The sequence below is a fragment of the Macadamia integrifolia genome, unplaced genomic scaffold (assembly GCF_013358625.1).
Source record: "Macadamia integrifolia cultivar HAES 741 unplaced genomic scaffold, SCU_Mint_v3 scaffold402, whole genome shotgun sequence".
Taxonomy (NCBI): Eukaryota; Viridiplantae; Streptophyta; class Magnoliopsida; order Proteales; family Proteaceae; genus Macadamia; species Macadamia integrifolia.
The window spans coordinates 321,332-393,420 of record NW_024870054.1 but is presented as its reverse complement, the minus strand read 5'-3'; the positions used below and the strand labels follow the sequence as shown (position 1 = coordinate 393,420).

The window sequence follows — 72,089 nt, the reverse complement described above, 5'->3', positions numbered from 1 at the left end:
CTTCCTTTAAGATTCCATGAGTCATAGGCCTCCTTGCGAATATCATCCATAGAGATATATCTGAAGTTCATCCTTCCTATCAATACAAATGTGAACCTCAACAGCCTTTCCTCATAGGCCTCTTAGGGGATGATTATCTTAGTGCATGAGCTTGCATGAATCGGTTCCGGGAGCTGCCCCACATCCGGTAGCACCCTGCCACCATCAAAGAGTAGGAGCTCTTCACAGCAGGTGCCTGATTATTCAAGCCCTCTTCAATCCTCTCCTAACCACCATCACACTCCACCACATGGTGCCCTTCATCCCTACCAACCCCATCATTGTTCAACTCTGGAGCAGATCTGCCCTCCTCCACACTAGTCTACACCGGCCTCAAGAAATCAGTGTTCAGCGGTTACCTACCCCGATCTGGTGGCCAACCACCCTCTGGAACTTGTCCCTCATCCCCATGCATGGTCACCCTCCTCTCTCCCATCTCTCTCTCTCAGAAGGACACTTTTGGAGTGATAAAATATGGTTATTCTTTTTTTTGTCCTTCACCTGTTGCATTGGCTCAGCAAAGAAGGGCATTCTGAAGACACCTAATTTTATCCCACCTCTAACAATGCTGATTTACGGACAAATATAAGGCCAATATGCTCTCTTCTGCAGAGGAATCAAAATTTTAGTATAAACCCAACCAATCCTAGCTACCTCAGCTTAACCCACTTTGTGTGAAAACATAGAACATGGTCTAGCGTAAAGGAAGTTGAGTATCCAACCCAATACTATTTAATAATATAGAGAAGGTGACAACAAGAGGTCGTTCTTATCCTTCGCCATAATATGACAGTCGACCCTAGCATGTGCCCAATTCCTATTATCATTGAATAGTGTATGAAATTACAAATCCGTCGATATCTCGCACGTAAAAATCAGATGACCGGATATGTGATCTTCTTGAAGTTTGAACCAAATCAAATCCAATAATTGAACCAAGTCAGACCAAACAAACAAGGTCAAACCCACCAGAACCAAATCAAACCAACCCAAGGGGGTTCACTCTATCGTCATCAATGGGCCATACCAAATCAATTTAAGCATCCACGTATTTGAGGGGCTTCTAAAATCCGTGAAGGAAAAATATCTCTCAAATCTGTATAAGCCCTCTCACTTTATAAAACTGAGTTTATTCAGTTTGCATAAACAAAAATACAATTCCAAAGTCATAATGGAACAAAGATAGAACACTACTTGAACTGTTCTGAAATAAAAAATTAGGTTTCAAAACAGTTTTGAATAAACTTTGATTCTGTTCCCATTTTTCTTGCATTAAAAGCCATACAAAACATTGAATTTCATCCTCCTATTGGTTCGACCAATTAAATAGGCCTTGTCAAATTAGGTCAAACCAAGGTTGAATCAGGTCCAACATGATTAACAAAAGTCAATTCGGATCAAGGTCTTTCAATAAGTTGGTGCAATCCAATAGCATCAAACTTATAGATGGAATGAAACTGTTTCATTAAGACCCATAAAGCTATTACAATACATGAGCTACAACCTAATAAACTAGGTTGGCCAGGCTTGTAAGTTTAATAAAGCCGACCCGATGGGCCAAAATTCAGGTTGACTAGTCAACCTAGTAACCCAATTCAAGTTGGTCCAATTTTGTCCTATTTAACCGATCTTATTTGTTTTGGTTCACCTTGGTCGAATCACTTTGGTTCAATTTCCTCACTTATATAGTTGATCTGAAATTGGGCCTTAAGACCCTCTAATTGAAACACTAGTAAAACAGTATTGGACCTAAGCCCACAACCCCGATAGTAACTGAAACTTTCTAAACCTTCAGGTTCATCCATAGCCTGAGTAATTTTAACACTTATCTTTCGTTCACTGAAAATGGTGGCAATAGGAAGTGAGAGCTTCCTTTGGTAACATCCCCTGCACTTTAAAGTATCTACTCTACTATCCACAGGCTCCCTATTGCGTCTGGTGTGCAGAAGGATAGAAGGATTTGGTCTCTCACGCAATCTAGGTGTTTTTGTCTTTTTGACATGGGACGAAATTCGGTCTAAATCCCCAAAGGCTCCCTAGCATAAATTTGGGTGGATTTTATTGCTCCTCGAGCATCCACTTTTGGGTGGCGTCTGATTCATGGTAGGGTCCCTACGGATGATAATGTTCAAAAGTGTGTTGGTGTCCAGATGCTCTCTTTGTCATGCAGTGATAGAGTCCATTGATCATATGTTCTTGAATTGCAGATTCTTAGTGATGGTCTGGTCTAGGTTGCTAAATTTTTTTAAGCTACAGTGGATGGGTTTCCCGTCTATTCAGGAACTGTTCTCTCGGTGGAAGGCTAGGGTGGTTTAGCTAAAGCAAATCTTGGGTGCGTCTTTGATATATGGCTTGAACCAGATTTGGTTGGAAAGAAATCGCAGAAGGTCTGAGAATAGTAGTAGATCGCCAAACTTGGTAGTGAGAGCTATTTTTCTGGATTTGTAGGGAGTATCTAGCATCGCTCCTGTGGTTTGTGTGACAATGAAGGATCTGATGACTTCAGCCTCCCTGAACCTGCTTCGAGCTCTTCCTAGATCAAAAGGAATTACTGAAATTCGGTGGGAAAGACCTCCTATTGGTTGCAGTGAGATAAATGTCGATAGGTGTTCTTTGGGGTCGCAGTGAGGTGTTTCGCTTCTTTTGTTGGTATTGGCACCAATTTTGATGCAGAGTTTGTGGCAGTCTTCGAAGCACTTCATCTCGCCAGGTTATTGCGCATAAATTTGTTTATCATTGAATGTGATTCCAAGGCAGTTGTTTGGTGCACAATGAAGCGAGTGATTCCACGGTTCATGCAGTTATGACTAAGTTTTCAAGGGTATTTGGAATCGACTCGATGGAGTATTCAACACTGCTTTCACTACAAAAAAAGTGGGCAAAAACCGCACTTGGGCGGGGGCCTATGGCCGCGGTTGCCGAGGACCACGGCTAAATAGGCTCTATTGCCGCAGATTTTAGAGAGTGTGACCATTTGTATATCATTAACCACGGTTTAACAAAACTGTGGCTATAGAGAAATCAATTTGTTATAAACCGCGGCCATATGTAGAACACTTACCACGGTTCTTTAGAACCGTGGCAATTGATATGGTCTATAGCCACGGTTATACAAAATGTGGCCATACATACCTACCAATTGCCGCGGTTATAAATAACCGTGGCCATATATATATATCTATTGCCGTAGCTATAAATACATATATGGCCACAGTTATTTATAACCGCGGCTAAAGACATGTTTATTATTTTATATTTATTTTACAGTTATCCAACATGCTATTATATCTCTTAATGTAATAATAATAATAATAATAATAATAATTAATTAATTATTGGATTTTTCAAGGTTCTGCTCACAATTTCATGATCGACCAACGATAACCCTTGAAATAGAATCTTTTCACCTGAAACTCCAATTGACATGATATCAGTGTTATTTGATCCCCCTTTTAGATTAAGTGGTTTTGACCTAATGTTTTTAAATGTTCGTTGTCCCCTTACAATTATATGGTCCTATCATTGTCAGCCAATGAGGACCCTCGTATAAGTTGTAAGGTATAAGTTTAAAATGGTCCAAAAAATTATTTTCTTAAAAATAAGGGTAAATCAGTCCTATCCAGTTAGTTCTAAGGTATAAGTTTAAAACGGTCCAATCCTTGATATTGATCCAATCCTTACCAATCCATACCGATCCACTAGTAAGTTGTAAGGTATAAGTTTAAAATGGTCCAAAAATTTGTTTTCTTAAAAAATAAAGGTAAATCGGTCCTATCTAAATTGAGACCGACCAGTATGTATTAATATTGGTTGAGACCAATCCCCAAGTTTTAAAACATTGTATTAGATCAAGATTGACCAATTAAGAACTGAAGTTCCTTAACTATTAAACTCATTCATTCCCATACTAAAATTGATTCAACCCGACATAAATCAAACTGAACTAAGTTTTTGACACTAGAGTTTCTAAAATTGGGCAAGCCGATTCATGAATCAGTCGATTCAGATCAAAATCGATAGACAACGATCCCAATTTCCACCATATCTAACCATACTACTTGAATTGGAATCAGATCCGAATCAATTCCTTGAATTTGACAGTTTCATGAGCCGATCGCCAATTCCTGAACCAATAATCTAGTTGTCACCACAAAATACCCCAGATCCAGTTGGATCAGACTGATTCAAGTTGAAGTCCAAATCAACTCTAAATGATTCAATCCTAGATAAGACAGGTAAAAATTAGGGTAATATATGGTAACCAAAATAAGATAGGTAAAAATTATCAAAGTATCAGGTTAACCAATTATGTCTGCTAAAAAATTTATGTAATATTTGGTTACCAATTACAACGGCTAAAAATTTTCCATAATATTAATTTGGTTACCATATATGACGTCTAAAAAGTTACCATAGTATATAGTCAACCACATACTTTTTTTTTTTCGATGCATTCCTAAATATTGGTGAACCAAATATATCGCAGATGGTTAATCAAATAACCTCAAAAAAAATATATATATATATATTCTAATAGTGCAATGGGAATCAAATGACCTGGAATATATATCAATGGCCGTCCAAGGAGGAATCTTCAGAAAAAGTGTAATCTACGCTAAGAGAGACCGGCTATGATAAAGTGGAACAAGTGAGGCTCTAAGCAATGCTGATTGCGGATAATATAACAAGAAAGATCCAATAAGAACCAGTTTCCTTTCACCTACAGAAGATAGAGAGGACATACGATTCGTCATTTACCACGATATATAACTTTTGGATTGGAATGGTAAAAAATGTTTTCAATTTTTTACAATAAGAAAGAAGTGAAAGTTTATAATGAAAGCACATCATTTATTTAAAATATTGTATGTACATGATATCGATACTATCCGAATCAAGTTTACATATGAGAACAATCTCATACATCCTTGATTTGTGGATTTGGAATCTATTAAATAAAAGAGAGAGAAAATGGATTCAAATCCACGAATCAAGGACATACGAGATTGTTCTCGTACGAGAACCTGATCCACTCTCGATATCGTAACAATTGCCATCAATAGAAGGATACGTTAGATTGATCCATATCAATATCGGGATGACAAAGATCGATACTTAATACCAATACGAATACTACTACCGATACCTAACTTAGGTGTGAATATAATAAATGAAAANATTAGTTTGTGGCAGTCTTCGAAGCACTTCATCTCGCCAGGTTATTGCGCATAAATTTGTTTATCATTGAATGTGATTCCAAGGCAGTTGTTTGGTGCACAATGAAGCGAGTGATTCCACGGTTCATGCAGTTATGACTAAGTTTTCAAGGGTATTTGGAATCGACTCGATGGAGTATTCAACACTGTTTTAGAGAAATCAATTCAATAGCTGATGGGTTGGCCAAGCATGCTGCATCGACCTCACTCTCAAACCAATGGGAGACTCCTCCTAGATTTTCTGTCTATAATATTGAATGGGATGCCATGGGTAAACCTTGGTTCAGGTTTTCCTGATTTTGGTCTTGTTTATTGTTAGGATCTCGGTTTCCTCTTTGCTGATGGAAATGCAGAAGGTGAAGGTGGAAATTGAGTTAGTGTGTGTAGGCCCTATTGGGTAATTTGTACTATTTCATGATTATAGTTATTAATACATTCTTTTGCTGACCTTAAGCAAAAAAAAAAATAACAATGGTGGCAAATAAACCATTCTTAAGTTTTTGCACCTGAGGCCTTTGGATTTGTAAAAGTCACCGTTGAAGTGTAGATAAAAGAAGATAACCATTACATATATTGAAAGAGTTGATCGGAACCATTACGTTTAGAAGACATATACTCATCAAATGAAAAAAATGCACACACCGGAATGACCTTATGTCACTTAATTAGGAAGTGGGAGGATAAGAAGCAAAATGACCTTATGTCACTTAATTAGGAAGTGGGAGAATAAGAAGCAACAGTTCTAAACCAGTTCGCTTTCAAGGCAACCCATTGTACTCTGGTGTGTACATTTTTTTCATTTGATGAGTATATGTCTTCTAAACGTAATGGCTCCAATAAACTCTTTCAATATATGTAATGTTTATCTTCTCTTATCTGCACTTCAACGGTGACTTTTACAAATTCAAAGGCCTCAGGCGCAAAAACTTAAGAGCCTCTATTCTCAATATATGGAAGATGAATCAAAAAAATTACCCGAGAATACCATAAACCGTTTGTTTGTTTTGAAGGTCAACTTGAATTCTGACACTTGAGGTAGATAAAAAAGGTGAAATCTATCTTGCACCAGTTTATTGAATAATTGTATACCATCAGCCGAAAGATAGTCCAAGGTACAACCAAGTGAACAATTGTACCCCATTTGTATATTTAGGGTTTCCCATTGAACCCTAGTCGGTTCGCACTCAAAAAATAAGAACACGATTAGATGTGTACCTTACACCTGAGTGTGTTGATGACGAACAATTTTGGGATGATGAATGATGTCCCTGCAACAAGTTCACCCTTTGGCCTTCTGTAGCCTCCCACTATGATTTAAGGGTGTCTATCAATTTGGCTCCAAATGATGATTAGGTGGACCATAACTGAACCGAGAACTGACTCTGTTCCATATTTAGATACTCAAACCGATTTAATTCGGCTCGGTTCAATTTCGGTTCCAATTCGGTTATGATATGCAGTTTTAATTCGGTTTTATACCTCAGTTTTAATTCGGTTATGAAAACGGAAAAAAAAAAAGAGCTTGCAAGAAACACTCTTGAATGATAAGAGCAATTCGGTTCGGTTTTCGGTTTGAACCGGCGGTTCTGACACCATAGACCAAAATCGAGCCGAACCGAATAGCATACTCACATATTCAAACCGAATTTGAACCGAATAAATTTGGTTCGGTTTCGGTCCAATTAATTGGGCTCGGTTTTGGTTTCAGTATTCAATTTCAATTTGAAATTGACACCCTTACTATGATTCTCTCACATAATTTTGTGAGTGAAATTATGATCTTACATAGTCGTGACTATAGGGACCATAGAGAATATATATAATAGATCCCCAACTCTAATCTATTCCTACAATAGATTGGACTAGGCTTATCCCACTTGAGTGGGCCCAATAGCTATGAGCCCAATGGCTCACTTGGATTAGTGAAGCCCAACAAACCAACAATCCTCCCTGTCAACATTCTCCTTTCCCCTCCTATATGTGACTCCCCATCACCAGTCTACCTCTGACCCTGCTCCCTCCCTTGACCTCTTCCACACCAACCCATGCAACTCCCCACCCCCAGTCATATTAGAACTGGTAATGTAGTACTTGGAATACACGGGGGACTCAGGGCAAGCCAAGTGATAGATCTAATCGACCTCTAAGAGTAGTGGTTCTACCAAACCTGTTCAAAGACATTGTCTTGTTGTGAAGAAAACCATGAGATCCTTGGCAAGCGTTTGTGGTGAAGACGACATTTACAGTGTCCTATATTGATCCAAGTCCGACTGCTTTGCCAAATCGCCGACTACCATACCTTCCTGTGTCGTTTGGTACCAGCGGCAGGGAAGGCAGATTAGAGTAAGGCGGGCTGTGTAGAGAATGTGTGGGATCTTACGGCTACCATTAAAACTGAGTTTTTACCATTTTGAGGATGGAAAACTGGCTTTTATGAATTTACATATTTAGGTCTTCTAAATACTAACTCTTCAATTTACAAGGGTAAAAAAAGGAGATTGTTTTATTTTGGTTTGTATTCCATATGTTTCTCCACCTTCTTCTATATGGTATTCACCTTACTTTTTTATGCCGATTTTGTGCTCTCTACCCATCACAAGCCATGGACTACCACAAGGATGAGAAATTAATCAACTAATTGGACGGGTTAAAAATCAAAGCACAATTTTTTTCATTGTATCTTTATTCTCTCCATATCAGACGATAGATTATTGATGCCACTCAAAGTGAAAATGCAAAATAAGGTAGAAAATGGAATGTATTCTATTGCAAAATGAAAAAACAAGTACAAAATAATAGGGGTTAAAAAGCACAACTACTTTCTGGGGTCAAAGAGGGCCACCTGATTCTAAGTCTAACTCTCGTCTAGTGTAGAACTATTACACCACTAGAGAGGACCTCAAACTTTCAATGGGATGTAGAAAGCAGACCAAAGGTAAAGGGTACAAAGGTATTAAATAGTCTCCTTCAAAACAAATTACAAATATATAATAGGGAAGGAGGGAAAGAGAAGAGAGATGTTGGGAGATTTAGAAGGAAGATGTTAAGACATTGTTAAAAAAAATAAATAAACAAATAAAATAAAATAATATATATATATACCTTGAGAAGGAGGGACATTGAGGGTTTATTTAGCAACTTTCTTTTTAAGTATTCATGTTTATTTTATATTCATTTGGAAAAAAAAAAAAAGCAAGAGCTAGGAAGGAATTTTCTTTTTCTTAGGCATTACACTGTCACTAGGTTATGTTAGCCGGGGCTTTGCACCCCTATTAGATTAGAGCTTTCATGTCGGTCGCTAATGCAATAGGCTGCCATTAAGGTCCAGAATCTATATGCTTAAAACTTTGCTAACACAAAGTTGATCTCGCATTTTGGCTCCTTAAATCGCCTTGAAACATGTGTTAATTTTGATGCATGATCTATAAAGCAACAAGCTCATCCCCTATGAATGACTAAGAAAAGGAAAATAGGAAATGAAGCTAGAACGTGTGCCCTAGGGTCCCACTTCCCTATGGACGACTAAAGAGTGGAACCAAGGAGTGACGGGATAACGCAGCACAAGGTCATCGATTGTCCATTGACACTTGAGATTCAATGTTACACCCGTGCCCTAATCCGGTATAATTTAAAACTGTTGTGACAGACCTCGGATCGGAGATCAGAAGTACGATCGGGTTTTGGCTTGTCGCTGCGCATTTCTGAAGGGGTAGGGATGACCCCACATGTTCACGCATTGCATGCTGTCTAACTGGAGGGGGTTCATACCTTCTAATCCCATACGGTAAGTGACCTGACTCCCCACACTTGATTTTTGGCATGCTTCATAATTGTCGAAAGGCCTTGAGTATATCCGAGGGCAGCCACCCATGCGAGGCCAACCATAGGACAGCAAGCTGTCAAGATAGCAATCTGTCTTGACCACTGGAAGCAAGCCACAAGAAGCAGCCTGGGCATGAATCCGGTGCCTGTTTCCGGTGGGTACATTGGTTGCTATCGAGATTCCGATGCCCGAGGGTCCCACCACTCGCATCGTAAATGATTCTGGATGATCCCAAATCATCCTCCACACATTCCTCTTGATGTGAACACCTTATGGACCTAAATGTGTGGGTCCTCGTATCCTGAAACTCATTTTAACCCGATTGGTTCAAAAGAGGCTCAAACCAAACAGACCCTTAGGCCCAATTTAAGTTATAAATTGGGAAATGAGGATTCATTTCCTTATTTCCCTTGTGCCCAAAGTAGGAGAGGAGAGAAAGAGGAGAGGAAGAAGAGGAAGAGGAAGGAGAAGGGGATTGAAGGCCTACCTTGGTGCCGCTACTGCCTTGTTGCCGGAATCACTGCCGGAGGTAAGTGCAACCTCCCATGCCACTCTCTCTCTCTTCATTTTGACATAGACAAAGCTAGGAATGGATTGAATCTTAGTGTACACACCATGTTAGGGTTGTAGGATGGGTGATCTACCCTCTCGGTGTTGTTGTTGAGCTCGAACCAAGCCTGGTGAGCTCCGACAACATGTAATGCCAAAGGACCAACTAGGGTTTCGATCATTCGATTAACATATCTCCCAAATGGCTCAGTGGAAATAGAATTTTCTTGGCTTAGAATGATGCAAGAAACATCCCCTACAAACTCCATAGAACAAATCCTATCGATCGGGCCCGAGCCAGATTGCCCCAATTCGAGTTGGACCTTTCTGTGTCCACCGGAAATATGACACAGGAAGCACTGTAGCTGTTTTCGGTGGGTTGTTTCCAGTGGACAAATGAACCTAATGTGCTCTTTGTCACCTCCACCAGAAACAAGATTGATATTTCCGGTGGAAATGTCCTGTTTCCGGTGGGTGTTTCTGATGACAGTACTGTCACCTAAGAACTGTGTCTATACCCTTTGGGGGTGACATATGTGGGTCCCCCCCAATGTTTTTGACGTGTACTAATGTATGATTCCCTTGTGTCTAGGATATTGACGTGCACGTGCCCCAAAGTCAGGATTGAATTGATGGATCAATGGCCGTACTTGAACCCAAACATAACCGATCGTAAAACATGTGAGGGATGGACTGTGTTTATTTTTGAAATGTTTATTATTTATTAAATTACACATTCTTAAAATTATATGTTTAATTGAAATTGTCATTTCACGATGATGATATGAATTGTATGGAATGTATGACGGGATCCAATGTGGTCGAGGTGGTACTAGTACCGTGATCGTCGTATGTATGTTGGATGTGTGTGTGTGTGTGTGAGATGGAATCCGAAGTGGCCGAGGTGGTACCGGTTCCGTGATTGCCTTATGTATGTTCCGTGAATGCCTTATATAATTCATGCATTGATTATATGCATTAGAGTTAGTTGTAGTCACGGGTTACACTTTGTGGCCAAGGTCTCACTGGTATCGTGTACCCCGGGATTACATTTGAAAATGGATACGCTTCGTGGCCGAGGTATTGCCGGTGTTGCATAGTCCATACTCAACTATGATATGTATGCTAGATTAGGTAAACGGTCTTGGGTTTTACTTTGTGGCCATGGTCTCTCTGGTATCGTTACCGGGCACTGTATTTGGAGATGGATTACATTTTGTGGTCGAGGTCTCTCTGGTATCGTGTAATCCATACTAACTGTATCATTATGAAGGCATATATTATATATGTGGTTAAGTATCACTCCCTATGCTATGCACCCTTGCCAATAAGGGTTGAGGTGTTGAATAACCTATTGTGATATGTTTGATGTGTCTTTTCGGAGTGCCACTCCCACGGTACAATGTGATTGTTGCCAGAGGAGGAAACCTGTCCAGTGTGGCCAATGTGTTACCAGTGCCATGACTACTAGGTGAGGGTTATCAGGGGTTTGCTGGGTGACCTATGGACGCATACGAGGACCGACAGGCTTCTAATCACAGCTAGGGTTTGTATCACTATGTAGTCAATATCGTTTCCGAGACAAGGGATACAACCTAATGCACTGTAGTAGCATTCACCAGACTTAGTTTGTATTGTTAGGTGGATAATAAATAAATGAATTGCATCACGAACATCAAGGATTATGTGTTTAATTTCTGCAATCATGCATCATAAATTACTATTGCTATTGACTTACTTGGATGTGCTTGACCCCACCCCTCACTGAGCGAGTTAAAAAGCTCACCTCACGTATACACCCCTTTTTAGATGATGATACATGTATCATGGTGCCAATGGCGGGTGATCCAATATCTTCTGGGTTAGAGTATGGTGTGAGCGACTAGTGGATGCCAGAAGCAGAGGAGCACGACCAGGTTTGTGCTTGAGACCACTGTGCTTATGCCGCACTGTGAGATTGCATATCATATTTTGATATTTTTGGATATAACTGTGGATTGTATATATTCTTGAGGTTATAAGTATATGTCATGGATGGATGTAACAGAATAACTTGGATATTACTATTATATTACCACTAGATGTTTCCCCATTTTACTTATAATTCTGCTACTATACTCTGATTCCGCTGCTTATACTGGTTTGTGTTGTGAGATTGTCAAAATGTTAAGGTAATGCTATCAGAGATCCTGGTAGGTTGTAAGATAAAAACGTGTCTTACTCACACCGCTGATATTCCTAATGGTAAGTTGAGTCTGCTGGGAGTCGGGTGTGACATTCAAGGTGAAGGAATTTTGTGTGACTTTTATGAAATGTTTAAGTCATGATGCATATGTGGATGAACATGACATTTGCATATTATAAATTTTTTCTTTTAGTGAATGCGTATGTTGCATAATGATATGAGTTATGAATGTGCGTATTTGTGTGTGATAGGTGATTAGACCATATTTTATACATCAATGACCATTTTAATTGAGCATTTTGATTTTAAATCAATGATAAAAGTGACTACATAATGTGATTTTTTCACATTTGTAGGTTATAGGATCATGTACAAAACAAAAAGATTAAATGAGAGGATCTAATGCAATCGAGACACTGAGTTACCCATGGATTGATTCACATGTGATCAAAGGTAAGATGAGAAAAAGTTTCACTAAAGCAATCAAGGAAAAAAGGAGGAATTTCACCTCAATTTAGAAGATCGACCAAGAGATTGAGTAACAAAGAAGAATCAGGCATGGGAGGACTTGCGCAAGTGTAGGGGCATAATGGTAATTTTGAAAGATAAGGAGTTCGTCGGAACATATTGACTATTAGGCTTGTTACATTCATAATTTAAAATGATGCATCTTTAATTCTCGATTCGAGTCAATTTGGAGTCAGGATGGAGAGATATAGCCCAAAAACCATTTTGGGCTAAGTTAAAATTTAAGTTGAATTTTAGAATTTTTAAAAATTAACTATATTATCTCTCACCTCTCTCCTATACGTAACTCTCTATTTCCAAATCCTAGTGCCTCTTGGTTTCATTTTTCCTTTTCCTCTTTCTTTTACAAGTATCTTTCTCTTCCCTACTTGGTTTCTAATTCTTCACTTTCTTAGCTTACAAGTATCTCTCCCATTTCTAATTCTCTATTATCTTTATGAGATATGTTAGATTTAAAAATCCATATTTCCTATTGACCTATTAAAGCATGCGATATAGGGCTAAATTGTTTTTAGATTGTTCTTAAATCTCATGATGGATTCTAATTCCTAAGTGCTTCCTCACATCATAATATCACATTTCTCTAGTGCTTATATAATTTTAGGTTCATTAATCCGTTCTAATTTTAATCTTAGGTCCACTTTATTATTGAATGTCTTATTTAATTTCATGGTTAATTTTTGCCTTTCACCATTGTTAGTTTAGTTTACTTTAATTTGTGATATCCCATTAATTAGTACATTCTGCCTAGGTTAGAATTAAATTTTTCATAGAGCTCACCTCCCTGTGATCGACTTGTAGCTACACACGACTCGTGCATTTACGGTATTACTTTATTTCTCAATCAAGTTTTTAACGCCGTTGCCGGGGAGGCAACGCTGTGTGTTCAGTTTTAGACTGATTCAGAGTGTCTTTATTTTATATTTTAATTAAAAAAAAAGTTTAGATTTAGGATTCATTTTTGTGTTGTGCAATGCTTGAGCGTTTGGTCTAGAAACTCTAAAGGTCGTTTAGAGCGTATAAAATTACACAACATGGTTGAGGAAATACCCAAAACCCTTAGGGACAGATTCTACTGTGCCTGGGCAGCACAACCTTCATGTATTCATTTGCTAGCTGCCCAAGGTAGCTTAAATCTCAATTCATTACGATGTTACCTCATTTTCATGGTCTGCCTTTTGAAGATGCCTACCTCTTCCTTAGGGAATTTGAGGAAGTGTGCGTCCTCGTAAAGATGCAACAATTGATAGATGATGTTGTTAAGCTGAGATTTATCACTTTCTCGCTCAAAGATAGAGCAAAGAAATGGCTATATGGGTTGCCTACTAATTCCATTACCACTTGGGAGAAATTCACAATGGAATTTTTGAAGAAATACTTTCCCTTGCACAAAACTAATAAGATTAGGAATGATATTCTTCAATTTAGGAAAAAACTCATTGAATCATTTTCCAAGCTCATGGAAAGATTCAAAGACCTTCTCCAAGAACGCCCTCACCATGGACTTGATACATGGCATTTGTGCCAAATCATATATGAGAGAATTGACTACACACAAAACAGATGTTGGAATCTATGTGCCCTACAGGATTCACTTCATTTACTGATACAAACATTGCTTGAAACATTTTAGACAACCTAACTGAAAAGACTCGTGAGTGGGAACTCAGGAGAGTGAGAGAGCCACTGCCAAGGGTTACTTTGCTGAAAGTGTTGTGGCAAAAGAAGCTCATTTAGATAGTCTTCACAAGAAACTAGACGCCATAGTGGTTAAGGGATCATCTTAAGTATGTCAAGTTAATCAGACTATCCATATGTGTAGTTACGGCCTTGCTTCAAATCATGTTACAGAGGAATGCCCTAATTTTTCTGGAGGTAGCAATGGTAATAAGAATATGAGTGCAATGTACCCCAATAATCCACATAGTAGCATTTACAATCTAGAATGAAGGAACCATCCAAACTTCTCCTGGAACCAGGGGAATAACCAAGCTGGACCATCAAATTTCCAGAATCAAGGTCAATTTGGTCCCCTAAGGTCCAACCCTCCTTCTAATTTTGTTAGGCCACCACCCCCAAATCCTAATTTGCAACCCCCTAGGTTTCCAAAAGTGGGTGAGTCAGCTAGGTTCAATTATTTAGAGAAAAATATGAAACTCCTCATGAATACCTTCATGACAAGCCAATATAATATGGAGAAGCAAATCTCCCAACTTGCTATGGCTTTACATGAACGGGAAAAAGGGAAGCTACCAAGTCAACCAGATCCGAATCCCAAGAACTTGAATTTGAATCAGCAAGGATAACCTAATTCACTGAATTCAGTTTAACAAAGTTCACACCAAGGAGAGCCTTCCAATCATTGTAATGCCATTTATGCACTAAGGAGCGGCCATGAGTATACTTAAGATGATATACCTGCATCATCTGAAAATCCCAAGAACCCTTCTGTTAAGGATAGTATTTCATCACCTTTACTAGGTTTGTCTGAGAAACTTAGTATTGTTACTGTTCAGAATGAGCAGCCTGAGTGAGTATTTATGTCTACTGCCCCATTCCCAAAGAGATTTGTGAAAACCAAGAAAACTACTTCCATCGATAAAATCCTTAATGTTTTCAAGAATGTGCATGTCAATATTCCTCTGTTGGATGCAATCTAACAGGTCCCTGCTTATGCTAAAGTCCTCAAAGACTTATGCACTCAAAAGTGATCCACTAATGTGCCCAAGAAAGTCTTCTTGGCTGCAAATATTAGTTCCATTCTATCTCACCAGATGGTAGCTAAATATAAGGACCCTGGTTGCCCCATTATATCTTGTGTTATTGGTAATACAAAGATAGATCATGTTCTTCTTGATCTTCGAGTAAGTGTTAATCTTTTGCCTTTCTCTGTGTACCAATAGTTAGGTTTGGGAGAGCTAAAGCCGACTAATGTCACACTTCAGTTAGCGGACAGATCAATTAATACTCCCAAAGGCATGGTTGAGGATGTCTTACTTAAAGTTAGAGAATTTTTATTCCTTATTGATTTCATTGTTTTAGATACCTAACCAGTTGCCAACATTTGAGACCAGATCCCAATCATTCCTGGTAGACCATTCTTTGCCCCCAGTAATGCCATAATTAGTTGTAGGAACGGTACCATGAAACTTTCTTTTGGAAACACGTCTGTGGATTTTAATGTCTTTAGGTTGGGTAAGCAACGAAATCTCCATGAGGAGGAAGTTTATATGCTTCAGGAAATTCCAGATTCCATTGAGACATATTTTGATAATGACTTTGATTCTAAATTTCAAGAGTGCATGGAACAATTGGATGAATTTGGTGAGGGAATTATGTCTAAGGTTTGGAGTCTCTAACCACCTATAGAGCCCATTGGACCCTTATCTACATCAATGCCCAAGCTTTCCATTGTTGAACCCCCTAAGCTTGAGTTGAAGGAGTTTCCCTCCAATCTTAAGTATGTTTTATTAGGTAAGGATCACACTCTTCCAGTCATCATTGCTTCTAATTTGAATTTAAGTTAGGAGGAGGAGTTGATCGAGCTTCTATAGGAAAATAAGGAAGCCATTCAAAATGAAATTCTAAAATAAATGGATAATGGGATAATTTATCCCATTTTTGGCAGGGGCAAGCATTTTTGCAATAGACCATTTGAGGCATACCTGGTGATAAGGTTTTGCTTTACAATTCTAGGTTACATATTTTTCTAGGCAAGTTGAGATCCCGTTGGGATGGTTCTTATGTTGTGCAGAATGTTTTTTCTCATGGTGCTATTGAGATGTTGAACACTAGCACAGGTGCAATTTTCAAGGTCAATGGTCAATGGTTGAAGCCCTTCATTAAGTTGTCATCTTCTGCTTTAGAAGAGGTCATGGATCTCCATGAACCTCTATATTCATGATCACATCTTTTAGGAGTTTGAATTGTGTGTTCATTCCCCACACTCACAAGACACCACTCATCCATAAGGGTAACCTAGGGGTATAAAGGCTTGTTGCACATGCTAAGTGCAATCGTGATTCCTACGAAAGTGAGTTAGGTTTTTTTATTTTATTTTTTATTTATGTTTGCTTGAGGACTAGCAATTTTTAAGTTGGGGAGTGACATTTCTACTTTTTGTTCTTGTGCCCATTATTTGTCTGACTGAAGATGGTAAACTTAGCGCTCATGGGAGGCAACCCACGATTTTACTTTAGTTTTTATTCTTTTCTTTTAGTATTTTTTTCTAGATAAGAGGAGATAGCAGGCGTAGTTGGGAGCTGATAGATGGTAGTCACACTTCAATCCACAAGGTTGTATTGCTCTTTCCCTCTTGGTTATATTTGTTTTTCTGTTATTCTTATTTTCTATATTATGTGCATGCCATTAGAGGAGAAAAAGAGAAGGAACAAAAATGATACACAATTTTCCATTTTTGAGCATTCAAATTTCATTTTCTTGAGTTATAGCTTGGATTTTAGGATTTGTAAATTCCTTTAATACTTAGTTAAATATAGAACACTATAGTCTTCTATTGTTTGTTGAGTTTCCACTTGAAATTATTGAGTTTTTCCATCTCTTAAAGCTAAAGATGTTTCAATGTATCTATGAGCACCTAAGTAAAAAAAAAGATCACCTTCTTAGTAACCGGGTCTCTTTGCCACAAGCATTGAGCTTCATGTCAAACAATTGGAGGATTGAAAAAAAAAAAAAAAAACTTGAGATATTGATCATTAGTTCAGTTTTGGCTTGTAGCCTATTTGGTTCGAGTTAGTAAGCGCTAGGGGTGTTCTACGTCTAGTTCCTTAAAGTCATCTGGCTTGAGAGTAACTGGCTTAAAACTCGCTACAAGGACCATTTAGAAAGCTTAAGAGGCCAGAGCATTGCACGAACTTGAGTAGCATGTGTGAAAAGGAAAAAACTATTGGAAAAAAATTGTGTGAAAGAAAAGAAAAAAAAATGGGCTGAATTATAAAGCACTTGAACATTTAAAGTGTAACTTGAGATGGGCGAATTTCAGTGTATAAGTGGGAATTTGCTTGACATGGAAGAATGTTTTGTTCTTTATTTAAGTTTGTGTTGAAAGCATTAGCAAGTCTTTAGAGTTGTTGCTATGATTTATAGAATTTGGATTTTAGTATGTTCTTAAGTGATGGAATTGAGCTAAATGTTTCTATATCTTTATTTCACTCGAGATGAGTAAAAGTTCAAGTTAGAGAGTGTGATTAGACCATAATTTTATTCATCAATGACTATTTTAATTGGACATTTTGATTCTAGATCAATGATAAAAGTGACTACATAATGTGATTTTCTCACATTTGCAGGTTATGGTTACCCATGAATCGATTCACATGTGATCAAGGATAAGATGGGAAGAATTTTCACTAAAACAATTAAAGGCAAAGGAGAAATTTCACCTCAATTTAGAAGATCGACCAAGACATTGAGTAACAAAGAAGAATCAGATGCGAGAGGACTTGCGCAAGTATAGGGGCATAATGGTAATTTTAAAAGATGAGGAGTTTGTCGAAACATATTAGCTATTGGGCTTGTTGCGTTTTTATTTTAAAATGATGCATCTTTAATTCTCGATTCGATTCAATCTGGGGTCAAGATGGAGAGATATAGCCCAAAAACCGTTTTAGGCTAAGTTGGAATTTAAGTTGAATTTTAGAATTTTTAAAAATTAACTATATTACCTCTCTTTTCTCTCTTATATGTAACTCTCTATTTCCAAATCTTATATTGCCTCTTGGTTTCATTCTTCCTTTCCCTCTTTCTTTTATAAGTATCTTTCTCTTTCCTACTTGGTTTTTAACTCTCCACTCTCTTAGTTTACAAGTATCTCTCCCATTCCTAAACTACTTCTAACACACTCTCCTTAGCCTATATATAGGAACCTAATTCACAACTTGAGAACATAAAATTTTTAAAGTACTTTTTCGTATTAGCTTTTTCTTTTCTCTTGAGTTGTAAGCAAAGATTGAAGTTGAAGTTTGAAGTTTGAAGCTCTTAAGCTTAGATTTTACAGTACATATTCAGTAAAGTACTTTTTATTTTCTATTTAATTTCATATAATGTTTTGTCCATCTTCTAGTTGTTTTTTATCTTATTTCATCCCCATGATTAACTAAATCCTACAACTTAGGGATTGGATGAAACCATGAGATGAAGAGCAACTTGTAAGCAATTGATGACCATTGTCTTAATTTCATGTAACCAAACCCTATTGCAAAGTCAAAATTATATATGCCATTGATTACCTTTCGTATGCATAATTGTCAACTTTCAATACGGTCTTGCTTATAATCTAATGTTATGTATGTGCTGAATAATTCATGGGACATGTTAGATGTAAAAATCCATATTTCCTATTGACTTATTCAAGCATGTGATATAAGGCTAGATTGTTTGTAGATTGTTTTTTAATCTCATGGTGGATTCTAATTCTTAAGTACTTCCTCACATCATAATTTCACATCTCTCTAGTGTTTACATAATTTTAGGTTCATTAATTCATTCTAATTTTAATCTTAGGTCCACTTTATTATTGCATGTTTCATTTAATTCCATGGTTAATTCTTTCCTTTCACCATTGTTAGTTTAGTTTACTTTAATTTGTGACACCTCATTAGTTAGTACATTCTGTTTAGGCTGGAATTGAATTTTTTATGTAGCTCACCTCACTGTGATCGACCCGTAGCTACACACGACTTGTGCGCTTGCGGTATTATTTTGTTTCTCAATCAACAGGGATGTAGGGTAATCAAAATTTGGGTTCCACCACTGTATGCCCAGGGTGAGAGTGTGTGTGAGTGTGTTATGGAGATTGGGGTGTAGGGTGGCCAAAGGTTGGTTCCAGCACTGCATGCCCATGGTGTGTGAGTGTGAGATACAGGGTAGCCGAAGGTTGAGTCCTGCCACTGTACTCCCACAGTGTGTGTGAGTTTTTTTGTGATATGATTCATACCATGATAGAATGCATTGGGTTATGATAACCACCATGGTGCTACAACCCTTACCAATAGGGGTATATGTATTGGCCAATTCTACCCTTCGATGGACCAAGGTTGGGGGAATTTTCGGTGACAAACCCTCACGCGATGTTGAATGCAATGTTGGATTTGATGTAGTGGTATTATGGGGGATTATTAAAAGGGGCTTACCAGGTACCGAAGTAGCCACGTAGGGACCGGTATGCTCCTGGTTCGCAACTAGTTTGTATCCTTGGGGATAGATAACAACCTTCGTGACTGAGGATACCACCTATGTTGCAGTAGCATTAATACCCACTATGAACTTAGAATCTATCGACTAGGTTTGTGTGCTAATAATCCGGATCATGTCATTGCATTCATCTAATTGCATTCATATTCGTTTGGTTGGGCATTTATACTTGTTGTATTTTATGAATTGTTGTGAATGGTTGTGTGTACCCCTCACTGGGCTTCGTGGAAGCTCACCCCTGTTGTTACCTCCTTTTAGATGTTGATTGAGGGAACCATTTGAAGTCTGTGGTTGAAAAGCTAGCTCTCTACGGAGGTGACCACTGGGATGAGAACGGTTGTGTATGTGACGGCTATGCATTCGGAGCACACTGAGGATGAGAGTATTATCTTCTATTTTTTTTTTATTCCTTTCTGTACTTATCAGATATAGCCCTAGTGGCATAACTATAATATGATTTTGCTGTGAACACATTCTTTTGGTAAATATGATAAATATTATTAGACATCACTAGTTGTGTATATTTTGATTATTATTATGTATGTGATCGTAGAACCATTTCATAGCTTTATGATCATAAAGTACTGCATTATGGATCCTAGATGGATTGTGGACACGTGTGTGACCATATCACCAGCCTTCAGGTGAGTGGAGGCAGGGTGTGACAAAGAGACCCTCCACACAACCAACATGTCTTATTCCACCCAAAGTAGACCAAAACAGCCCGCACAAGTTGATGGTCACCGGTGGATGGACACTAGCTGGTGAACAACATCCGGTGAGGGTACTAGTCAGAATAGACTCCACCTTAAACCACTCCCAACTACTAAGTAGGTTATGGATTAATGCATCAAGAAGCCCAAGGTGCGCCCACTAGTGACAAATGAAGGATTAACCTAGTATTGAGTGAAAAATCATTGTTTCCCCAAACAACTCTTATGTAACTTAAGTGGCTATAAATAGAACCTCTTGCTCATTAATTTTCATTCCTACAAACTCAAGAGCAAGAGAAGGGAGAAACAAAAGAAGAAGGAGAAGGAGAGCAAGGGAGAAAGAAGAAGAGGGGATGAAGGGGATCACCTATCCAATTGAGGTGAGTTCGCTATGTAGCAATCTCTCTCTCTTACCCCCATTATAATACCTAAGCTAAAGTAGGCAAATCCTGACTGATTTCCCTCTACCCACCTACCCAACTTATAAATTGGATGGGGGAAATGGTGTAGGAGACCTAACCTAGCATGTTGGTTGCTCATATTGAGTGTGTAAACCTTCCCTATAGAGAACCCCATCTCAAATCCCCAAATTGGGCAACCCAAAACCTAGAATGGTGACCATGCCCAATTTCCCTAAAATTAACCCTCCCAACCTAACATTAAGTATGAAACATGGGATTATACATATATGTGAAGGGTGATCATATGTGGAATTGATAGCTATGGTATGTGACCTAATTGTAGACACCGAATTTCGTCACCCCCCCCCCAATAATGATGACAAACAGGAAAATATCAAGGTTCTTGCTCTATATTGGAGGAGAATCTAGGTCTTTTATGATATACCGAACTCAGCACCACTCCTAGACCTAATCCAACCCTAAACCCAACAGTGACCCAAAACCCTAATCTAATCCAAAACCCTAATCCAACCCTGAACCCAGCTATTTGATATTTAAAAGTAACCACAAGCGTACAGATCAGTGTAGCGACGGGTCAAACACAAGGAGAGCAACCACTTTATTTTTGGCTTCTTTTAGTAATGCGAAAGTGTATCGATTAATTATGATGATCTACTTCTAACTACCATCCTAAAACAAATGCATCTACAAGAGTCCTAACCAACACATCTAAGAATTTAAATACTTCAAACCACGGAGATAAAATGTAAAAGAAAATAATTGAAATAAAATAAATAAAATAAAAGAAGAATAAAGCTAGAGAGAGGCACACAAATAGTTATCTCTACTTAGCCCGAGGGATGCACCGCCAATAGTACGAGCTTCCCTACTTGACCATAGAGTACTCTTACAAGGGCTTATCTACTTAACTTTAGGGAAATGATGCAATATAAATAAGAAAAGTAAAAGGATGGTTCCATAGCTAGAGAGGGGCAAAGCCAACACATTGTCTAGCCAAGGACCTTGGGGGAAAGAGAAAGCATCAAAGTAAAACTGAAAATTAAAATCCTAAATTAAAAACGAATGGGTAGTAAGAAGGAATGAGAGGGGGGATGAGAAGACTATTTTAGAAGCCTACTTACCTGAACTTCAATCCTTGAATTATTAAACTTGATCGATTTGTAATACTACCAATCCTAAAAACTAGATCTGGAATAAACCAAATCTAAAATTGCTAGGCTTGGAGAAAACAAATCTTAAACTTAAACTTGCACTTGAACAGAGATGCTCCAAAGCTTGGATCTTGTCACCTAGATCTAAGCCTTGAACTGGAGAATTAAAATTATTACAACTTGAATAGCTTTAATAGCATGAACAATAAAAGTAAAGACTTTGTATTAATTTAATGAAACCAAATTTAAAACGTGTTTTACGCAAAAGCAAAGAAGAACTAAAACTAGAACTAGAGCATAATGAAACCTAGAGAAGAAAAGAGGAAAAAAGAAAACCCTAAAAGAGAAGTGTGCCCTCCCTCTTTGGTCGACTCTCTTATATAGGGAATAGGGAGTCCAATGATTTCAGTTTCCTAGTTTAGGGGATTTTTTTTGAAATTCTTGTTAATGGGGTGGAATATAGGAGAGAAAATAGGGGAAAGAACAAGAGAGCGTCCAAGTGTGGGCCCCTCTTAGATCGTGTGATGAGGTGGAGGGGAGAAGAGAAGAGAAAAAGGAGAGAAAATAGGGGAGAAAATGAAAGAAAAAGATTTGGTTGGTGGGTTTCCTATTTGGTTTGGATTGAGAGATAAAATAGGAAAGATTCTCATTTTTTTTCTCTTTTCTTTTCTTCAAACTTGTGCACAATCCCACTTGGTCGAATTTCCTTCCTTGCTTTGACCGATTTGGACAATCTTCTAATTGATTTGGAATTTCCACCACTTCGCTTTTTTCATATGCCCATATAGACAGTGATGCTAGAGTTCTTTTAGAAATTTTTTCTCTATGAGTTTTGATCAAGACACCCTGCTTCCTAAGGCATAATGCCCTGTCTAGTTCCAAGGAATTCAACTCTTACTTTTCATTTATATTATTTTCCACACTTCATTTAAACTTGTGTATTTTTCAACTCATGCCAATCTAAAAAGAAGGTCTTAACTCTAAATCAAGAGTATAAGGAACCCACATACTTACATATGGTTGAACACCGTAACACAAGGGTTTCTTATTTTTCAAAAGAGAGTCCCACCTCAAGACACAGGCTTTTTTTTTTTTTCAACAGGGTTTTTATGCGTTCAAGATGGGTACCTTAATCAAAACTCTTACTTTCATACATCAAGCAACCAAATGGTATGATCATTAACCAAAAGCCAAAGTAGGACTTATATCCTTAGAAAGCTCAAAAACAGAAAGAAAAACGAACAAAAGGAAAAAAGAAAAAGAAAAAACAATAACAAAAACAAAAGGAAACTGGTTTTCCTCCCCCACACTTAACTCATGCAATGTCCTCAATGTATGAAAATATTTAAAAGTGAAGACAATGCAAGGGGATCATACCTGGGTAAGAGTTAGTCATTTGTGTAAAGAGGTTCATGAAGATCCATGACCTCTTCCAGAGCAGAAGTAGGAAGCTCGAGGAATGGTTTTAAAAGCTGACCATTCACCTTCGAAATTACCTCGTTTCCTAGCTTCAGAATCTCCACAGCCCCATAGGGATATACATTATGTACAATAAACGGGCCATCCCATCAGGATCTAAGCTTACCAGGGAAAATGTGCAATCGAGAGTTGTATAATAAGACCTTATTACCAATTGCAAAAGATTTACGCAGAATGTGCTTATCATGGAAGACTTTTCCTTGTAAATCCTAGAACTTTCATAGGCATCATTCCTAAGTTCCTCCAACTCAGATGGTTAAAGTTGCGATGAATTCCAGCATCAGACAAATCAAAGTTGAGCTTCTTGATGGCCCAAAAGGACTTATGCTCTAATTCAATTGGTAACTGATAGACTTTTCCATACACCAAACGGTAGGGAGACTGACCAAGGTCAGTCTTAAATTCAATATGATGGGCCCACAAGGCGTCAATGAGCCTAAGGGACCAATCCTTACGGTTGGGATCAACAGTTTTCTCTAAGATTTATTTGATCTGTCTATTAGACAACTCCACTTGGCCATTAGTTTGGGGGTGATAAGGGATAGTTAACTTATGGGTGATCCCATACTTTTTTATCAAGGCCTCAAAAGGTCGATTACAAATATGAGCACCCTCATCACTAATTATAGCATGTGGTGTATCAAAGCGGGAAAAAAATGTTCTCTTTGAGAAACTTGACCACCACTTTGTGGTCATTAGATTTACAAGATATGGCCTCTATCAATTTAGAAACATAATCAATGGCCAAAAGTATGTACAACTTCCTAAAGGAATTAGGGAATGATCCCATGAAATCGATGCTCCACACATCAAAGATCTCAACTATCAAAATAGGGTTGAGGGGCATCACGTTCCTCTTATTGATATGGCCAAAAGACTGGCAAGATAAACCTTGTAAAAATCAAAAGCATCTCTAAAAAGAGTGGGCCAATAAAATTCACATTGTGAATCTTTAGACAGTCTTCTTAGGTCCAAAGTGTCCACCACATGCATGATCATGGAAAAAAGATAAAATTGAGCAATGCTCATAATCTAGCACACGTCTTATAATTTTGTCAGGACAAACTTTAAAAATATAAGGATCCTCCCAAAAGAAATGCTTAACTTGGGAAAGGAATTGATACCTATCTTGGGTGTACCAGTGACCTGGAGTTACACCTGAAACTAAGAAGTTGACAATGTCAGCAAACCATTGTTCACTGGAAACTACAAGTAACTGTTCACCTGGAAATTTCTCGTTGACTGAAGAATCGACAGTCAAGGAATTGGGAAGCTGGGATAAATGGTCAGCAACTGAGTTTTCAACTCGTTTCTTATCCTTAATTTCCAAATCAAACTCTTGTAAAAGTAAAACCCACCTAATGAGACGAGCTTTGGCATCCTTCTTCTGAACAAGGTATTTATGAGTGGAATGATCAGTATACACCACCACATGTAAACCAACTAAGTGAGACTAGAACTTTTCTAGCGTAAACACAACAGCTAAAAATTCTTTTCAGTGATTGTATAGTTGAGTTGTGCATCATTTAGGGTCCTACTAGCATAATAAATGACAGTGGGCAACTTATTAATCCTTTAACCCAAATCGCTCCTATGAAAAAATTAAAGCATCACACATCAATTCAAAAGGTTCTATTTAATCAAGTGATTGAACAATGGGTGCATTGGTCAACTCCTTCTTAAGTTTTCTGAAGGATTCTAGGCAATCTTTAGAAAACTTAAAAGTTTGATCTTTGGCAAGTAGTGAAGTCAGAGGTCGGGCTAACTGACTAAAGTTCTTAATAAACCTTCTGTAGAAGCCAGCATGGCCCAAAAAAAAAATTGAACATCCTTAATAGATTGGGGAGATGGTAAATCATCAATTAAATTCACTTTGGCTCTATCTGCCTTAATTTCTTCCTTGGATACTACGTAGCCTAAAACAATACCAGATTTAACCCTAAAATGGCATTTCTCCCAATTCAAAATCAAATCCTTAGATATGCATGCATGTTTTCAAAACTAGAGAAAGATGATGAAGACACTTAGAATAGGTATTCCCATGAATCAAAAAGTCATCTATAAATCCCTCTAAAATTTTTTTGACCATGTCAGAAGAAATGCTCATCATACATCGTTGGAATATAGCAGGGGGCATTATAAAGTCCAAAGGGCATACATCTTTAAGCAAATGTTTCATATAGACATGTAAAAGTGGTCTTATGTTAGTCATCTAAAGCAATTGGGATATAGTTATAGCCAGAATATCCATCAAGAAAATAATAGTATTCATATCCAGTTGACCTCTCTAACATCTGGTTAATGAATGGAAAAGGGAAGTGGTCCCTCCAGGTTGTAGCATTAAGTTTCGTATAGTCTATGCACACTCTCCACCTTGTTTGGACACAGGTTGGAATTAATTCATTATTGGCATTTGGAACTACAGTAACACCAGACTTCTTGGGTACTACATGAACTGGGCTTACCCATTAGCTATCAGAAATATGATAAATTATTCCATGATTCAAGCACTTTAGGATCTCTTTCTTAATGACTTCCATCATCACTGGGTTAGCTCTTCTTTGGGATTCCATGGATGATTTGGAATCCTCCATAAGATGTATATGATGTTGTACAATAAAAGGACTTATACCCTTGATATAAGCCATGGTCCAACCTAGGGCTTCTTTATTGTCTTTTAACACTTTAAGTAATCCTTCTTCCTGGCTAGAAGTCAAATATGAAGAAATTATTACTGGAAGAGTCTGGTCAGGCCCTAAGAAAGCATACCTCAAATTAGATGGTAACTCCTTAAGATCTAGCTTAGGGTGCTCCACTATAGAAGGTTTGCGAATGGAATTGGAAAGGGGTCCTAAGGGCACCATAGGTGTGCAAAGATTCAAGACTTCAGAAAAAAAAATTTCACTGTCATCATCCAACTCATCCATATATCTTCAAATTCTGAATCAAAATCAATATCAAAGTTGGTAATTAAATCGTCAGGAAAATAAATCCTCAAGCATATTGATCTCCTCTTCCATATGTGGTTGCTTGTCCATCCTAAACATGTTAAATTCAACAGTTTTGTCGCCAAAAGATATCTTTAGGAAACCATTCTGACAATTGATTAATGCATTACTGGTAGCCAGGAATGGTCTTCCTAAAATTATTGGGATCTCATCCTTGGTTGAGAAGGGCTTAGTATCTAACACAATGAAATCAACAGGAAAAATAAATTTCCCCACCTTAACTAAGACATCCTTAACCATCCCTTTAGGAATCTTAATAGACCTATCTGCCAACTAAAGAGTAGTTCCAGTGGCTTTCAATTCTCCCAGTCCTCGTTGCTTATACACATAGTAAGGCAAAAGATTCACATCTGTGCTAAGGTCAAGTAAGGCATGCTCAATGTATGTGTTGCCTTTGACACCAGCTATGGTAGGGCTCCCTAGATCCTTATACTTTGCTGCTATAGGCTAAGTAATTATTGAACTAATGTTACCTGCCAAGAACACCTTTTTGGGCACACTAGTGATACATTTGTGAGTACACAAATCTTTCAGAGCTTTTGCATAGGTAGGGATATGGAATATAGCATCCAAAAGAGGGATCTTTTTTTATTTATTTACCAAGCGATTAAAAAGGGTACAGGGAGAACATAAGAACTGTTAAGGATTTGCTCTTTTTCAGAAGAATCATGTTTGATTTCCTCAACCAAATCATCTTTAGTTGCTTTAGGTTCATCAGACGAACTTGGAACAAGAGGCACACTTGTGTCCTCAACAGAAGGAGAGTTAATAAGAGTAATAGATGGGAAAGATTTAGGAACACTCTGTTGGTACTCTCGACTACGCCTAAGGGCATAAACAGTATGACATTGGTTAGAGGGCCCTTGTTTGGTCTGACTTTGTACCACATTTAGTGATGTATTAATGGGTGCTTGTGAACTAAAAAGCTGATGCCTAGGGTTAGGCTTTGGTTGACTGGGCAATGTTCCTTTCTCCCTCTTATGCAAAATTAAGACAACTTGGGTTAATTCTCTCGTAAGATTTTGATGGCTTGCCATGAGGAAGGCCATATTTTTCTCCAAGTCACTCAATCTACTTGTCTCTCCAGTGTTGATAAACCCAGAGGGTTGCTAATAAGATGATAGGAGACAGGGCCTAGGAAAACTAGCCTGAGGTCCTACATTTTGGCCTAGGAAAAATATTTGGGGCAAAAGGCTGTTGAGGCCTTTGGGGTTTAGGTTGAACTTGATTATGGAAATTAGAAGGCCCTACTTGGTTGCCCTAGTTCCAGGGAAAATTTAAGTGATTTCTCCATCCTGAATTGTAAGTGTTACTATATGGATTATTTTGATATAAAGCATTAACATTGTCATTGGAAGTGACCCCAGAGGTGTTGGGACATTCTTCTATAACATGTCCAGGGGACTGACACCAATTGCACATCTTAACTATATTGACTGATGATGGCTCTTTAGGAACAATAGCCTCAATCCTTTTGATTAGGCTATCCAAGTGGGCTTCCTTGATTATTTACTCATCCACAAAATATCATTTCCCTCCTATAGTTTTTTCACTCTCTTGGGTTGACTTTCACTCATAGGTTTTGTCAGCTAAGCCAAGTAAGAATTCTCATACTTTTCCTTTATCTATAAAGGATGTGAATCCCCCAAGGCACATAGACTCTGTCATTTGTTTAGTTGGGTAATTAATACCCTCATAAATTATTTGGCATAAATGCCATAAGTCTAGGCCACGGTGAGGGCATTCTTGGAGTAGATCGTTGAATCTCTCTAAGAGTTTAGAAAAGGAATCATAAGACTTTTACCTAAACTGAAGGATATCATTTCTAAGCTTATTGATCTTATGAGTTGAGAAAAATTGATTGAGAAAGACAACCGTGAACTGTTCCCATGTGGTTATGGAATTTGTAGGTAACTCATACAACCACTTCTTAGCTTGATCTTTCATGGTAAAAGTGATGAACCTAAGCTTAATAGCATCATCAGAAAGCTGTTGGATCTTAATTAGAACATATACCCCTTTAAATTCCTTGAGGAATAGGTATGCATCTTCAGAGGTCAGCCCATGAAAGTGGGGCAACATAGTGATGTACTGAGATTTTAACTCAAAATTATTGTCTTGGGCTTATGGTAGAACTATGCAGGAAGGTTGAGCTACTCTAACAGGGTAGAACCTATCTTTCAGAGATTTAGGTGGAGGGTTTTGTTGTTGGTCTTCCATATTAAAAGGTATTGACGAAAGTATACGTATAGGGTCACTACTTGTTGGATCTTTTCTTTCTAACTAATTCTCAGTATTATGTACCCACCTGACACTCATACAACAGGACACTATCCACAACTAGAATAAGACTAGAACAAAAGAATCGAAAATATATATTTTTTTGATTTTTTTGTGGCTTTTTATGAGCTTACTGGCAGGGATCCGGGGTTGCTCAATTCCTGAGGTACTACTTCAGGACGAAACCTGTCTTTACTATACTGTGAGGCTTAGCAACCTACACCGATACAACTATTATTGCAAGTTACTCTTCTCAAGAATTCAATAAATGATGAAAGAAAAAGAAAATAAAGCACTCAAATTTACCAAAAGAAAGTAAAAAATAATATAGAATTGTCTCCCCGACAACGGAGCCAAAAACTTGTTTGAGATTTAAAAGTAATCCGTAAGCGTACGGATCAATGTAGTTACGGGTCGAACATAAGGAGAGCAGTCTCTTTATTTTTTGCTTCCTTTAGTAACACAAAAGTGTATCGATTAATTATGGTGATATACTTCTAACTACTCCCCTAAAATAAATGCATCTAAAAGCGTCCTAACCAACACATCTAAGAATTTAAATACTTCAGACCATGCAGATAAAAATTAAATAATTAAAAGTAAAATAAAATGATAAATAAAATAAAAGGGAAATAAAGCCAGAGAGGGGCACAAAAGTAAGTATCTCTACTTAGCCCAAGGGATGCACCGCCAATAGTACGAGTTCCACTACTTGACTAGGGAATACTCTTATAAGGGCTTATCTACTTAGCTTTAGGGAAAGGGATGTAATATAAGTAAGAAAATTAAAAGGATGGTTCCATAGCTAGAGAGGGGCAAAGTCAACACATAGTCTAGCCAAAGACCTTGGGGGAAAGGGAAAACATCAAAGTAAAATTGAAAATTAAAATCCTAAATTAAGAATGAACAGGTAGTAAGAAGAGGGAATGAGAGGGGAGATGAGAAGACTACTGTAGAAGTCTACTTACCTGAACTTCAATCCTTGAATTAAACATGATCAATTTGAAATACTACCAACCCTAAAAATCAGATCTGGAATAAATCAAATATGAATTTACTAGGCCTGGAGAAAACAAATCTTAAAGCAAAACTTGCACTTGAACAGAGATGCTCCAAAGCTTGGATCTTGTCACCTAGATTTAAGCCTTGAACTAGAGAATTAAAATTATCACAACTTGAATAACTTGAATAGCATGAACAATAAAAGTAAAGGTTTTGCATTAATTTAATTAAACCAAATTACAAAAGTGTTTAAAGCAAAAGTAAAGAGGAACTAAGGCTAGAACTAGAGCATAATGAAACCTAGAGAAGAAAAGAGGAAAAGAGAAAACCCTAAAAAAGAAGTGAGCCCTCCCCCTTTGGTTGTCTCTCTTATATAGGGAATGGGAAGGTCCAACGATTTTAGTTTCCTAGTATAGGGGATTTTGTTTTGAGATTCTTTTTGATGATGTGGAAAATAGGAGAGAAAAGAGAAAAGAGAGAAAATTGGGGAAAAAGCAAGAGAATGTCCAAGTGTGGGCCCCTCTTGGATCGTGTGATGAGGTGGAGGGGAGAAGAGAAGAGGAAAAGAAGAGAAAATAGAGGAGAAAAGGAAAGAAAAGAATTTGGTTGGTGGGTTTCCTATTTGGTTTGGATTGAGAGATAAAATAGGAAAGATTCTCTTTTTTTCCTCTTCTTTTCTTCAAACTTGCGCACAACCCCACGTGGCCAAATTTCCTTCCTTGCTTTGACCAATTTGGACAATTTTCTAATTGATATGGAATTTTCATCTATGCCCCTTGTCTTTAAGTGGAAATTAGGAGACACAAAATCTCCAAAAAAGAGAAAAGCGCCTAAGGGGAAGGAGAGAGAGTGTAGCACCCAAGTGTGGTCCCTCTTACTTTGTTGGAATCTAGAAAATTCTCTTATACCCCTGGGACAGTTGTAGAAGGTTTGGGCTTACATCTCGGTTCTACTCTGTTTCATTATTCTTTTTCTAACCCTAAAAGAATAATCGCTTGTACGGGTGCCAAAACGAATGTGTACTTTTAATGCAACATATCCATCTTGCTCAGAATTTCGTCCTATTCAGAACCATGAACAAAAAGGGGACCTTTTTGCGTAAAATTGGAGATATGACACCTGATAGTCCTTAAGGCATTTAAAATACAAAATCTATTAAAAGAGAGTAAAACCCAAGGTAGCTCCATTATAAGTATGTAAAGATCCATTCTTATATCCTAAGATTTCACACATAAATGTGTTCATCACCAGTAGTTACCTGAAACCCTAATCTGATCCAAAACCCTAATCCAGCTTGAGAACCTACCTAATCTTCTGGTATGTGACATTAGTGTGTTATATATTGAAGAATCGATTCTAGGTACTCTCTAATAGTGCAAGAATGACATGAATAAGTACTGTAGGAAAACCTCCAATTCATAATAGGCAGAAAACCCTTCCTTGCTATTCTCAAATTTTACGAGCAAAAAAGTAGCTTGAAACCCATGCTATTGGATATGTTCGAAAATACGATTTCGATGATATATCGCATGGGAAAATTGGACCGAAGGATCTCCCAGAATCGCTCTCAAAAGTCAGAATAGGGTAGATCGGACTGTGCTTGTCCTAAAATTTTGGAGGCCCATCAGATTCCATTTGAAAAAACTGCAATTTTTTGCTGCTCCAGTGAAATACTACCTTTTATGTTGGCGGACCGGCAAAAAAAATATTCCATTTTTGGCAGATAAGCCAATTTGATCCGAATGCCTATTAATAGTGCCCATTTTTATCGCTTTAGTGTGTGAAAGGAATATGGAGAGATTCCCCCTCTTTTGGTCTGAGAAAGCCTAGTGTGAAGGAAATGATCCTTTCCCAAAGTAGCAACCTCCCTTGCCATTTTTGGTATGCCCTTTCATATAACCACCAACCCTTGCCTTTTTTAGCGTAACCTGGTGGTCCTAACTTGACGTTTGTCATTAGATTCGAGGCTGAAGTTCTGCCTAAGTCATCCGACTTTTGCTTCCACACATTGAAGTTCTGCCTGAGTGGGTTCGGCTTTTTCTTTCGTATGTTGGAGTTCCGAAAAAATTCTCGAAGGTCCTTGAGAGACGTGCTAAAACTTTGAAATATCATTGAAGGCCTAAATTCTCCAAAGAAAAGGAGTGAGCGGTCAAGGTTGTTCCCACCTGATTCAGGAGCCTTCATCAGGATCATGTATGCATCAACCGGGGCCCACCACTCTTGACCCAAAATAGGGATCCAGGTTAAGTATAATTTCTTAACAGAGCAAGCCTAATGTAGATATTTTATTTGATATAGTGCTTGTTTAATGTTGTATATTAAATGTTAGTCACACATGTGGGTTAAAATATATTGGGGAATATTTGAATTCATGCGTCTAATAGGAAGACCAATTCAGCTGGGTGAATTGGGTGCCTAACCCCTTCCTAACTTTACAACCTTACTCTTACCCTAAATCTCTAGACTAGATCGAGTCAATCTCGGGTCCATTCCTATGGAACAGGTCTACACCCGGGTCCTAGGCCCTAACCCTAGGTGGCAACTCCTAATTTTTATGATTCCCAATCCTTGAATTAGCCATTATATTATTATTAAAAAACAAACCCAAAATGGTAATATGCCCTTGTTTCCCACGACATAGGGCTCCACGTATTCTCCTGAGCTGTGATATGGTGGTGTGGGGCTCACGGATGCTGATCCATCTCTCTCAACCCCCTCTCGTTCATTACCCTTGCAGTGGTGACTCCACTGGGGAATATATGTCAAACTTCCAACATCAGATGTTACCATTGAATGCAAGAATATTCTCTTTTGATGTATTTGTATGAAGACAAGTTTGGTTAACCCATGTTTGTAATTGTATGCACTAATGGAATCATCATCATTCTCAAAGTAGAATCATGTGACAAGGATGCTCCCTTTCATGCTTTCACCCTCGGGGAGGTTTGTGCACGATATATTAAGTATTATGAGACCACATGATAGTCACTTTCTATACAAGAACACTTAAAGCACAATCGCACAATGAGGATGACCATTATTGTGCCAGCACCCTTGAGGAGGTTTGCGCACTTTATGGCATTCAGAGAATAGGTGGTGGTACTATTTGCATTACACTTTTGTACCCACTCACGACAATATTCCATCCACCTCATGGCTAATTGTCTAACCTTGTATGTAGTCATGAATAATGGGCAACAATGCTACACCCTTGACACCATACCATTGGGTATATAAAAGGATCACATACCTTGAGTATATATATCCCGTCAAGGATAGCCGATTCGGTCCTATTGTATCCACTACATCCTCGCATCATGTAAAAAATAGATGAAAAACCCCTAAGAATGCCACAAGCTAATTGATTAGATTTGTTTGAGATCTAGATTGGAGATTTCTTATAATATATTCGAGTCATTGGGAAAATACCCTATTAAGTGGGTTGTCGGTTAAAGATTCTTTCTCGAAAGTGGGAAATGTCATCTCCATGGTTCAGTATGTATAAATTTGGGGTGATCCCCGTCAAGTTGTACGGAATGTCGAATCATCAATGAGATGCATTCTATGGACATCCAAAGGAAAGGAACGTCAAGTGAGGTAAATCATAAAAGAGTAGAACCCAATAATATAGAATATCTTATAATAATACTTTTCACTGGGATCACCACGTTTGTTTCTGAGTGCCTTGATATGGGTTTAACCAAGAACTCGAGTTAAGGTTAAACCTTTATTATCACTCTAATTGACTTTGTGTGAAAATTTGATTGCAAATATATATTTATATATATATATATAAATGTATATATTAAAAATTAAAAAAATATATAAATATCAAAAATTAAAAAGAAAATCTGCAATCAAACCTTCTTTGTGGATTAGGCCCAATTCCACTTCCAAAAGATTTCCTGTTAACCGTGTGGACTCGTTAGGGTAACTGGTTGACTCGCTTAAGTCCAATATCATCTTTTTCAGACAAATTTTCATTAGATAGTCAGGGCTCAATTAGAATGGAGATAATTTTTAGAGACCCAATCGGTGGTGATACAGCAAGATCAGCATGGGTTCACCCCTTGGAAGCAATGCAAGCCGAAATAGCTAGTTTATGAGGAATTTGGCACAGATCTTACAAGAGATTAGAAATCCATCTAGGACTGACTCCATCCCTACTCAGGATGAGCATGTGATTCGAAACTCGACAAAGGGTAGATTATGTCCCTCTCTCGGGAGAACCAGAGTGGCCCAGGGTATCTACACCAAGTGGAATATCTGTAGTGCCTAAACCTCCTCCTAGGTTCGTGATTGATGAGGATGAGGAATAATTTGCCACCCACATCCAAAATGAAACTTTGGAGATTATGAGAGAAAAGAAAATGAGAGAACACTTAGAGAAGCTATAAAGTATGATCCGAAGTGGCAAGAATTAGGAAGGGCAGGCCATGGATCTAAGTGATGAGTTTCTTCTCCGGAGTACGAGTTCTTGAGAAATTAAAAGTGACACACTGATAGATTTGATGGTTAAGGAGACCCCAAGGCTCACTTAAAAATCTTTGTGAGAATCACCAAATCATGGCAACTCACCAATGAATAGATGGGTCAAGCCTTCATGTTGACTTTGTCAGGACTAGCCTTGAGGTGGCTCACACAGTTGGAACCCGCACAGACTCAGAATTGGAGAATAATTTACGAGCTTTCACCAAGTAGTACTCCAACAATACAGAAGTTGATGTCAAGCGACATGAGTTGGAGACCTTAAGACAACTGAAAGAAAGATCTATAGCATTTCTGATGAAGTTTCGAGAGAAGGTCGCAAAAAATGGCTGATCGCCCTTTCGAGGCAGAACAAGTGGAGATATTGATTGAAAATCTCTCCAAATCATACTATGAAGTCCTCTACTACCAACACTAGCCAAGTAAAGAAGAAAATTGCATGCTATCAATAGTATAGAGAAACAACGAGAATACCCTGCTAGCCAATGGGAAGATGAGCCGGATCATATTCAACACATATCAAGGGGGGTAGTGTGATCTTTTCGCACCCTACACAGTCTAGGCATTTCCTGCACCAAATTGGCAGGATTCTTTTTCCTAGAGAAAATAATATTTTTTTTCTTCTCCTTATTTATTCAAGCATGCTTAACTTTAGCATAACCATTTCAAATTCCCTCGTAATATATTTCAATATCGGTATCCAAATTCCTTTGTTAAATAAATTTTTATCACAACAATTTCTCAATATTAAGCATGGAATACAAGTTTTCAACACCTGCAAACTTTTTTCTCAAACTCTCTGTCTTTCTCCCCCTTTGTCATCATAAAAAATATTTGTGCAAGAAAATAAATAAATGATCGGAGATATAAAGAGAACCAAGATTTTAACAAGTTTGGATTATGCACCATAGCAAGAAATCCTTAAATAAATGCAACCATATCAAAAGAGATTTCGTGCTCGGAATATTAAAGATTACATAGTAAAATACACACATACACACACACACAACTCTAATTAGGAAAGAATCTCCAAGCGGATTCTTCACTTTTGCAGATGGACAATTGATATGACAATTATGACCAATAGATATCTATACGCTGTTTGGCCACATATCAAGTTTCAAAGTCTAGTTCAATCAAATAACCTCCAGTAGCCACATATTTTCCCATGCACACCTATTGTTATATGGACAACTACTAAGCTCTCTCATAGTCTTGGAATTTCCAGAACTTGCTTTCACCCACTAGAAAATTGGATTGGGTTGAAACTTCACATGTTAGCGGGCCCTAGGATCTACATGTCCACAATTTTTGGACTCGACCTAAACCATCATATGGCAGATATTTAGGTGCCACTTGGAGATTCCTTTCTAAGTTATTCGCTTCTAAAAACCTATCCACTTTTAAAATACCTTGCATGTGTAGATTTTTAGGATAAAGGGAGAAGAAATTTTTCATCCAAAAAGACCAGGGTAACTCCCTATACTTAATTTCTGTTTTCCTTAAAAGAAAAAACTAGGGCATTAGAATGTTACTTAACAGTGCAGGTACAAGTTAGTGAGCACGGCCAATGGGAAGGTGCATGTGAGCATCTTTAGTGGGGTAGAGTGGTCTTTTTGCACCCAGTATATAGGACAGGTACACGCAGTCTGGTAGCGTTCTTCCTTCCTTAAAATAATAACAAACTGAGCTACCACGTCCTGGCATAGCCTCATACAACTAAACCCCATGCAAACATTAGAGTCTGGCATAGAACTACGGGGCGCACCTTGACAGGTCCACAAATACAGCTGAAGGCCCGACCTTCAATTGGCTGAGTTTAGTAATTGATAATTCTTCGTCAATGAGCTGAGTTTTGCTAATTCAGAATTCTTTTTCAGAAACAGATTGAGCCTCAGATCATTGAAGGACTTCAGGCACTGAAATTGGCACAACGTCCAGTCACTCCAGACCGCTAGAAAGGACAACCCAATATAGTTGAGGTCCCTAACATGGAAAACTGACCTCACCTTGTCGGGCTAGGTATGTTTCCAGGTCCCAGAAGGAACTAGGAAGAACCAGGGAATTTGATCCCATATTGAACTCTAGTGGGTGCACCTGAACTTGTCCAATCCTCTCAAACAATGGCATATATGATTAATTGTTGAACCCTATTCAGTACACTCCTTGGAGCAAATGCTACTGCTCACAGTTCAGTACAACGGGGCCATTAATAATCTTGCTCTTCCAAAGATTGAGTCGTCTCTTGTCCTGAATGTATTTCCTCAGTTAATGTTTCAGCAGTCTAGGTGGCTTCTGTTCTCCCCCAAGCTCACCCCAACTCAAGAAGGGGAAAAAAAAAAAAAGAGGGGGGTGGGGGAGGGAGGGAGGGAGTGGGGGATGGCTAAGCTCCACCACTAAGTACCTAAAAACTTTGCTTTGGTTTAATAAATCCAAAATCATAGATCCCTCAGGTTAGGACAGAAGGCTAAGTATATGACAGAAATGGGCTGCGAAGGCATAGCAACTAGCAAAGGTAACCCCAACATCGAACATCATTTTAGGATTCTCACTGCCTCGCAGGGGAAAAGAGTGTAACAACCAACCTGGATGTTTGAACTGCATCCAACTATACAAAATTATAACCTGTATATCTCATTAGAGCCTAGTAATTCTAGCATGAACAAAGCATTATAGAATGATTAGCTGCTCAACAGAATGTGAAAAATGAAATTGACTATTTCCATAACATGAATAGCCACAAGCATATTCAAATTCGAATGCAAGATCATTTGATTCGGATTCAAAACTAACATTGAACTTTGGCAATTATCGGTAATTTGATATAACTGTTCTGACAACTTTATCTGATATATGGAAAGTAAGAAATACAGATGTTACAAGCATTCTCTTGTATCACGCTTTTGAAAAGCACTTTGCAAGATCAACTTTATTCCAAGTAATGTGCATTCCTGTTATGGGAAATTAAGAACAGCCCGGGAGAGAATCTATCCTTTTATTTGAAGCCAACAATGCTGACACAACTGGATATGTTCTATGGTGCAAGGTAAAACAAAGCCAGCAACCCCAACTATAAGAAAGTAAGAATGTACTTTTCCAATCCACCCAAGCACTGTTCTTGGGCATTTGTTAAATGAACCTAGGAGCTTGCGCCATAAACATGGATTCTCTGTTCAATCTGGACACGGCAGCAGGGACAAGTAGATTTGGTCTTCTTGTAGTATTCCTCATTGCAATTGGCACAAAGAACTTGATGAGCACAAGGCAAGAAAACAACTGAAACTTCATCCTTCTTGCAAATTGAGCATTCTCTGTCAAATTCATCCTCGTTCTCTGAAGAATGTTGCAATTTGTTCAGTTCATGAAGCAATCTTACACTAACTGGATCAACATGTCCTGTGCACAAGGTATTCGATGGGCAGTTTTGCTGAGTAGATTCCACTGATGTATTTAGGAGAGAGAGTTCCTCTTCAAGTCTTCGGACATCATCCTTATGGCTGGAAGTCAATCTCTATTTTGCGCCGCAAGGTCTCCCGCATTCCTTTAACACTAACCTCGGTTGCATTCTTAGATCTCCTTTCCTCCTCTGCCTGAGCCATTGCCAGCTCTTTAGCCTTCAACTCTTGCCTCCACTTTCCCTGTAATAAGGATATTCCAAAATGATAACTACTATCTTGATTCAACAAAGTTGATGAGAGGAAGTGGAAGCATAGAACTGAAAACATTATACAAAGAAATTAAATAGGAAAACTTCCATTGAACAGCATCTCATGAGAGTTGATGAAAGCTTATATGACATACAAGAATTCTAACCCATACAAGATGTGGCATGCTGATTGAATGGTCATCAATGTACTTAAACACCACATACGTGTGTGGTGTCGGCTAAATGCTCCGTAAAGGATGACAAGCCTCAGGTGATATATATGGTTTGGAACTCATATTCACTTGATTACACATCATCATGACGATTCCTTTGCTTTGCAGTAAACTTGAACCTCATAAAGGACAACGACAAAAAGAGAAAACCCAAATATAAGAAAATTGTTTAACTCACCTCTGTTTCAAATGTTAACTCACCTCAGTTTCTTTATAAGTCCCATTGATCTGATGCAACAGCCGTTGTAACTTGGAAATCTTCTTTTTCTCCTCAGCAACCTCCTCCTGCAACTTAGTTTTCTGTTTCTCCCATGCCAGAAGCCTCTTAAGGCCCTTCTTCTCCCTCCTTGCAACCTCCAAACAGGTAGTCACTGACTCTGATGCACTCAAATTGGAAGCTTCCATCTCTGCCCTGATCTCAGCATTTTCAGTTTCAAGACGTCTCACAGCAGCATTGGTACGGTCAACTTGACCGCTTGCTTTCCTCAGAGCATTTTCCATCTCTGAGAGCCTCTTCATGGTAGTGTCCTCAAGAGCCTGTTTACCCTTCTTCAGGCATTGGGTTTCTTCCCACTCCATCCTTAACATTTTGAGCTCTGTGAGATCATAGCTGAGCTTTCTAGCAGCTTGCATTGCTTTCTGATGGGCCCACTCCTTTCTCTCCTTCACCTGTCCCTCAAGTTCCCTAATCTGATGGATTAGATTCATGATCACTTCATTCTTTTGATCAACTGCCGCACCATCTGGTTTCTCATCAAGGCTCAAGTTTCCCAAGCTACTCAAGACAGAGTTCACGACATCTGAGATCTGTAAATCTCGAGGCTCCTCAAGATGCTCAGATTGAACTTCAGATCCAGATATAATCGCCGTTGGTTGTTCACCATTTGACAAAGAACTAGGGCAAGACTTTGATTGAACCTGAGTTTGTATCACAGTTGATTTTGTGCTGGCACGGAATCCCGCAGCAAATGCTGCAACATTCCTTTTCAACAGAGACTTCATTGAAGGCGAAAGATTAAACCTCTTCGGACACACAATTTCTTTTGTCAATGTAGTTCCAAAACATGAAGAGAAACCCCCATAAACAGGAACATCACAAGGTCCTCTACCTCCAAACCCCCAACCTCCATGAAATTTACAGAGCCCAGGGGCAATGCCAATGGTGTGGCTATTTATAGTTTTATCATTATCAATAGTAGGACCACTACCAGCATTAGATGGAGGCAGGACTGAAATCTCCATGGTGCTAGCTCGCCCAACATGGAGATCACTCATGAGGAGACACCACATAGCATCCCCTTTAGTCAAATGGCGTCGAACCTGTTGAAGCAGGCAGACCATACCTGCCAGAGAATACTCTTCAATTTGTCTCAAATCCAGGAAAACCGACTTGGATTCCTCAGAATTCCCATTGTTACTACTACATGTGCTATTCAGATAAGCAAGAGAGTTGCGAAGGATGTTGGTTAGAACATCCACGCTACCATAGCAATGCCCATTACGGAGAATTGCTTTCAAGGCAACATCTTCATCATATCCAAGTGCAACTAGTTTCGCAATCGCTTCATTATACAAGAATTCAAGGTTCTTCAACAGTAGTTCTTCTAATTGGTCTTCAGTACAGTAACCCCAACCACCCTCATCGTAATTAAAGCTAGGATTTACATTAGGGTTTCTTCGATGGTGTTCACCATCATCGACAAAATGATGATCAGGTAGTCTCAGGCCGAATTCATGTATGGTAGCGGCAAGTCCAGTTCTGTCTGGGCCGTGGGTAAAGGTATTGATATCAAGTCTTATCGATCGAGATTTCTGATTGCTTCGGAGATGCTTTTCTCTTACAGAGCAGCCCATATTAAAGGGATAATCGAAATACAGAATAGAAGTTAATGAAGAAATGAACCCTACAAAGATCCAAGTAACTGAAATTGACGATTGAAGAAGAACCAGTCGTATATCAATGGACAAAATTGATACAGAAAGATACAAATGATAAAATATGAGATGAGAGAAATCTCACCAATTGGATATAGAACCTGTTCTTCGCTTCTGTCTGAGTTGCAGTAGGCCAAAGAAAGGAGAAACTTAGAGAGAAGCAAACCAGGGAAGGAGAAAGGCTCGGCTCCTACGAGGGTAGAATGGGAAATCCATTAACTGATGAAAATTACCATATATATCTTGGAAATGAAATTGCCCGTTAATTCTTAAAATAAAAAATAAAAAAATAAAAAAATATAAATAAAAAAGCCATTTAATCATTTGGATATGGTTACACTATAAAATAACTGTATCAGATTTGTTTCTTACAGTTTACTGGTAATTTTTTTTTTTTTTGTGTTAAAAGTAAGATATGGTGATGGTCCAACAAAATATTTGGGTCTACCAACTATCTTTGGTGGATCCAAGAGGACTGTCTTCCAATATGTAAAGGAAAAAACCTTGAATAAGCTCCAAGGGTGGAAAGGAAAGTTGTTCTCTCAAGCAAGAAAGGAGGTGCTTCTAAAGGTGGTAATATCTCCAATGGCCAATTTTGTGGGTTCACACTTCAAGCTCCCTGTGTTGGTCCATGATTAATAAAGAAGACCTCAACAAACTTTTATTGGGGTGATGTGCCAAAATACTCCTCCTACCAGGCCGCACAGACCCTACAACCGAGCCCCAGACCAATTGAGCCCATGCCTCGGTGGGACCTGGACGAGCCCTCACCTCGTCCCCAGATCAGTCGAGCCTTCACCTTGGCAGGATCTGGATGAGCCTTGGCCTCGTCCCTAGACCACCCGAGCCCTCACCTCTGCAGGACTTGGACGAACCCTCGTCTCAACCCCAGACTAGCCGAGCCTTCACCTCGAGAAGACCTAGATGAGCCTTCACCTCGTCCCCAGACCACCCAAGCCCAGATCACCCAAGCCTTCATCTCGGCAGGACTTGGATGAGCTGTCGCGTCGTCCACAGACCAGCCGAGCCCTCACCTCTGCAAGACCTGCACAAGCCCTTGGCTTGGCCCCAGACCAATTGAGCCCTCACCTCGGCAGGACCTGGATGAGCCCTCACCTCTTCCCCAAACCAACCGAGCCCTCACCTCAGCAGTACCTGGACAAGCGCTTGCCTCGTTTATTTCCTGGTAAATCCTCATCCTAACTCCTGACCCTCAGAGTCTCTTATCAGACTCCTCCCCTAGGGGATAGTGGTCTCCACAAATTGATGACATAAGAACCCTAGGATTCTTCTCGTGAGAGTCCCCGCCGGGAAGAACTCCTAAAAATAAGGAGAATATGCTAACAAAAGAATCTTCCAAAATGCCACCAACATTACACCAAGTTCCAGAAAGAGCTCTAACACCTGCTAGAAAAGGAATATTCAGAATATTCCTTTAGCACAGCAAAGAGTCCTAAAGGGCACGAAAGTGGGGTGATAGGCCAAACCTGGCCTATAAATAAAAAAGGTAAGCCTCTGTAGTGGGGAAGCCAAAGAAAGTAACAAGTGAATTGAGATCTATTGGAGATTTCTGACATAAGCATCGGAAAATTATTGAGCTGGTTTCACCCAGTGCCTTCCACTGACTATTCCTTTTTATAGGGTTACATGCCTTCCCTTCGAAACTCAGACATTGTCAGAATTCATAGCATTAGATTGGTGTCATCCATGGGAACGACTGAATCAAGCCTCATCATCCTCCCAATGCAGCTACGAAGTGATTATGTCATGTCCCTGCCACCATGGGAAGGAGAATCTTCACACCCCTGGAGGCCTAGGGACAATCTAGACTAGCCAGGCGATGGCCAGGAACAATCGTTACTGATGGAAGGACTGGAGCTACCGCCTCCTCGTTCGAATTCCAGAACAGTGTGTAGGCACCGCGCCACCCAAAGTTGAACATAATCCTCCTCAAACTTGTCCGACTTAGACTGCCAGCCTATAAGATCTTGAGGATAATGCCCAAATTCAGAGCTTGCAAATGCAAATGCTAGCAACCAAAAATCTAGTCCGGAGTTTTATTCGCAAGTTGAGTTCAGCCTCCCAAAGAGACCAGTTATACGAAACAATATGCACACCACCCCCTCAGCTCAAAGGACCCACACTAGATCTACCTAGCATCAACCCTCACGCCCACGCTTGGGAGAGGCCACGGGCAACAGTGTGACCCCCTAGAAAACCTGAGACCCAGAGCAAGACATTCATCTCAGGTGGCACGATTTGAGCCACGCACTAACAAGTCTAGAATGGAAATAAAGCCAGCGTAGGAAACAAGGACATTGACCCAAACACGGAACTCAAGTCACAAGGCCTATTCATGGCGAGAGGCTAATGACATAAGATGTCGGGCATGGGGAAGGAGCTCGGTATGAATAGAAAGGCAACCACAAGGCGGTGACACCAGAGCCCGAGCTAAGGAGGATAGGCAAGACCTAGAAAGACACCTCCAATGCCTGAGTGAGAAGGTTGATGTAACACCCCAAATCTCACCTCTTTACATTGGCTGTGAACAGATAAGAGTAACAAATTGGAGAGGCCAACACTAGCTTGGTCGGTAGCAGTGGAATGCCAGGAAGGGAAGAATAACCCTACATGTACTTGTGCCTCTTACCAACGGTGTTGGAGGGATTAGAAGAAAAGTGGGCCAAGAGGTAAATTAATAACCTTGATAAGGTTAGATAATAGAATGACCCTAGGTGAGGCCAAAATGAGTAAATAATAAGACCCGAACAAGTTTGGATAGATGTTGTTTACAACATGCCATTACAATTGCTGTTATTTCAGCAAGGTTCATGTTCATGGGCATTTTAGTCATTTTATATGACAATATTTGAAGATGATTTCTTCACTTGAATCATCTCAATTCGAGTTTGGATGAGAAATATAGGATCATTTTCGTATAAACTGTCTGAACAGGACAAGAAACAGAGGTCAACTGGCAACTACCAGTTCATTCTGTTTTGTAGAATTTGACAGGTCTTTTGATGGCAGGGTGCAACCAGCAACTGCCAAATGCAATCGAAAACTATCGGATTTATCCAAACATTCAACTGGCTAGCCGGATCAATTTTGAATGAACAAGGACATATCAGACTTACCCAATAGAGAGCAAGCAGCTACTGTTGGTTTGAAGCGACAACTGCCGGTTCAGTAAAAAAGGTGAAAAAAATAGATATAAAATGTATATTTTAATATTATAAAAGGAGAGGCTATATAAAGGCCATCACCTCCTAACCTTTATTTCTCACATTCTATTCACCCTTTAGTAAGAGAAAGAAAGGAGAAAGAAGAAGAAGAAGAAGAGAGGAGAAGAAGAGAAGGGAAGAGAGAGAAATTGCTGTAGAGATCGATTTGCTTGGGAGATTACCAGAGGATTCAGCAAAAAGGTAAGAAATCTCACCTAGATTAACTTTTAATAAGAGGGATTTTTAGAAATAAAAGGGGGTTTAAAATGATTTGGACTGGAATTTGTGAAAAGAGAGGAAATCTGGAAATTTCAGTAACAACTCAACTATATAGAGTTTAATTTCTCTAAAATTGGTGGATTGAATTGGGAAGGAATGTAATAATTTAATAAATTGATGTGTACACCATAACCGATTCCTATAGAGAGTGAGGATTCTCACTGACTCTCCTTAATTAGAAAAAAATCCATGTGGATGAGAAGAAAATCCATTCAATTTTACTGGTCTAAGGTCTGAAATTTACATGCAAGTTAATTGAAGCTTAATTCCCCACATGCAAGGTGAAAATTCATTTTTATTTCACTGTCTGAGGTCCAAGATTCACCTGCAAGGTGGGAATTGATGGTAGATCACATGCATGGTAAGATTAACGATGGATTTCAAACATGCAACCTCAAATTGAGGGTTTATCATGAAAATTGGTTTTTATTTTACTATTGTAGATGGAATTATATATATGTGAAATGAAATCTGAGATGGAACCTTCATTATTGAAGGCTGATTTGGAACTGGAAGACTGGGTTCCTTACTTGAAGCTCTGGAACAGAGAGTTAATTTGAAATTAGAAAGAAATCCCATCTCAATTTCACTAATTTGAGGATATAGAGACAAATGCAAGAGATATTGAGTATAAATTCCATATATGCTTATGGAATTAAGAATTTATCATCAATTTTGAAGTTAAAATACTGATATCCACTCTAGGTTCATAATTTCATATAAGAAATTGGGTCAAATTGGGGGAAATCTGAAATTTCTACTGAATCCCATGTAAGACCCTAAGGGTTTAAAACGAAATTTGTTAAATTCGACTTGAAGAGGAATTATGGAGCATATTAGGGAGGTTATAGATGATCTTATTAGGGAGGTATTAGGCAGCACTGTTAGGGGTAGATAAAAATTTGCTTGATTTTAATACATGTGTACAATTGTTGATTTTTAGGAATCCCAAATAGCCATGAGAGAGATTCCTCTGCACCAGGAGAGATTGTGGGCCCTGATATTCATGGTGAGTGGGTGCCTTTCTCAACACCCATTCTTTGGTGTGTTTATTAATGTTGAGCATGCATTACTTGTTGTATTTGTGCATTTGCATTGCATTACTTGTTGCATTTGTGCATTTGCATTCATTTTCATCATTTGCATCTACTTGCATATTTGTGGTATGATGGTGGTGAAAACGTGGAAGGAAAGGTAAGTGAGATGGGTCACGTGCAGGTGCCCATATGTGCATATATGGTTCGGATGATTTGTTATGCACCATGTAGAATGTTGGGCTAGGTATCATAACCCCAAGTGCTACACCCCTTGTCCGTAGTGGGTTAGATACAGAGTAATCCCAATAAAAGTGACTACCTGATCAGCAATGCACTGTGAGTGGTACGACATACTGTACCAGTGGTGGATGTGTATGGGTGTGAGTGTGTATGACAGGGTACAACGTATTGTATGCCTGTAGATATAGCGTGGACCAGGATCCGTACCGACACTGGCTGGCTCCTGGCTACGGCGCAGCTTGTATTCTTGAGGCCCAATGTACAGGATAAGGAATGCCACTTGCTTCTGTAGCACATATACCCATAGGAGATGAGACTTTATAATGGACTAGGAAATTTGAACAGTGAAATAAATGGATTCATGAGCATCATTCTATTGTGTGGAGCATGCATTGCATATGGATGCGTATGTTTGTTCTTATCCCACCCCCTCACTGAGCATGCCCATGTGCTCACCCCTCCATTTCTTTGTTCCATAGATGAGGAGAGTAGTCACCTGCAGGTTGATAATTCAGAGCATGATGACGTGGTTATGGATCAGTTGGCTTGTATTTTGGATTTTGCTGATTTGTGCCATGGGCATGACTACGAGGGTAAAACTATGTTGGAAGATATTTTGTGTAAATATTTGTTTTAGAATGGGATGAATGTATATATATATGGAATACTGTATATGTTGTTGTGAATCATTGAATATATGGTATCAAGTATCACATAGAAGCACTGGATGGATATTCCTTTATTTGATTTTATATGATCCGTTGTGAACTCTGATTATGATTTTAGCATATATGGTTGTGGTGTTGTAGACTCTCCTAGATTAGGATCCTGGTTTGGCGGGCTGACTGGGTGCGGTGAGGTATCTAGTGCCGATGCACCTGTGCCATATAAAGGGCAAGGTAGGGTGTGACAATTTGGTAGTATTAGAGCTAACTCTAAGACTAAGTCTGACAACCCACAAGATCTTAGGATCATCTAGTGCAATAGGAAGTAAAGAAATAAAAGCTTCAAGATAAAAGATTAATTATTGTGAATGTATCTGTGTGTGATAGAAACAAGATTAGGATGTTAATGTTTTCTTTTAAATAGAGAATTTTATATATGACCAATGTTGCATTACTCATCCTTGTTGGAAATATTTGTATTGAGCATTGGGAATTGATACGTTATGGTTTTCAAGAAAATTCCTAATATACCACCAAAACGGGTTCAACCTCAACAAAGATCGGGACGAAGGAAAAAGAGTTGGCCTACTACTAGAGCTCACCCTTTAGTGTCTGTGAGTGAAGAAAGGGAAAGTGAGTCGGTATCAGGAACACAAGAATCAGTTCCTGCGCCTACTCCTACAGCATCAGCATCAGTGCCACCTGCACCACTAGTACTTATAGCATAGGATGTGGTAGCTATAGTGACCAATATGATCCAGGGTATACAACAAGGGCTGCAACAAGAAATACAACAAAATATGCAGCAACAACAACAACAACAGCAACAATAGACTAGGATGATTGAGGAAATGGCCACAGTATTACGTGCCAGGGGAATACTAGTTCCACCTACATAAGTAGCACCCTAGACTACAAGTGGGCAAGCAGCTCATGTGGTGCTAGTTGTAGGTATTCAGGCAGGACAACAAGGCTTAGAGAGCCCACCAGCAATACAAGTATGGACAAACACAAGCAAGTTGATGGAGAAATTCTAGAAATATAGGCCCCCATACTTCAGTGGTGTGAGTTTTGATCCATTAGCACCATCAAAATGGGTAGAAAGAGTTGAGAAGGCATTGGCAGTGTTGAATTGTAGCTGCAAAATGAAGCCTATGCCTGGTGGAAGGCTACCAGACCCATACTGTTAGCCATATATCCACATCCCACCTGGGATCAGTTTGTGAAAGTGTTCTATAAGAGCTATTTCCCTATCAGTGTGAGGGATAGGAAGGAGTCAGAATTCATGACTTTGGTTCAAGGACCTAAGTCAGTTTTAGAGTACCAACAGCAATTTGAGGATTTGTACCATTTTACCTCAGAACATATGAAGAATGATAGTGTAAAGGCAAAGAAATTTGAGAAAGGTTTGAGATCTAGTATTGGGGCTACTCTAGTAGCACACTGGCTCCAGAACTATGCTGTTGTGGTTCAAATTGTAAAGTCCATTAAAGACAAGCAAAGGGAAGGCTACCAGATTCAGGCAGCAAGAAGGGCTAGGACAGATAACACAGGGAGATAGTTTGCAAGGTTTGGAAGGGGGAGCCTCTTCTTTTGCCCCAGTGTCCAGACAGAGAGAGTCTAGTGGAGATTTTACCCAGACACAGTTAGCACAGACTCAACCAACAGTTTCTACAGGCCAACTTATCACTGTGAGATGTTATGTATGCTAGCAGCCGGGGCATTATGCAAAATTCTATCCTTAAAGGAAACCAAGTGGGCAGATTGTGGCTTCTTCTTCTGCATCTACCAAGAAGTCACAGGCATCTGGGAAAGTTTTTGCACTGAAAGCCGAGAAAATCGAGGCTGCACCTAGAGTAGTGATGGGTATAGTGCTTTCCTATAATATACCAGCACATGTATCATTTGATTCTAATGCATCTCATTCATTTTTGTCTTCTAACTTTGCTCCAAAGCAGAGTGTGAAATTTAAAAGGTTAGCTTATCAGTTGATGATTAGTACGCCTACAGGATTTATTGTCGACTTAGAAGATGTGTATGAACCCTATATCATTCAGATATGTGGGAGAAATATGATTGCCCACTTGATTTGGATAGATATGAAGGACTTTGATGTCATACTAGGAATGGATTGGCTGTCAGCATATCGAGCTTGTGTGCTCTGTGCTGAGAAGAAGATATTATTCAAACTAAGGAATGGAGATGAGTTTATATATCAGGGACACAGAAAGGAAAATAGGAAGATATTGATTTCTACTATTCAAGTACAAAAATCACTAAATGAAGGATGTGAAGCATATTTGGCTTGTATCCAAGACATTACCAAGAATACTGCTACATTGGAAGAATTAGATGTAGTCAAAGAATTTTCAGATTTATTTCGAGAGGATCTGAGTAGTGTACCCCTAGATAGGGAAACTGAATTTTGTATTGATTAAATACTTGGGGCAGCACTAGTGTCAAGGGCACCTTACAGAATGGTTCCTGCTAAATTGAAGGAGTTAAAGCAACAGTTGCAAGATTTGTTGAAGAAGGGTTTTATTAGACCCAGTGTGTCACCTTGGGGAGCTCCTGTCTTGTTTGTGAAGAAGAAAGACATGATTTGCTGGATCAATATGTGATTGTCTTTATTGATGATATTTTAATCTATTCCAAGAGTAGAGAGGATCATGCAATTCATTTGAGGTCAGTCTTACAGAGGTTAAGAGAGAAACAATTGTATGCTAAGTTTAGCAAATGTGAATTCTGGCTATCACAAGTGCATTTCTTAGGACATGTTGTATCAGCTAGAGGTATTGAAGTTGATCTTGGAAAGGTGAAAGCAGTATTAGATTGGGAGTCTCCAAAGAATGTTAGTGAGACTCGGAGTTTTCTGGGTTTGGCAGGTTATTATAGAAGATTTATTGAGAATTTTGCTCTGATTTCTGCTCCTATGACCCGGTTGACTAGAAAAGGAGTTAAATTTGGATGGACTAAAAAGTGTGAAGACAGTTTTCAGGAATTGAAGAACTGAATGGTAACAGCTCTAGTCTTTGTTATTCTAGATGGTACATCAGGTTTGGTAGTATATAGTGATGCATCAAAACAAGGTTTGGGATGCGTATTGATATAGAATGGTAGGGTAATTGCTTATGCTTCAAGACAATTAAGAGATTATGAGAAGAATTATCCTTGTCATATGACCTGGAGTTGGCAGCAGTCATCTTTGCATTAAAAATTTAGTGTCACTATTTGTTTGGAGAGAAATGTGAAATATATAGTGACCATAAAAGCCTAAAGTATCTCTTTACTCAGAAAGAGACACCTGAAGATATAACTCATGCTACTCTTACTATTAAACCATCTTTGTTTGAGCAGATCAAGGAAGCCCAACCTAAATATGATGTGTTGAGAAAAACCATATTTTTTTGTAAGGAGGGGAGAAACTGTAACACCCCAAATCTCACCTCTTTACATTGGTTGTGAATAGACAAGAGTAACAAATTGGAGAGGCCAACACTAGCTTGGTTGGCAGCAGTGGAATGCCAGGAAGGCAAGAATGACCCAACATGTACTTGTGTCTCCTGTTAGCAGTGTTGGAGTGAACAACAAGAAAAGTGGATGAAGAGGTAAATTAATAACCTTGATAAGGTTGGATAATAGAATGACCCTAGGTGATGCCAAAATGACTAAATAATAAGACCCAAACAAGTTTGGATACATGTTGTTTACAACATGTCATTACAATTGCTATGATTTCAGCAAGGTTCATGTTCATGGGAATTTTAGTCATTTTATATGATAATATCCGAAGATCATTTCTTCTACAAAATGATATAGCATTGAGTTTTGAATCCAACGCAACTTGAATCATCTCAATGCGAGTTCGTACAAGAAAGATATGATCATTTTCATATAGACTATCTGAACAGGCCAAGAAACAAGGTCAACCGGCAACTACTGGTTCAGTTATGTTTTGCAGATTTTGATAGGTCTTTTGATGGTAGAGTGCAACCAGTAACTGCCGAACTTATCTAGAAATTCAACCAGGTAGCTGGATCAATTCCGGATGAATAAGAACATATCAGACTTAGCCAATAGAGAGCAAGCGGCAACTGCCAGTTTGGTAAAAAGGGTGAAAAACAATAGATATAAAATGTATATTTTAATATTATAAAAGGGGGGGCTATATAAAGGCCATCACCTCCTACCCTTTATTTCCCACATTCTATTCACCCTTTAGTAAGAAGAAGAAAGGAGAAAGAAGAAGAAGAAGAAGAGAGGAGAAGAAGAGATGGGAAGAGAGAGAAATTACTGTTGAGATTGATTTGCTTGGGATATTGGTAGAGGATTCAGCAAAAAGGTAAGAAAACTCACCTATATTAACTTCTAATAAGAGGGATTTTTAGAAATAAAAGGGGGTTTAAACTAATTTGGATTGGAATTTTTGAAAAGAGAGGAAATCTGGAAATTTCAGTAACAACTCAACTACATAGAGTTTAATTTCTCTAAAATTGGTGGATTGAATTGGGAAGAAATGTAATAATTTAGTAAATTGATGTGTACACCATGACCGATTCCTAGAGAGAGGATTCTCACTGACTCTTTTTAATTAGGAAAAATTCCATGCGGATGAGGAGAAAATTTATTCAATTTTACTGTTCTAAGGTCTGAAATTTACATGCAAGTTAATTGAAGCTTAATTCTCCACATGCAAGGTGAAATTCATTTTATTTCACTGTTTGAGGTCCAAGATTCACCTACAAGGTGGGAATTGATGGTAGATCACATGCATGGTAAGATTATTGATGGATTTCAAACATGCAACCTCAAATTGAGGGTTTAACATGAAAATTGGTTTTTATTTTACTATTGTAGATAGAATTATATATATGTGAAATGAAATCTGAGATAAGATCATCATTATTGAAGGTCGATTTGGAACTGGGAGACTGGGTTCCTTACTTGAAGCTCTGGAATAGAGAATTAATTTGAAATTGGAAAGAAATCCCATCTCAATTTCACTAATTTGAGGCTATAGAGACAAATGCAAGAGATATTGAGTATGAATTCCATGAATGCTTATGGAATTGAGAATTTATTATCAATTTTGAAGTTAAAATACTGATATCCACTCTAGGTTTATAATTTTATATAAGAAATTGGGTCAAATTGGGGGAAATCTGAAATTCCTACTGAATCCCATGTAAGACCCTAAGGATTTAAAATGAAATTTGTTAAATTGGACTTGAAAAGGAATTGTAGAGCATATAAGGGAGGTTATAGATGATCATTACCTGATTTTAATACATGTGTATAATTGTTGATTTTTAGGAATCCCAAATAGCTATGAGAGAGATTCCTCGGCACTAGGAGAGATTGTGGGCTCTGATATTCATGGTGAGTGGGTGCCCTTCTCTGCCCCTAGTCTTTTGGTGTGTTTATAAATGTTGAGCATGCGTTACTTGTTGTATTTGTGCATTTGCATTGCATTACTTATTGCATTTGTGCATTTCCATTCATTTTCACCATTTGCATCTACTTGCATATTTGTGGTATGATGGATATGATGGTGGTGGAAATGTGGAAGGAAAGGTAAGTGAGATGGGTCACGTGTAGGTGCCCATGTGTGCATATATGATTCAGATGATTTGTTGTGCACCATGTAGAATGTTAGGCTAGGTATCATAACTCCAAGTGCTACACCCCTTGTCTGTAGGGGGTTAGGTACAGATTAATCGCAGTAAAAGTGACTACCTGATCACAATGCACCGTGAGTGGTAACGTGCTGTACCAGTGGTGGATGTGTACGGGTGTGAGTGTGTATGACAGGATATGACGTACTGTATACCTGTAGATATATTTATGATATGGGGTTACCTTTTAGGGGTTAGCCAGTGTGGACCGGGACCCGTACCGACACTGGTTGGCTCCTGCCTGCGGTGTAGTTATATTCTTGAGGGCCAACATACAGGGTAGGAATTCCACCTGTATCGGTAGCACTTATACCCATAGGAAATGAGACTTAGTAATGGACTAGGAAATCTGAATAGTTAAATAAATGGATTCATGAGCATCATTCTATTGTGTGGAGCATGCATTACATATGGATGCATGTGTTTGTTTCTATCCCACCCCCTCACTGAGCATCATCACCATGTGCTCACCCCCCATTTCTTTGTTCCATAGATGAGGAGAGCAGTTAGCTGTAGGTTAATAATTTAGAGCATGATGACGTGGTTATGGATCAGTTGGCTTGTATTATGGATTTTAATGATTTCAGCCATGGCCATGACTGCGAATGAGACGATTGTGCATATGGTGGACAACAATATTGAGGACTGATGTAGTTGATTATCCTTTTGGCGTATATATGTGGACAGTGGTGGAAATCAGTTTTTGTTGATATAGGTTGGAGGGTAAAACTACTATTGGAAGATATTTTGTGTAAATATTTGTTTTAGAATGGGATGAATGTATATATATATATATGGAATACTATATATGTTGTTGTGAATCATTGTATAAATGGTATCAAGTATCACATAGAAGCACTGGGTGGATATTATCTTTATTTGATTTTATATGATCCATTGCGAACTCTGATTATGATTTTAGCATATATGGTTGTAGTGTTGTGGACTCTCCTAGAGTAGGATCCTGGTTTGGTGGGCTGATTGGGTGTGGTGAGGTATCCAGTTCCAGCGCATCTGTGCCATATAAAGGGCAAGGTAGGGTGTGACATTTGATGGCATTCAAAGATCGACATCCGACCTGGTTGTGGCCCCAACTCACAGCCTTATCTGAGGAACTAATGGACGCGGAGCTACCCAAAAATTCTAGCATCCCCATCTTCGTAATGTATGATGGAACAACTAATCCATACGACCATCTCCTATTTTATAGCTTAGCTATGACTGTCTATGGGAAGTCAGATGCCACCCTTTGTAGAGCCTTTGCAGCATTCTTAAAAGATGCAACAATCCTGTGGATGTCAAACTTAAGGCCTTAGTCCATCTGAAGCTATGATGAGCTGACAAAAGCATTCCTCACTCGATTTCAGGCCAACATGAAGCAGCGATAGACCCCTGCCAATGTAATGAATGTGAAGCAGAAGCTTGGTGCACCTATATGAGAATTTCTCACAAGATTCACAAAGGCTACCTTAGAATTAAACAATTTGCTTGACGGTGTGGCGTATAGCTCTCTGTGCAACGCTATTACCTGCCCAGAACTGGTCCGATCCTTGGCACTCAACCTACCTGAAACCATGCTCGACCTACTATGAAGATGTAATCAGTATGCCAATATGGATGAGGTGCTGGGAGCAAAAGGATTAGTTGATAAGACTGATCAGTATGACATAGACAGAAAGAGGCCTCAGAGGATTAAAGACGATGACCGAGAATAGAAGAACTGATCAGATCGACCATTTGACTGAGCTGATGATGCCGAACAATATGAGCTAGATTGGTCTAGGACAAACTTGCTACTAGAAATCTAAGATAAAAAATACCTTTGGTGGCCAAGGCCGATGATCGCAAAGCAGAAAGAGAGGAACCCTAACAGGTACTACAGATACCACCGGGATCATGGCCACAACACAGAAGAGTGCAAAGCTTTAAAGAGCAAAATTGATGAGATTATCAAAGCGGAATACTTGAAAAAATATCTACAACAGAAGTTTGAGGAAGGTTGGTGCAACCCTGTGAGGTAGGGCCTAGCTAGAGAAAAGGTAAGCCCAGAGAGGGCGAACCAAAAAGTACAGCCATGGGGCAAGATAGTAACAGACCAGCCGGACCAACAATCCTCACAATAATGGGAGGACCAAGAGCAAAATCTATCAGGAAAGCCAAGGCTCATGCATGAGTCATCTTCACTACTGAGCAAGCACTCAAATGTGCCTGAGTCGACCCATTGTTCACTTTCTCAGACTCTAACCTGGAAGGACTCAACTGGCCTCACAACGATGTGATTATCCTTTAGTTGGTCATCGCTAACCGACCATTCCATAGAGTGCTAATCGTTACAGGAGCCTTCGTGGATCTCATGTCATGTGAAGCATACCAGAAGTTGGGTTGTAATACCCCTAATTTTTCTTTGACTTAGTCCAACCCTGACCTGAAGTGATGAGTCAGCCGATGACGGGACAATCAAAGTCAATGTATGTAATGGATGATGTGGTGGTCAAAATGTAAATTTGTTAACAAAAGTCCAAGATTCTTTAGCCTTGTCATCGCTCTATTTTTGGTAAGTTTTAAATGTTTTTGAATTGAAAATTCCTGTTTAGACTCATACCTTTTATGGTAACTATGTGGTGAGGCATAACTGCCTTTTTGGTTGTTGGTCAATTATGGAAACTCCTATTTTTGCCTTAGAATTACTTACCTATTATAAACCATATTAAATATGGTATTTTATCTCCCCACCTCACATTATTTCCTTAGTTGGTTTATATACTTATGGTTGATTTTCAAACCACCCTACCTATGATGGGACAATCAAAGTCAATGTATGTAATGGATGATGTGGTGGTCAAAATGTAAACTTGTTAACAAAAGTTCAAGATTCTTTAGCCTTGTCACCGCTCTATTTTTGGTATGTTTTAAATGTTTTTGAATTGAAAATTCCTTTTTAAACTCATACCTTTTATGGTAACTATGTGGTGAGGTATAACTGCCTTTTTGGTTGTTGGTCAATTATGGGAACTCCTATTTTTGCCTTATAATTACTTACATATTACAAACCATATTAAATATGATATTTTATCTCCCTACCTCACATTATTTTCTTAGTTGGTTTATATACTTATGGTTGATTTTCAAACCACCCTACCTATTATGTTAATTATTCAAATTCCTGCAATTATGATTTGACACCTAGATTAATATCCTTTTAATTATACTAACTTAGTGATTTTTCCCCCTTCCTTGTGAGATTCAAATCAAGGAGGTAAATTGATTATCCTTTTTTCCTTTCTTATAAGACTCAAATCAAGAGGGAACAAATGATCAAATCAAGGGGGCATAAAGCATAATCAAGGGGCATGTGGGCAACACTTTTGGCATCTCCTCTTGGCCTTGCTAAGAAAATTGACAAGGGAGAAAGCTGATTGGCCCTTAAAGATTTTATTCCTTCTTTAAATTAGAAACAGAGCTTGGGAAATAAAAATAAAAGAGGGTAGGATGGCAACCTCTCACAAGGTTATAGATTTTGAGAGAGAGAGAGAGAGAGAGAGAGAGAGAGAGAGAGAGAGAGAGATGGCACACCCCCATCTTTTTCCCCTCTCTTTGTGATTCAAGTGAGAAACAGAAGAAGAAGAAGAAAGGTTCAACCCCTTCCCTTGGTTTTGCTTGATTAGGAGGGAGACGTTCGTTTAAGACCCTATACCTAAGGTTTTTTTGCCTTCTATGAAAGTTTTTGGTAAATGGTTTAATACACTCTCCACAAATGGTTTTTTTTTTATTTTTTATAAATACTAATATGTGTGTATATATATATATATATTAAATTACTAATTTTTTTCTTAGAATTATAAATTTATTTCTCTTGAAATTTCTATCTCTTTGTTGGGTTTGGTCAGTTAATAAGAAAAGCATATTAGAAATTCTGATTTATATTTATTTAATTTTTTTTTGGATTTGTGATTGTTACATTATGTCCCTATGTGGATTTTTTGGATGATGTATGCTATCATTGAACACATTTTGTTTGTACGAAAACCTCACTATTGATTAAGATCACAGTACGGTGTGAGCCGTAGTATGGTATGGGATGATACAGTGTGTTTTACGCCTTACAAGAATCAATGGTTTGATTATAATATCTTACTTATGTGATGGATGTGGATCATGGTCACAGTACGGTGTGAGCCGTAGTACAGTACGGGGGCACATGCCATTCCTATATGTTTGAACTATTATTGAGATTATGAATTATGTGAATGGGTTAACACACTGATCAAGGTCATAGTATGGTGTGAACCATAGTATGGTACTGGATAGTAGTGTTAAATTTCATTAATCATGATTTGTGATATCTATTATTGTTTGAATGACTTGTTAAATTTTTTTTTTTATTTTCATAATAGTTTATATTTCATTTAAAAGAGAAAACTTTATTTCTTTTGTTTTCAAACTTGTGTAATTTGTGATTTCTACCATTTACATCCCCAAAAGCTTACCCCTTACAATATTTCAGATGATGGGATTGAATTTAATGGAGAGGAAGATGGAGAGCCTATTGCATACCTATGGTCTAACAAGGATGAGAGTGGCTTTGACTTGGGTGGAGGCTACTTCTGATTTTTTGATGATTCTATTTTCTTTAGCATTTTCTTTAAAGTCTTTTGCAATTTTTATTTAACCTTTATTGTCATTTCATTTTAAACCTTCCTATGGGGGAACTGTGTGATACCCTACTTTCTAAACCTGTTCTAATTACCCGGTTGGTTTGGTTTAGTTGTGCATGATCCGAACCTGATCGAGTTGAGTAGACTACCCTATGGAATATGGTAGCAAGGGTGACTTTGAACTTGGGATGGCCGGACAAGGCTGAAATAGTGCCTAGAAAGTCCGAGTGCCCAAGCCATGCACTTGCACCTATCACAAGGTCATGTACGGACAATAAAGGTACGTATCCATATTTTAGGATGAGTACATATTTTAAATTGTACCGGGAGTGAAATACGTTTTTGGAGCTGAGCCCCATTGAAATGCCAATTATTCGGCTAAGTACCGATCGACTGGTGGGTGGTCATAGGTGGATCAAACCCACCAGTGTGACCTACCACTCTGGTCATTAGATATTTGACCAAGTATAAATAGCATTTATTACTTTTTCTTTTCCCTTATTTATTGCTTTATAAGGTGGGTGAGAAAGTAAAAAAGAGAGAGAAATGAAAGAAAGAGAAGGGAAGAAGAAGGAAGAAAAAAGGGAAGGAGATGCTCGTTATGTGATGCCGGGGTTAGATCTTTTGAATCCGACACCAAAAAAGTGATCCTCATCTCGAGATCTACAATTTCAGGTGAGTAAAGGCTATATTTCTTAAACCCTCAAGAAACCCTAAGTGAAACTCTATGATTCGGGTAGAAAACCTTCAAATCTTGTTAATTCCACTTGAGAATATGAATCTAAGGTTTAATGAAAGACCTACATGTTGTTTTGAAGATTTTAGAGAAAGAAATCGTAAGATTTGAAAAGCATTTGGTAATTTCTTGAGCTAGAGAAAAGATTTGGGATTTTTGAAGATGTTCTTAAACAAATAGGTAAGATCCATGCTTAAGACTTTGAATCGACCCTAGATCTAGGTTAGAATCATAATATGGGACCTTAGATGTGTGGAAAATATGGTCGAATCGACTACTTGTGTTTTTTCCAAGGTGGGATGAAGAATGGAGGTGAACAGAAAAATCTATGTTCTGATTGTTGGGTGCCCTGGAAGTGGTTGGACCCACCAATCCGGAGCCTGCCTATCTTGGTTGGGCTTCTGGCTAGATCGGTGAGCAAAGATCAGTGGGCACCTGGTCCATCGTTCCTGACCCATCGGTCCAGCTAGAGCCCCTTGGTCGAGCAGTGAGCAAGGACCGGTGGCCACCTGGCCCGCCACTCATGGCCCACCGATCCAGATAGAGCCCCTGAGTCGAGCGGTGGGCAAGAACAAGCGGGTACCTAGCCCATTGATTGATCTACCACTCTGACCCATTGGGTTCCGATTGGGCCCAAATTTATCAAGCAACCTTCTATAGGGATTTTAAACATGTTGGGATCATCGCACCTCGTTGGTTATGAGCCTAAAGTAGAGATTTGCTAAACTCAACCTTTTTATGATATGTTTTACTAGAAACTCACATCACTGCACGCCGGCTCTTCCTCGTACCAAGGGTGAACATTGTACATATATAAGTAAGTGGGAAGAGGATGTTGACTTTATTTTCAAAGTATTTTTGCATCATTCTATTATTGTTGTAGAATGCCATGTCATCACTATATTACTGTGTGTAGACTAGTCATTCACAAATGCCATTTGCATGCATTGTCTTATGCATTATGAAATTCATTTATGATTCGCTGTTTTGTGACTTTAATTAATAAATGTTTATCCTTGTTTTGAGATATGAGTGGATGATTTTAAATTATTGAATGTGATGCATTACTAGACTAGATGCCGTAGTCGGCTTAGAAACGAATGCATTGGTGGTCTGCTGAATGGGATGCGGTGCCACTATACAGTCATATTATCTCATATAGAAGCATGTGGTTAGGAATTACATATTCCTATGCTACGACCCTTCCTAGCAGGGGTTTAGGTGTTGGGTATATCACTGGGGGGAAGCCCGAGATTGTGTACCAACAGTGGCGGTTAGAAGTACACCCAGACAGTCACTAAGACGGTCGGCAACTTTGGTGGTATAATTAGAAGGCCAATCGTATTACTTTTATATTAATGTAGGGTAAGGCCCATTTTACTTTAATGTAGGGCAATGTCCATTTTACTTTAATGCAGGGAAAAACCCATTTTACTTTAATGTCGCTAAGGAATAGCAATTTCCTTTCTAGCACCCACGACTAGCTTTCTCCGATAACCCTATAGGCGTATCGCAAGATGGAGTTCGCAATTCGTACCCGGGGCATACGCACATTGTGGTTATGAGTAGCACATAACATATGACTTAGATATGTTGCTTAGGTGATTTAGGTTAATAAAAATGGACTTGCATACATATAGGTTCATTTGTATTGTGAATGATTCTTTGGTCTTTCTTTTCACTTACTGGGCTAGTGTGCTCATCCCACGTGCACACCTTTTTTTTTAGATGATCTTGTAAGTTATCCGGCTAAAGAGCTAGAGCCAGGAGGAGTTTCCAGCTATAAACTAGTGGGTCCCCGAAGATCTTGGGCATGGGGTCGAGTGCCCATGTGAGAGTTGTGTTACAGGATGACAACATTTATACCTACCAGGGATTCTTTTTTATTATTTTGTGATGTTACCCCTTTTGTGCTCTGAATGTTTAAATTATATTTTTTGTGCATATATCACACCTACAGGCCCACATGTAAATATATTATGCAATACAATTTGGGTATTAAGAGTATTGGGGTATTTATAGGTATATATATGTAAGACTTCTGCTGAAATACAAAATTTGTTTTCATTAGTTGTGTCTATGCTGTGTAGTGGCTACTGCATCAGAGGATCCTGGTAAGTTTTAGGTTAATAGGTGTTAGCCCGGTCACTGGTCCGATTCTGTGTGAATGGGATATGACAACGGTGGTGTCAGAGAGTGATGCTCTACCCCCTCATAGCATACAAGATAGGTCCCTATAGAATCTTATAAGAGGACCCAGGGTTGGGTAAATATAAAAAACTTTAAAGAATTAAAATTAGTAATAAGATGAAAAATTTTAAATTCTTGCATTCCATTGCATGTAAGAGAATAGAGCTTATTCAGAATAATAAAGAGCCAAATGGCCAGCTCCATAAACTAGTGGATACAAAATTTGATAAAAAAATTTTGGCAGCATAATGGTGCTATAATAGATTAGTAAAAATTTTACAAAATCTCTATCTGATAACAATACACATAAACATAATGAACAAAGTGTGGTGACCAACCTAGTCACCACCAAACCATATAAAGGGATAAACAAAATAAATCAAACTGTCCAAAAGAAACCAACACCATTCTCAACACATGATCAAACTTAGACCATAGGGAATTATAAAAGTACTCAAACCATCACATAATCATCACCACTAAACAGAAAGGATAGAAAAGAGAGAAAATAGAGGAGTTCTCCAAATCAAGTCAAGAAAGGCCACGTAGGAATAGGGCAAGTCGGGGTCCACCACACCATCAATCATTATCATCCATGGTGAATGTCTCCCCACCTCTAGGCCGTGAGGTGCAGCAGAATTATTAGTCATAAAAGTCGAGCCTGTCATTAGTCAAGGTGACCTCCTTTTTCACACGGTGAAAATCAACAGCAATGCCGTTGGAGATCTTATCCAAGTCCTCGGCTAAGGTTTGGAAATTAGCCTCCATCCTTTCTAATCTACATTGCATCGTCAATTCCTGAGTGGCACTCTCCTCCTCTTGCTCCAAGATCCAATCTTGCCCGTCTTTCAGGGCACTCACACTATCCATCAATCTCTGAAAGTCAAATGCCCCACCTAGTGATGGTGGAGCCCTAAACTACGGATTTACAGCCTGGTCTCTAAAGGCTCCTCCTCGAGGATCTTCTCATCATGTATGTCCTCCTCATCAGGATGAGGGATGTAGTCCTCATCGTCCTCACTATCATCCATGCCTTCCATACCCTCTGTTCCTTGCCCTCCTGCCTCTTGGGGTGCACCCATGTAACTCTACAGGCCCATCCTACGTAGGTTCTCCCTGGTGAACCTATCTATGGGAAATTTTCCTTCCTTGCCTCTCAAGTCCACTTGGAAGTACTCAAAGACCTTGGTGAGTGACCTACCATAGGGAAATCCTGAGTCATTGGGATGAGCAGTATGGTACTTGTTTTAGGTTTTAAATGTAACCGCAAGTGTACAGATCAGTGTAGCTACGGGTCAAACTCAGGGAGAGCAGCCACTTTATTTTTTTTCTTTTAATAATGCAAAAGTGAACCTATTAATGGTTGTGATCTAATTCTAACTAACATCCTAAGCATATATATCTAAAATAACTTCCTAACCATTCGTCATCTAAGAATTTAAAGACGCAAACCACGCAATTAAAATTAAATAAATAAATAATTGAAAATAAACAACCCACGTAATAAAAAAAGCAATAAAGTAAAAAAATACTGAAATAAAAATAAAGCAAAAGAAAGGGGATAAAGCTAGAGAGAGACTCACAAGTAGGTTTCTCTACTTAGCCCGAGGAATGCATCATAATATGAGCTTCCCTACTTGACCAAAGAGTCACTCTTATAAGGGTTACTCTACTTGGCTTTAGGGAAAGGGAGATAATTAAAATAAAAGTAATAAATTGATGGTTTTATGGCTAGGAGGGGCAAAGCCAACACATACACTAGCCATGAACCTTGGGGGAAAGGGATAGCAATAATGTAATGACTGAAATTAAAATCCTAAATTAAGAAAGAAAGGGTAGTCAAAAGAGGGACTGAAAGGGGGGAGAGAAGACTACTGAAGGAGCCTACTTACTTGAATCAATGCTTGAACTTGAAAGCTTGGGTGATTTGAGATACTACCAGTACTAAAAACCAGATCTGGAATAAATCAAATCTGAAATTTTAGTACTAGAAAAACAAATCTTGAAAAAAAAAAACTGAACTTAAAAAAAAAAACGATGCTCCACGACTCATGATCTTGTCACCTAGATCTAAGCCTAGAACTATAACTTTAAAATTACTACTTTAATTGCTTAAACAATAAAAATAAAAAACTGAATAAAAAAAAAAAGTGCTTGCATTAATTGAATAAAAATAACTTATAAAAGTGTTTAAAGCATAATCCTAGAACTAGAGCTAGAGAAAAAGAAAACTAGAGAAAGCGATAGAGCAACTAAAAAAAAAAAACCTAGAAGAAAAATGAAGTGTCTCCCCTCCTCTTACATGAATTGTATTTATAGGGAATGGGGAGGTAGGGTAACAAATTTCTCTTTCCTAAAAGGGAGAAACCCACAGTCGATAGTGAGATCTTTTGAAACCAAAAGTGCTAAGGTGGACGAGAGAGAAGAGAGAAATAAACATGGAGAAATTCCCTATAATTTTTTTTTGCTTATTTTCTTTCCCTTTTTTTTAATTTATTTCTCTTCTTTTTTTCCCTCCAAGGGACGATTTTCCTTCTTGCTTTATGTGATTTGGACAATCTTTTGGTGATGATGTGGAGGAGAGAGAAGATTTGGAGAAGATTTATTTCTCTATTTATTTTTCTTTCCTTTTTTTTCTTCTCTTCTTGCGCAGGAACCCCTTCCATGATTTTTCTTGCTTCTAATTTGATGTGAAAAATCCTCTCCATGTGCTTAGTGCTTTAAGTGAGTGAAAAGTAAGAAATCTTCAATAAAATTCTCCAAAAAAAGACAACCATAAGATTTGAACTTGAGACCTCCTGGTGAGCAAGGAAATTTTGCACACCATAGCTCACCAACTACACTAAGTGGTTGTTGTTGGAGAGATATGATGTTCGATAATGCTTAAAGCCTTCAGCATACAAAACCTGTAAAAGGAGAGTAAAAATGAAGGTAGCTCCATTCTAAATATATAAAATGCATGTTTTATTACTCTAGATTTCACACATAAATGTGCTCATCAGAATTTTTCCACACTTAGACTTTGCTAGTCCTCGAGCAAAACAAAATGAAAAAGAATAAAAATAAAAATCCTAACTCACTTTCGTAGGAATCACAGTTGCACTTAGCATGTGCAACAAACCTTTAAACCCCTAGGTCACCCCTAGTGGACGAGTTGTGTCTCGTGGGTGTTTACGGTGAATATACACAAAAAATTTAAAATAAATAAATCCCAACCTTGACTAAAGGTGAGGCTCATGCCGATCCAGAGCAAAGATAATTTTTCTTACAAGGGACCACCACACTTGAACTTTTATTACCCTTTATCAATTCTAGGCACTAGCGTATTTCTTAATTTGGAACTCACCTCGTCTCTTCCAAAACATCCTTATCTTAAGGTAAAACCACTTGTGAAGAAATAGGAAACCAATGACTAAGGTGTTGGAGTATTTTTGACCAAAACATATTACCAAACATTAATGATATTTACACATTTTTTTCTCCTTTTTTTTTCGCTTAATAAACTCTATTCTACTCCACTAATTTTGGCTTGAATTACATGGTGGAGCAAACACCAGACACCCAAGTTATTATATAGCTTCGCTTTTTGCATATGCCCACAAAGACAGTGATGCTAGAGTTCTTTCAAAGGTTTCCTCCCAAGGAATTTCGATCAAGACACTACGCTTCCTGAGGCACAATGCTCTGTCTAGTTCCAAGGGAATCAACTCTTATTTTTCTTTATACCACATTTCACATTTCATTTGAAATTATGCATTTGTCAACCCATGCCAAATTAAAAAGAAGGTATCAACTCCAAATCAAAAGTACAAGGAACCCACAGACTTACATATAGTCCAAGTCCAACACTATAAAACAGGGGTCTCTTATTTTTTAAAAGAAAGTTCCATCTCAAGACATAGGCTTGTTTCTTTCTTCTCAACAGAGTTTTTATAAGTTCAAAATAGGTACCTTAGTCAAAACTTTTATTTTCATACATCAAGCAACTGAGTGGTATGATCATTAGCCAAAAGCCCAAGTAGGACTTCATCCTTTAGCAAGCTAAAAAAAAAATAAAAAATAAAAACAAATAAAGCAAAGTGAAAAAAGCAGAAACTGGTTTCACTCTCCCACACATAAGTCATGCAATGTCCTCAATGCATGGAAAGAAATAAAAACGAAGACAATGCAAGGGGGTCATACCTGATTAAAAGTTAGTCCTCAGTGTAAAGAGGTTCATGGAGATCCATGACCTCTTCACTACCAGTATTAGGAAACTCGAGGAATGGTTTTAAATACTGACCATTAACCTTCGAAATTACCCTTGTTCCTGGATTCAGAATCTCCACAGCCCCATGGGGATATACATTATAGACAATAAATGGGCCATCCCATCGAGATCTAAGATTACCAGGGAAGAGATGCAATCGAGAGTTGTACAATAAGACCTTATCACCAATTGCAAAAGATTTACACAGAATGTGCTTATCATGGAAAGCTTTGGTCTTTTTCTTGTAAATCCTAGAACTTTCATAGGCTTCATTCCTGAGTTCCTACAACTTAGATTGTTGGAGCCTACGATGAATTCTTGCATCGGACAAATCAATTTGAGCTTCTTGATGGCCCAAAAGGCCTTATGCTCCAACTCAATTGGTAAGTGACAAGCTTTCCCATACACCAAATGGTAGGGAGACTGACCAAGATAGGTCTTGAATGCAGTCCGATGGGCCCACAAGGCATCAATGAACCTAAGGGACCAATCCTTACGGTTGGGATTAACAGTTTTCTCCAAGATTTGTTTGATCTATCTATTAAACACCTCCACTTGGCTACTAGTTTGGGGGTGATAAGGGGTAGATAACTTATGGGTGATCCCATCTTTTTTATTAGGGCCTCAAAAGGCCGATTACAAAAATGAATACCCCTATCACTAATTATTGCACGTGGTGCACCAAAGCGGGAAAAAATGCTCTCTTTTAGAAACTGGACCACTACTTTGTGGTCATTATTTTACAAGGTGTGGCCTCTATCCATTTAGAAATATAATCAACAGCCAAAAGTATGTACAAATTTCCAAAGTAATAAGGGAATGATCCCATAAAATTGATGCTGCATATATCAAAGATCTCAACTACTAAAATAGGGTTGAGGGGCATCATGTTCCTCTTATTGATACGGCCAAAAGACTGGCAAGAGGGACAAGCCTTGTAAAAATCAAAAGTATCTCTAAAAAGAGTGGGCCAATAAAATCCGCATTGGAGAACCTTTGCGGTAGTCTTCCTAGGTTCAAAGTGTCCACGACATGCATGATCATGAAAAAAAGAGAGAATAAAATGTTGCTCATGATCAGGAACACATCGTCTGATAATCCGATCCGGACATAATTAAACAAATAAGGATCATCCCAGAAAAAAGTGCTTAACTTGGGAATGAAACCTATACTTATCTTGGGTGGACCAATGATCCGGAGTCACACTTGAAACTAAGAAGTTGACAATGTCAGCAAACCATGGTTCACTGGACACTGCAAATAATTATTCATCTAGAAAGTTCTCGTTGACTGGAGAATCGACAGTCAAGGAATTGGGAAGTTAGGATAAATGGTCTGCAACTAGGTTTTCAACTCATTTTTTATCCCTAATTTCTAAATCAAACTCTTGTAAAAGTAAAACCCACCTAATGAGATGGGCTTTGGCATCCTTCTGCTGAACTAAGTATCTGAGAGTAGAATGATCAATATACACCACCATATGTGAATCAACTAAGTAAGATCAAAACTTTTCTAATGTAAACACAACCGCTAAAAAATCTTTTTTCAGTGATTGTATAATTGAGTTGTGCATCATTTAAGGTCATACTAGCATAGTAAATGACAGTGGGCAACTTATTAATCCTTTGACCCAAAACCGCTCCTATGGCAGAATTCGAAGCATCACACATCAGTTCAAAAGATTCAGTCCAAACAGGTGGTTGAACAATGGGTGCATTAGTCTACTCCTTCTTAAGTTGTTTGAAGGATTCTAGGCACTCTTTAGAAAACTCAAAAGTTTGATCTTTGGCAAGTAATGAAGTGAGAGGTCGGGCTAACTGACTAAAGTTCTTAATAAACCTTCTGTAGAAGCCCGCATGCCCTAGAAAAGATCGGACGTCCTTAACAAATTGAGGAGGTGGTAAATTATCAATTAAATCCACTTTGGCTCTATCTACCTTAATTCCCTCCTTGGATATTACATGGCCTAAAATAATACCAAATTTAACCATGAAATGGCACTTCTCCCAATTCAGAACCAAATTCTTCGATATGCACATTTTCAAAACTAGAGAAAGATGATAAAGACATTCAAAATAGGAATTTCCATGAATTTAAAAGTCATCCATAAACACTTCTAAGAGTTTTTCGATCATGTCAGAAAATATTCTCATCATGCATCGTTGGAACGTAGCAGGGGCATTGCAAAGCCCAAAGGACATACGCCTGTAAGCAAATGTTCCATATGGGCATGTAAAAGTGGTTTTATGTTGATCCTCTAAAGCAATTGGGATCTGGTTATTGCCAGAATATCCATCAAGAAAACAATAATATTCATGTCCAGCTAACCTCTCTAACATCTGGTCAATAAATGGCAATGGGAAGTGGTCCTTCCAAGTTGCCACATTAAGTTTCATGTAGTCTATGCACACTCTCCACCTAGATTGGACACGGGTTGGAATTAGTTCATTATTGGAATTGGGAACTACAGTCACACCAGACTTCTTAGGCACTACGTGAACTGGGCTTACCCATTGGCTGTCAGAAATAGGATAAATTATTTCATAATCTAAGCACTTTAGGATCTCTTTCTTAATAACTTCCATCATCACTGGGTTAGCTCTTCTTTGGGGTTCCGTGGATGGTTTGGAATCCTCCATAAGATGTATATGATGTTGCACGATAGAAGGGCTTATACCCTTGATATCAGTTATGGTCGAACCTAGGGCTTCCTTATTATCTTTTAACACTTTAAGTAACTCCTCTTCCTGGCTAGAAGTCAAATTTGAAGAAATTATTACAGGAAGAGTTTGGTCAAGCCCTAGGAAAGCATACCTTAAATTAGATGGCAACTCCTTAAGATCTAGCTTAGGGGGCTCAACTATGGAAGGTTTGGAAAAGGAATTGGAAAGGGGTCCTAAGGACTCCACAGGTGTGTGAAGACTCAAGACTTTAGAAAAGAAATTTTCACTGTCATCATCCAACTCATCCATACACTCTTGGAATTCTGAATCAAAATCAATATCAAAGTTGGTAATTAAATCATCAGAAAAATCCAGAAAATCCTCAAGCATATTGATCTCTTCTTCCATATGTGGTTGCTTTTCAATCCTAAACATGTTAAACTCAACAGTTTGGTTACCAAAAGATAATCTTAGGAAACCATTCCGATAATTGATTAATGCATTACTGGTAGCCAAAAATGGTCTTCCTAGAATTATTAGGATCTCATCCTTGGTTGAGAAGGGCTTAGTATCTAATACAATGAAATCAACAGGGAAAATAAATTCCCCCACCTTTAGTAAGACATCCTCAACCATCCCTTTAGGAATTTTAACAGACCTATCTCCCAACTGAAGAGTAGTTCCAGTGGCTTTCAATTCTCCCAATCCAAGTTACTTATACACATGGTAAGGTAAAAGATTCACACTTGCGCCAAGATCACGTAAGGCATGCTCAATGTAGGTGTTGCCTATGACACAAGATATGGTAGGGCTCCCTGGATCCTTATACTTGGCTGCTATAGGCTGAGTAATTATGGAACTAATCTTACCTGCCAAGAACGCCTTTTTGGGCACACTAGTGATACGTTTGTGAGTACACAAATCTTTTAGTACCTTTGCATAGGCGGAGATCTGAGACATGGCATCCAAAAGAGGGATGTTCACTTCTCCCTTTTTGAAGACTTCTAAAATTTTGTCCATGGAAGCAGTCTTCCTTTTGTTTACCAAGCGATTAGGAAATGGGACAGGATGAACATAAGGACTGTTAGGGATTTGCCCCTGTTTAGAAGAATCATTTTTGGTTTCCTTAACCAAATCATCTTTAGTTTCAGAAAAATCTTTAGGTTCATCAGACGAACCTGAAACAAGAGGCACACTTGTGTCCTCAACTGAAGAAGAGTTAACAGGAGTAATATATGGGGAAGATCTAGAAACACTCTGTTGGTACTCTCTACCACTCCTAAGAGCATAAACAACATTACATTGGTTAGAGCGCCCTTGTTGGGTCTGACCTTATACTATATTCAGTGGTACATTAGTTGATCCTTGTGAACTAACAGGCTGATGATGCTTAGGGTTAGACTCTGGTTGACTAGGTAAAGTTCCTTTCTCCCTCTCACGCATAATTGAGACAACTTAGGTAAGTTCTCTCGTAAGATTTTGATGGCTTGTCATGAGAAGGGCCATATTTTTTTCTAAGTCACTAATTCTACTTGCCTCTCCAATGTTGGTAAACCCAGGGGGTTGCTGACAAGATGATAGGAGAGGGGCCCTAGGAAAACTCGCCTGAGGTCCTATATTTGACCTATGAAAAGTATTTTGGGAAAAAGATTGTTGTGCAAAGGGAGGCCTTTGGGGTCCAGGTTGACTTGATTATAGAAATTGGAAGGTCCTGCTTGGTTGCCCTGATTCCAAGAGAAATTTGGGTGATTTCTCCATCTTGGATTGTAGGTGTTACTATATGGATTATTTTGGTATAAGGCATTAACACTATCATTAGAAGTGCCCCCAGAGGTGTTGGGGCATTCTTCTATGACATGTCCAGGGGACTGGCACCAAGCACAAATCTTAACTAAATTGACTGATGATGACTCTCTAGGAACAATAGCCTCAATTCTCTTGATTAGGCTATCCAAATGGGCTTCCTTGGCTACTATCCCATCTATAAAATATTCTTTTCCTCCTATGGTTCTTTCACTCACTTGGGTTGATTCCCACTCACGGGTTTTGTCAGCTAAGTCAAGTAAGAATTCTCATGCCTTTCCTTCATCTGTAAAGGATGTGAATCCCTCAGAGCACATAGACTCTATCATTTGTTTAGTTGGGTAATCAATACCCTCATAAATTATTTGACATAATGCCAGTCGCCATGGTGAGGGTTGGCTTTCTACAGGGTAGAACCTATCTTTCAGAGATTTAGGTGAAGGGTTTTGCTGTTGGTCTCCCATATTGAAGGGTTTTAAAGAGAGTAAACGTATAGGGTCACTACTTGTTGGATCTCTTCTTTCTAATCGATTCTTAGTATTACGTACCCACCTAACACTCATGCAACAGAAAACTACCCGTAACTAAAGTAAGACAAGCACAAAAGAATGGATAGCAAAACTTTTTTTTTAATAATTTTTTGATTTTTTTGATTTTTTTTTTGGCTTTTTGGGAGCTTATCGGCAGGGATCCGGGGTTGCTCAGGTCAATTCCTGAGGTACTGCTACAGGACGAAACCTGTCTTTATCATACTATGAGGCATGGCAACCTCCACTGATACAACTATTATTGCAAGTTGTTCTTCTCAGGAATTCAATAAAAGAAAAGAAAAATATAAAACAAAGCAAACAAAGCACTCCGATTTACCAAAAGAAAGTGAAAAATAACATGGAACTGTCTTCCCGGCAACGGCGCCAAAAACTTGTTTGAGATTTAAAATGTAACCGCAAGAGTACGGATCAGTGTAGTTACGGATCGAACACAGGGAGAGCAGCCACTTTATTTTTTTATTTCTTTTAATAATGCAAAAGTGAACCGATTAATGGTTGTGATCTAATTCTAATTACCGTCCTAACATATGTATCTAAAATAACGTCCTAACCATTCGTCATCTAAGAATTTAAAGATGCAAGCCACGCAATTAAAATTAAATAAATAAATAACTGAAAATAAACAACCCACACAATTAAAAATAAAGAAAAAAAATACTGAAATAAAAATAAAGTAAAAGAAAGGGGAGAAAGCTAGAGAGAGACTCACAAGTAGGTTTCTCTACTTAGCCCGAGGGATGCATTATAATATGAGCTTCCTTACTTGACCAGAGAGTCACTCTTACAAAGGTTACTCTATTTAGCTTTAGGGAAAGGGAGACAATTAAAATAAAAGCAATAAATTGATGGTTCTATGGCTAGGAGGGACAAAACCAACACATATACTAGCCATGAACCTTGGGAGAAAGGGATAGCAATAATGTAACGACTGAAATTAAAATCCTAAATTAAGAAAGAAAGGGTAGTCAGAAGAGGGAATGAAAGGGGGGAGAGAAGACTACTGAAGGAGCCTACTTATTTGAACTTCATCCCTTGAACTGAAAACTTGATTGATTTGAGATACTACCAGTACTAAAAACCAGATCTAGAATAAACAAAATCTGAAATTTCTAGTACTAGAGAAAACAAATCTTGAAAAAAAAAATTGATTCATGGCTCGTGATCTTGTCACCTAGATCTAAGCCTAGAACTATAACTTAAAAAATTACAACTCAATTGCATAAATCATAAACATAAAAGGGCTGAATAAAAATAAAAGAGTGCTTGCATTAATTGAAATAAAAAAAAACTATTACAAAAGTGATTAAAGAAAAGATAAAGAAGAACTAAAACTAAAGAGAGAGCAAGAGAAAGAGAGAGCAACTAAAAAAAACTAGAAGAAGAATGAATTGTCTGCCCTCCTCTTACATGAGTTGTATTTATAGGGAATGGGGAGGTAGGGTAACAATTTTCTCTTTCCTAAAAGAGAGAAACCCACAATTGATTGTGAGATCTTTTGAGACCAAAAGTGCTACGGTGGAGGAGAGAGAAGAGAGAAATAAATTTCCTATAATTTTTTTGCTTATTTTCTTTCCTTTTTTTTCTAATTTATTTTTCTTCTTTTTCTCTCTCCTAGGGACGATTTTCTTCTTGCTTTGTGTGATTTGGACAATATTTTGGTGATGATGTGGAGGAGAGAGAAGATTTGGACAATCTTTATTTCTCCCTTTTTTTTCTTTCCTTTTTTTTTCTTCTCTTCTTGCTTCCACGATTTTCCTTGCTTCTAATTTGATGTGGAAATCCCCTCCATGCCCTTAGTGCTTTAAGTGAGTGAAAAGCAGGAAATCTTCAACAAATTCTCTAAAAAAAACAACCATGAGATTCGAACTTGAGACCTCTTGGTGAGCAAGGGAATTTTGTACACCATAGCTCACCAACTACACTAGGTAGTTGTTGTTACCAAAAACGAATCTTCAATCAATTAAGGATGTGGTCCATCGATCCTTGTTGGCATTTAGAATATTCCTTGTACCTCTGAGACAATTGCAAACGGGCTGGTTCTGCATCTCGGTTCAGTTCTGATCCATTATTTTTTTTCTGACCCGAAAAGAATAATCATTTGTACGGGTGACCAAACGAATGTGTACTTTTAATTGAACACATCCATCTTGCTCAGAATTTCATCCTCTTCACAACCATGAAAAGAAATAGGACCTCTTTACGTGTAAAATTGAAGATATAGTGCCCGATAGTCCTTAAGGCCTTAAAAATATAAAACCTGCAAAAAGAGAGTAAAACCCAAGGTAGCTCCATTCTAAATATGTAAAATGCATGTTTTACTACCCTAGATTTCACACATAAATGTGCTCATCAGTACTCATATTAGCGCCATAGTACCCAGATCAGAGCAAACCCGATACAGAAATCGAAAGGCATTGATCACACAAAATGTTATGTGTGCCTATTCGTTCGACATGCGTTTTACATTTGTGTACGCGGGTTGCGAAGGTAGTGCACATGATGCTTGGGTTTTTGAAGAGGCGAGATCAAATGCTACCTTAGGTTTTCCTCATCCTCCTCCAGTTAATTCACAACAAACAAATCACTTTTATGTTAAGTGTCTTTTTAGACTAATATACTCACTTGTATAAACGTTATCCATAATACTTGAAGGTAAGTATTATGCTGTGGACTCAGGTTACGCAAGTCAACTTGGGTCTTTGACACCCTTTCGAGGAGAAAGGTATCACCTACCAGATTTTAGTGGGGAGAGAAGGGGTGCAAGAACACCGAAGGAGTTTTTCAACCACAGACATTACTCCTTACGGAATGTTATTGAAAGAACCTTTGGTTTATTGAAAAATAAATTCCAAATCTTACAAAAAATGAAGGGTTACTGTATCGAGGACCAAGCCAGCATCGTAGTTGCATGTTGTGGGCTTCACAACTACATCAAAGAACAAGCTATTAAAGATGATATTTTTTATGAATATGACTGTGAACAGAATGTAATTGATCAACTAAATCCTCCTAACCATGAAGACTTCATTGCTCCAACTACAAGCACAAGTCAGAGAGGAGCAAGACAGATGTCAATGTTGAGGATAAATATAGCAAATCAAATGGCTATATCGAAGGGAATGCCTATGATTCCAATTGATGGCCCTTGATGTTTTGATTTTAATGACTTTATGTTAGTTGCTACCATTAATGATTTTATGTTAGTTGTTAGAGTATATGTTATGTAATAGAAAACTCTATGTTCTATTTACTTATGTGACATTTAAAAAGTATTCACTATTGAATCTCTATCACATTGGGTATTTTCATTTTAATTATGTATGATGTCTTTCCTTTTGTCAAAATTCTAATGGCATAACTGTAATTAATGATACATGCATAAGAAACCGTTTCTTGAAACAGAAAAATCAAACACTTTTTTGAGGTGAAAAAATTGTTTCTTGGAACAGAAAAGGGAGAAACCGTTTCTGCTGTTTCTAGACACAGAAACGATTGAAACAAAATCAAACGGCCCCTATGTGTACAGACCTAATTCTTATTATTTGACAAAACCACTGTTCCTTCTTAAATTGTTTATATTCTATATCCTTCTCTGTTTTAAGTTCTCGAAACATCATTGCCAAAAGGTCTTGAACTATTCTGAATAATTATGAAATTGCCACTACTTATTTGATTTGAGTTATTTGTTACTTATCAGTCCATGACAATCCAAATTTAAAGGTTTTTGAACCTGGATTGCATCACAATGTCTAGGTCTCTAGGTTGGAAGGGATCCAAACCAAAAAAGTGCCATAGTTATCAGATGAAATGGTCGAACTATTTGAGTTGGTTTGGATGTCAGAACACTAGTATTGTTCCTGTTACAAACTAGGTTTGAAGTAACCAAACCAAGAGAAAAAGAGAGAGTGAGAGAAGAAGAAAAGGGGAGAAAGCGAGACCACCAAACTTGTGTGTTAGCGGCAGCCTGCTATAGTGAATTGTATCCTATCGCAGGCTGCTCCACATCTATATATAAGTCCAAATAAGAGGTGTAATTAGGGGACAAAAATACCCCTAACCTACTTATTATAATAGGTAAAGAGAAAATAAAATAAATAGGGCAGAATACTAAGCCCTATAGGAAAAAATTTCCCCTAGAACTTTAACGCTCCCCCTCAAGCTGGAGTGTACAAATCACCCATGCTCAGATTGATACAACAATGACGAAAACTAG

The 72,089-nt window shown here is 38.4% G+C and overlaps 1 long non-coding RNA gene, 1 other non-coding gene and 1 pseudogene across 2 annotated transcripts; 2 read left to right on the top strand and 1 right to left on the bottom strand.

The window, feature by feature from the left end:
- Positions 1-28,051: 28,051 nt before the first annotated feature.
- Positions 28,052-28,158, top strand: LOC122068506. The gene has a single exon (XR_006137132.1). It is a non-coding gene; the product is annotated as a small nucleolar RNA R71 (small nucleolar RNA).
- Positions 28,159-36,870: 8,712 nt separating this feature from the next.
- On the bottom strand, positions 36,871-40,105 carry LOC122068487 (annotated as a pseudogene).
- A 3,091-nt stretch (positions 40,106-43,196) lies between these two features.
- On the top strand, positions 43,197-52,064 carry LOC122068488. The gene is made up of 3 exons (XR_006137121.1): positions 43,197-43,334; positions 44,356-44,421; positions 51,523-52,064. It is a non-coding gene; the product is annotated as an uncharacterized LOC122068488 (long non-coding RNA).
- Positions 52,065-72,089: the final 20,025 nt, after the last annotated feature.